This window comes from Chinchilla lanigera, unplaced genomic scaffold (assembly GCF_000276665.1).
Source record: "Chinchilla lanigera isolate Chin_1 unplaced genomic scaffold, ChiLan1.0 scaffold00024, whole genome shotgun sequence".
Lineage (NCBI taxonomy): Eukaryota > Metazoa > Chordata > Mammalia > Rodentia > Chinchillidae > Chinchilla > Chinchilla lanigera.
The window spans coordinates 14,767,979-14,833,994 of NW_004955425.1; the positions used below are offsets into that span (position 1 = coordinate 14,767,979).

The 66,016-nt window shown below is 37.2% G+C and overlaps 1 protein-coding gene across 1 annotated transcript; it reads right to left on the minus strand.

Moving 5' to 3' along the window:
* Positions 1 to 19,461: 19,461 nt before the first annotated feature.
* Tmem26 (transmembrane protein 26) lies at positions 19,462 to 60,618 on the minus strand. The gene is made up of 6 exons (XM_005385944.2): positions 59,933 to 60,618; positions 44,805 to 44,883; positions 41,003 to 41,116; positions 36,427 to 36,647; positions 25,108 to 25,184; positions 19,462 to 21,791 (listed from the first exon to the last, which is right to left on the minus strand). Exons 1-6 carry the CDS (start codon positions 60,121 to 60,123, stop codon positions 21,373 to 21,375), a joined length of 1,101 nt encoding a protein of 366 aa, XP_005386001.1. The 5' UTR covers positions 60,124 to 60,618; the 3' UTR covers positions 19,462 to 21,372.
* Positions 60,619 to 66,016: the final 5,398 nt, after the last annotated feature.

Sequence of the window (66,016 nt, forward strand, 5' to 3'; positions counted from 1 at the left end):
ATTTCTGAGAAAAGTTGGTGAATATTTTCCTTGTTTTCTCTGAAGTGAGCACTAAGAACAGAGAGCTGTAATCCAGCCTGAGACTGAGGTTTTAATTCCTTTTTAAGAAATTCTTCCCCTCTGGTAATTTCTCAGACATGAGAATCAAAGCAAGGTGATAATTATAGAATTTTAAACCTATTGTAAGAGACCCCAAAGGTCACTGACTTAATATTTATGCTTTCTGGTTGTAATCTCTAAGAATCATTTAAAAGATTCTTATTGCATGTGTCACTATTACTGATGACTTTTAAATACAACAAGCAATATTCTAATTAATTTCCATAATATGTATTTTACTGCTTTATGCATCATTTCTCTCCAGGCATCTGGATAACATAAAAGAATAAACCTCTGTAGTTGTAAAAAATCATTGATTTAGTTCTTAGCCACTTAATATACTCTTTCTCCTTCCAGGCCCTCAAAAAAGAAAACATTTCTGTTGACTTTGAAAAGAACAGCTCCCCAGCAAGAGCAGAATTAGGTACAGATATCAGACTCCATCCCCAAGCGTGGACTCTTATTTGTTCCTCTACCTGCATCTTTCATGATGTTTGTCTTTTCTATTCCAACAGCACATAAACTCATGCAACTGGCTAATTATTCTTTCTTATTGGTTTAGCTAACGGTCTTGCCTCCTGGCCATGCCCATCATGTCTCTTGGCCTAGTGGACACCTACTCGTCTTCTAAGATTTGTCAAGGAAGGCTTTGCTGATACGTCTGAGTTGATGAGTACATTTTTTTGGGCTCCCATAATATTTCCTTTGAAATTTTCTTAATTTATATATTTATGTGATTTCTCTTTGGTTGAAGATAGGGACTGCCTGCATTTTGCACCTCCTGTCATCAGTATGTGGAATAGTATTTGGTAGGTGACCAGTGGATGTTTACTGGGTTCCTGAGTGCCTTCTGTGATAATTAAACTTTAAAATATTTTGGGGTTAAGTATGTAAACTTTGCTAAAGTAAAGATTAAATAGTAAAGCTGTTGTAAGAAAATGAAGAAGGCTGAAGAACTGGAGATGGACATGCTTGATATTTTAGGATAATTGCCATATTTCTTGCACCAGTGAGGCATTGGAGTGTTCAATATAAATGAATTTGTCAATATAATGTGGTTGAATAGTGACATGCTAAATAGAAATGAGAAATTAACTCCACTTTCGTGCTTTTTGCAGAAAACTACATTACCTTCCTGGTTCCAAAGGTATTCCAATAGCTAGGATGTGCTAGAAGGAGAATCTTTTTCTTTGTGTGTATTTTTTAAAGGTATTCCCTGTTCTGCAATCTTTATGGCTTGGTTAGGAAAGTTGACATGTTATGAGGTAAGTTAAATTTTGAAAGTAGTTGTAGGAAAAATCCCAAAGACAGATTTTATAAATGCTTCATTTGTTGGAAATTAACAAATTTAGATTTTAAGTTTTCTTCTATAAACTCTTTAAAGGCTGGGAATTGCTTTCCCTTTAATTAAATTTTTACTTTTATTTACTTATTGTATTTTAATTTATTTATCAGTACTGATTTTTATTAGCTTTAACCTATATTAGCCTGTGCACAGCAGCACAAATTCAGAGCTTAATAAATACCCCTCATTGACATGCTTTTCCAAAAATTCATCTATCAAAGAATAATTTGTTAATTATTATCTCAGTAATCACTGTATTTATTTTCTGAATCAAAGCTCCCAAGTGTTTTCAATACATTCATTTATAGATATGAGATGTTTTGCTGCTGATTGTGTTTTGCTCAAAGATAAAAGATTTGTTGACCTAAACTAGTTGCAGGAAACCAAAAATGTCAATCAGGGCATAAAAAAATTCTCTTGCCCAAACCTTTGACTAGAATATCACACCATCTGTAATCTCCTTAGTTCCAGACCTAGCGACTGAAATACAAAGGTCACTCTCCTAGCTCCTCAAATGGGATGTTACTTTGAAGTTGTAAAGGGCCTAGGCAAGGGTAGAGGCAGAAATACAAATGCTGTCTAGAACTCAGTCCTGATCTCCAGACTCACGTATCCAGTTTATTACTAGTCTACTTCTGCTTCTTGAACTCCTTGAAATTTACCATATTCAAAGTTAAACTCTTAATTTTTCCCACTTGGATAACTGGTGTACCTGTGATCTTCCTCATTTCATCAGTGACAGCTCTAGTTTTTACTTGGTCAAAGACTTTAATTTTCCTTAACTTTTGTCTACATTCAAACTCATCTTGAAATCAACAAATCCTATAGCTTCTGCCTCTAAATAAAATGAAAATCTGGCACTTCTGAATCCCTCTAGAGGGAACACTCTTACTCAAACCACAACTGTCCCACCTGCACTGCTCCAGGGGCTTCCTCCCTGCTCTCTTTACATCACCCTTTCCCTCTACTTTTTTTTAAGAGAGAAAAAAATGGAAAATAACAACAATGAAGACAAAAACAAAACAACACAAGAACAATAAAAATCATACAGGATTTCAAAAGAAGATGACAGGAATTAACAGTGGTTTTTACATTACCTATTGTTAACTTCAGTGAAGTTGCTCAGATTACCATATGTAAGAATTCAAGAATGATCAAACAATTAAAGACAATAAAAAGTAACTAAAAACATTAGATGCAGAGTTCTACTTTCAATTCTTGACACAACACAGTAATATATTTTAAATGGGAGTCAGATCGTATAACACTGCTGTTTAGAAGCCTCCAACATTTCCCACCTCATCCAGAGTAAAGTCTTCCCCGTAATATACTGGTCACTCCATGAATCATCTTCTGCCATGTCTCTCTGATTGTTGTGTTCTTCAAACACATGTATAGTATAGAAACACACTATAGAAATGTATAGTCCTTTTTCAGAACTTTTGTCCTTTGTTTTCCTGTTCACTGGTCTCTGGAAGTCCTCTCATCTCACCCCGGCCAATATCCTTCTAGTCTCGCATGATACTGCACTATTGAGGATACTCTTACCCATCTACTTGAAACAAAAGCTCCTGGACTCCAACCCTACCTGCCACCTCTACAATACATTTTTCCTTCCTGTTGTTTTCTATTATACCACATATTTCCTTGTTTTTAAAAGCATTTGCTTTCTCATTCCCTTTCCGATAGTATGAGTTCTACTTGACATCGACTTTGTTTTATTCGGTGTCGTCCTACTCTCACATCTAGCTCAGCGTCAGGCACATAGTAAATGCCCAGTATCTTTGTTGACCAAATGATTAAGCTTGTAATAGGCTGATGACAAAGCATACTGTTGTCATCAACTCACTCCGCTCTCCCAATATGTGGATGATGGGTTAGTGGCTGGGGAATTTCTAGTCCTTAGAAACTAAGACTTCAAAGACTATCTTAGAACTCTTATGCTTGCAGGGAAAAAAAATTGTCTAGAAAGACAAGAGGAAGAACTCCAGCACTAAGACACTGCATGTCTCAGAAGACCAGAGGACAGGCATGCAGTGCAGTCTCAGGTGGAATCTAAATGGGAGCTATGGAATGGGAGCTATGGAAAGCTTCCAAGATGATTCTTTTTCCTCCAGGATAGCTTACAAATGCATTAAGACTCTATTTACATTTCTTGTATTTTCCTTTCTTTCTTTCATCCACAGTCTTTTTCTCCCTGTGAGATAGCTTTTTCTGTTCCTTTGTCCACCATGAAGAATGAAGCTTTTTATAGCTTACCTGTTACTCTTCTGGGGGAGAAAATCTGATTAGAAGAGTCCAGTTAGCTCTAAGTAAGGACTATGAAATGAGACAGCATTGCTTCCTGGATAAGTGGAAACCATTCGAGTGGAACAGATACCAGCTATCTAGTGTAAAGAGGAGAAGAAATTTGCCTAAGTGAAACATGTAAAAAGGGGCAGGAAATGTACTTGAACTGGGGTTTTCTGTTCCAAATCTTGGGCTTCTTCAATTCCCCTACACGTAGTCGTAGTGAGTAACCCAGGAGTCCCTTTAATAAACACAAGGAGCAGTTAGGTTAAAACAATAAGACAAAATGAAATGAAAGGCTTTAGGGGGAGAAAAAGAAGGATGCAGAGATGAAACTTTAGCAGTCAGGGAATCTAGCCCCAGCTCTAGCTGCTGGGAAGATGGCTGCCACAGCCAGACAGTTTGCTGTAACTCTTTCTTTTTTACCTTTTTGAGACAGGGTCTCACGACGCAGTTTAGGTTGGCCTTGAGCACACTTTTTAGCCCAGGCTGGTGTCGAACTCACGACAATCCTCCTGCCTCAGCCTCCAGAGTGCTGGGATTACAGGCGTGCGCCACCACGCCCAGCAAACTTGGCTGTAGCTCTTACTCACACCCTTGGGCCTCGGCACTGGGGGGCCCAGAAAAGTGTGTGTTTTTTTGTGGCTCCAGACAGTGTGCCAGCTGTAGCTTCAAGGGTATGGCTCTGTCCTAATTCCCCAACTGCAGAGCACAAGCCTACCCTGTAAAATATTTATTTTATCAGATTTATTTCAACTCCATTCCTTTCGGAAAAAGAAATGGATACATCTCAGTGCTACTACGGGTTTATAAAAAAATTGTAATTTACTTTACTTTCCGCCCACAGTTAATTTAGTCCCATTGTGTCCTTGCCCCAAGTTCATGGAAATGTGACTTCACTAGGGAAGAATCCATGTAAAGATTGTGCTTTTTACTTTAATGTCGGAAAGGTGGATGAGTCGACCTCATATAACGGAGAGTGTACCACCCTTTTACTAAGAAGTGTAATAGCAGAAACAGTCTTCACTGTGGAAACTGCCATAATAGCTGCTCTGCTCATTTTTTATTGATGATGGATAAAAATTCTCATAATACTGTAGCACAGTAACTTGCTGGAATATAGCTTCAGGCTGCCCCTGGGGCAGACTTTATTTATGCATACCTACTTTCACTATTTGTAATGATAATGATAATAATAATGATAAATATCAATACTTTATGAATTACAACAAGACCTAGAAATGTTAGCTTTTTACACCTGGACCTGCTCTCTGAATCTTCTTTTAAGAATGTAATGCAAGAAAAGCTATTATAATCCTCATCATGGTTCTAGTTGCTAATAGACCTGTGCTAGCAATTTAAACCAGAAAGTGAAATCTGCCCAGTGTGGGTTTTGCTGGTATTGCAACTATTATCATAGGCTTTTTAAAAATTATTAATTTATAAAGTGCTCTGAGCCTTACAGAGTATAAGCAACTGAGTAGGCAGGGAAAATAAAGTTACATAAATAGCTATTAAGTTTGCAGCACAACCAGTGACCCTATGATGGTTCAGTGTAGTAGCTGCAGGAGTGGAGGCACAATCAGGAATTTTTAAAAGACTAGAAAAGTAAAAGCAAGTTAAAAACAATAAATATGTCAAAATATAGAAAGTCAGGAGAAGACTCAACATGATTATAAAAATTAGTGTAATATTTGAAAGTTGACATTAGTAAGCCCTCAGAGCATTTGAGAGAAAAGCAAATTACAAACATTCTGAAAAGACAACTCAAAGTTACTAATCACACTTTTCCTGAATCATATCTAAGACCCCTGGGGTCTCAGAAAGTTCAACCCTGGATTTATGGGGTGGCTGCTGCTGGGGGTGTTGCTCAGTGCTCTGCATGTGACATGACTTTGTCAGACCCAGTGGGAAGAGCTTATTGGCATTTCAAGTGACCACGTGAGCACGGGAACTGTGGGATTGGCCAGGTCTCCTACCTCACACTGGCCGTGAAAGGGCAGAATTCTAATATACAGCTTTCTCAGTGCAATGTACAGGTCCTTACAGGTAAAGGTATTTCTCATTGTTTCCAAACTCACTGTATATCTGCATCATATTTTACTACGTTTCCTTAGCTTTATACACCTGACCAGCTACCTTACTTAAATCTTTTTAAAAAAGAATATGGGAGTTGAGGAAGAGAGAGGAAAAAGCAAGCTGAAATTTGTAAACTCAGACATAATTTATGACAAATCATAAGATCTAATTATTCCATATTTATAAAAAGGTAGTTAAATCCACTTCAAGGATCTATACCTCCAAGGCAAAATAGTTTCTTAGATAAACATTAGTTTAAATTTGCATTACATTCATGGATAGATCCGTATTAGTCCACATTGAATAATATTTCCCAATTTGAATTTTGGGATCTTTGTCAGGTTTCTCAATCTCTTAGAATTTACTCTACTATAAAATGGTGACAATAGCACATATCTTGAGGGTTTGTTGTAAGAATTAAAGAGAATTTGTATAAAGAGCAAGTCATAACCTTTATCGGTCTCAGTGTTCTCATTTGTAAAATGTGTATTACGTGGTACTGATGTAAGTAGGTTGTGAGAATTAAACAGGGAGGCATATGTAGCATAGTTAGGAAAATTCCCAGACTAAATGCAATATCATTACTTTTATATTTTTATTTTACAAAGCCCTTTAACTATCTTAGATTAATTCCCTTAACTTAAAAGTTATAAATTTGTTTCCTTAAGCCAAATAATATAGAAGCCTGGCCCAAAATGTCAGTCGTACTACAGTGGAAACATCTTGGTGTAAAGTTTTATTTGCAGAAGGGAGCTAGCAGAAAGAAATATCATAAAGCTGGCAGAAATCAAAATCTTTCTTACTCAGGTATTGCTGTTTCTGAGTTATTTTCTTTAGAATTTTGTTTCCAGGTTTGTGAGAAGTTTACCAAATGCAGTAGGAAAAACATGGTACTGTGACAGATTATAATTTATATTCTACTTTTTTTTTTTTTTTTGGTACCAAGAACCAAACTCAGGACCTTGTGCTTGCCAGGTAGGTGCTTATACCACTGAGCTACAGCCCCAGCCCTGACAGATTATAATTTAAAAAATGCTGAGGCAACCATTACCCACCTACTCTAAATTCACAAATAATCCCATTTTTAAAAACCCACTGAGGAGAGGAAAGATAGACACTGATTAATGGGAGCAAAAGTCATATCCAGAAAGAAGGAATAAGATCTAGTGTTCTATTAAATGGAAGGGTGATTACAGTTTGCAATATTGTGTTATATAATTCAAAATACATAGAAGGGAAGATTTTTGAATGTCCTCATCACAAAGAAATGATGAATGTTTGAGATAAAGGATTACCTACATATCCTTGGTTGATCATTATACTATGTATAAATGTACTGAAACATTATGTTGCACCCCATAAAGATGTATAATTATTATTTATCAATAAAAAACCACTTAGAGCCAAGTTAAAAATCTCAAAAGGATCCATCAGGGTCACATCTAGCATACATACTACAGAAACTTCTTTCTGCATTTATACTGAGTCCTGTGGAGCAGTATCATTGGTGATAGTGAAATGTTAGATATAATACTCATAAAAAAGAAATGGACAGTAAAAATGAATCTGAAAGTACATGAGCTACATATGTACCAAGGGATATACATGTCAAACTGTATTAAGTAAAAAGACAAGTGATAGAACAACTTGCTGGGATAACATCATTTCTCCTAAGATTTTAAAAATAAAACAGCACATTGCCAATTAGAACTGTGTTTGGCTGCCTTTAAAGAAATTTAATAACCACGACTTAGCCAAATAGGGGTTTGTAATTCTGTCCTGTAAGAGTTCAGCTAAAGGTGGTCCAGATGAAGGTGGCTTCCAGAAGCCATCAGACAGGTCACACAAAGCAAAGGAGGGGATGCTCCCACAATTAACCCTGTCTGGTGGTCCTGAAGGGGAGCAGAAGGTAAGGTGGACAAACATATTTCATTAGCTGATCTTTTCTAGAAAACTGAAGAATTTGTTTTCATAGAGACTCAAAGCCATACCCAGGGTCCTGTCCACAAGATTCATGGCTTACCTCATCGTCTTCTCCGCCATCTTACTGTGTTTAGGTTTATAAGACGATAGAGCCTATGTCAGACAATGCATCCCTGCTTAGCCCCACAGAGAAAGAGGACAGAAGATGAGCCTGAAATTGAATCTGCTCCCTTGTACCAAGAAAACAATGGTTTTCTGAGCAGCCACAAGTTTTATTCTCCTGCTTATTACTCCCTGAGCAAAGCTAGGTTATATTCTTCCTTATTACTCTTTAGCTAGTAGCCACAAAGTTGGGGAAGGGAATAAATGGTATTCGCTAAGCCACTGCTTCCTAGACAAGACCAGGGTTTTGACAGACTGGAAGAAGGAATAAGAACAAGAAAGTGGTCAGTTAGAATTGTCTACCTCAAAAGTGACATGTTATTTAAAGTTATATAGTGATGATATAAAAACGTGGACAGGAATACTTAGCAAATTTATGAACACGTGCATGTCTAGGGAGAAAGAGAGGAGAATACAGTTAAGAAGGAGTAAGAAGAAGGTTTTCTCTAGTCTCTAGTATATTTATACATTCATATGGAAAGAAGATCTGAAGCAAGTGGGAAAATATTAAAGTTTTAAATTTGGAAGATAGGCATATTATTCTCATGTTTCACTAAAAAGTATTTTTTTGTAATTTTTCAAACAAGGAAAAGTCTTTGAAGATATTTTGTTAATTTTAAATATCGAGAGTAGTGGAAAGTATTCTTTTACCATTGGAGAAAGAAAGCTATGAGAGTATCTGCCTAAATAACGAGGGAAGGAAGAATTAGCATGAAAAGCTCCAGGATACTGCATCCCCGCTGGCCCCTAAGCTGGACAGTTTTTTGGAAGTTGAAACACCCATACCCATGTCACATGCAGTCTCCCCAGGGCACACTCTGAAACAATTAAAATAGGTTTTAAGCAAACCATGGAAAAACATTTTTAAGTAGTTATGATTCATCTTGTTCTCACTGAAAGTCAGCATGAAAGCTTACATGCACAATGCTTCCAAATAGCTGACTGTCCTGACATTTTCTTTCATGAGATAGGTCATGCAGGATACCAGTACAAGAGGTGCTTTTATGTAAGACATTTTATCCCCTACCTCATCAAAAAAAAAAAAAGTGTAATGAATTATTTTCCAAAACTGGTGGTTTCAGAGCATTCATTTTCATGCAAGTCAAAGTCACCCCCATGCAGTAATGAATTCCTTTTGGATGCGATTCAGGCTTTCCAAGGTTACCAAACGAGGTTTTACAGAAAGAATTATATACCCGTCTGAGGAGAGATGTCTGGGGGAAGTTACGGGATGAAAAGTTAAGGAAACAGGAGACATGATGAGGTGACAGCCCCAGGACTGGCCATTTAATAAGAACCGAGGAACTACATGCGAAGGAAAGACAGACAAAGCCAGTTTACAACAGTATTTAATTTATGCAAATGAAGAAGTCAGAGAAGGACTTGCTGTTTCATTTTCACTTTTATCTGCTGTGGACTCCCATCCCCTGACTTCAAGTGCTTATAAGGAGAGAGGAAAACCTAGGGCAAGAAAGAAAGGAAGTCTGTGTCAGGGAAAGTCCAGAGATCTTCGTAGAACCCCACATAGTCTCTGCCACTGTGTCTTTCTTATGTTCTCTTAATGGTCTTAGAAAGCGCAGTAAGGATTTCACCATGGCAAGAAGTAAAAAGAGTTTTATTTTGTCCAGTTCCATTAGCTATGGAAAAGTTGGGACTCAAAAGAAAACGTTCTGCCGTAATTATGCCCAGGAACATAGAAACAACAGCTGAGGTTTCCCTTGAACAAATGTACACAATACAAGTCTCTCTTAGGTAAGAGTCAGTCAAATCACTTTTCTTATCTTTGATGAGTATTAGATGATTCCAAAGGATGGGAGTTTGGGGGAGCAAATCAGTTCAAGGCCAATGAGCTAGAATGATAATTCAATTCTGTTCTGATTATGCTGACAGATGTAGTTGTCATTTTTATAGAGGTAGCTTTCTCGCCAGTTCCAAGGACAGACGGGCAAAGCCAAGTCTGAGAAATTTCATAACAATAGGAAAAGTAAATCTATTAGTTTTCTAACTGGTTTGTGTTCACTACTGCTCTTGATGGAGCACAATGATTACATAATGTATTCCTACCTCAGGAGCTAAACTTTAGGACTCAGACTCCTCAGACCCCAGAATATACCTTTTGCAAGCTTCTTGACTCCAAATTTTAATGCTGATTTGTAGAATTTTCTTCTAAAGTAATTGTGAAAATTTATTTATTTATTTATTTTATTTATTTATTTTTTTTTTTGGTTTTCTCTGGTACCGGGAACCGAACTCATGACCTTGCGCATGCCAGGAAGGCGCTTTTGCCGCTGAGCTAAATCCCCAGCCCAGTAATTGTGAAAATTTAGATAAAGATGTGAAAGTCTTATGTGAACTCAAAAATGGTAGGCAAGATTATTTCAAGGAATTATAAATATTGTGAATTATGAGTAGTAAAAGTGCTTAATTTGTCTTTCTATGACTTTGTTGATAGCTGCTTTTGTCTACAGGTCATTTGGTCATAAGTTTGCCATTTGCTAGAGTATATCTAAGATACTCCTTCTTTTAGCTTTCATTTCTTTCTTTTCAAAGAGACCTAACATCTCTTTAAGTACACACACTCTAGAAGAATGTAATTCAAAGAACAAATAAAGGGCAGAATCTATCATGAATAAAATCCTCATGCAGGTAACCTCTGAAAGGAAGTCAATAGCCTGACACTATGTAAAGTGGCATTTTTGAAGGCCTTGAAGTTAACAATTAGAAGCTATCATGGTTGATGTTTGCTTTGTCTTCTTCAAGAAGCCAGAGAAAAGAAATTTGTATTCTTTGGAACATTCTGATGGAAACGAGGATTTTTTATTAAGTTTTTAAAAAGCCGTAAGGCAGGAATGAAATTTTCTGATAACTGCTCAAATATTTCCTGGACATCATCCCTTTGGAGCAACTGAAGCTTTGATGAATGTGGCTGTCACCCCAGAGATGCCATGTATGGTATAATAAATGGATATGTGTCTGGATGTCTAGTCTTCTGTGAAAGAGCATAGACCACAGAGATTCCAGGGTGAGCTGACTTTGGTTGGTGCTGATCTCACAGCTGTGCAGGTAGGTGTACAATTTTAAAACATAAATGACCAAGATGCTGTGGACCACCAGCGCTCAGGCTGTGGAGACATGTGCAAAACCAGAGATGAGTTCCATCAAGTCTGATGCAGGAGATTCATAAGTGGAAGGAAGGCAGATCTAGAAATACCAGCTATTGCTTCTTCTGCAGTCAACTCCCAAGCCAAAATAAACAAGACTGAATTTTTTTTTTTTTTATCATTTTCAGTTCAGCAGCATGCAGCTTAATGGTCTGCCTCCCCAAAAAGAGGGAGGGTGGGCATCTGCTCTTACAAATGATTGACGTCTTCCCCCAACTAATAGTTTCCTTAAGGTTTTTATGTGTGCATCAAATATCATTTTAAACTGTGAGAAGTAATTGGTGAAAGTTAATAAGAGAGGTTTTAGTTCTCAAGTAAGATTGCTTTACAATAATTGAGATTGATAAAATGTGATGACCCCTACTATTTATTTTTCCTCTTAGTATTATTCCTTTATTCTATAAAAATAAATTTCACTGCTTCCTCACATGTGACAGATGAGCATCTTCTGCATTGAACATCTACCAGTAATACACTGTAGATTATTCTGAAGGTTTGCACAATGCTTCCAAGTCTTCCATCAGGCTTTCACATGAATGATACCTTAGCACTTTGAGCATAGAAATATGGCTGAGTTCAGACAGAAGCCTCTCCAGAAAAACTGCATCTTTTGAAAAGAAGACAGCAGATTATAGCCCAAATCGTTACAGGTCCAAGGTGAGTTCTTACACTGTTTGGGGGTCCTACGGTGGCCATCCCACAGAGATCAAGAGTCATCAGTTGACAAAAATATGTTTTCAAAAAACAAACAACTTTCATCTCTTTTAAAGCAGTACTCTAAGATCTCCTTTTCTTTTTGCAGCCCCATTCATGTTTCAAAGTCCATGCTAGGAGCAAGGCCAGGGGCTTTGGGTTCTATACAATGCCTGTAGGGAACCAAAATGAGCCCTTCACAGTCAGCAGGATGGGTGGTAGGGAGTGAGGTTTCTGGAGGTTTTGGTGGCATCTGTTAAAAGCCCACTGATATAAATCTCCTCAAAAGCAAGGGCAATGTCTTGTCCATTTGTATATCCCTCACAGAGCTAGCAATGGCTTGTATGTGATTGGTATTAAAAGATACTTGTTGGCGCTATTGATCATTCAGAGAGTAAAAATTATTCTACCCCTAGTATGATAATACCCATAGGGCACAAAACCATAAATAAAATGAGGTCTCAATTTCAGAGTTTACCACCAGGCACACCATTTTGCCCAGCTTTCAAATTCACAAAGACCTAAAACATTTTTCATTAGGCTTAATTCCAACGCAAATGAGAAACGAAGTTGTTCAAAATGCAAAATTAAATTAAGCTATCCTTTCTATGATTCTTTCAATGCATTTTTAATCTTTAAAACCAGAACAGCATTTGTCTTATTTCTATCAATCTATCATCTATCCTTCTGTCTCTATTAGTTATCTTTCTATCTGCAATAAAAGATTGATAAAACAAATTAAGTCCAAGTTGTTGATGATGAACATTGCAATAAGGCAGACTTCCATGTGATTTTTCCTTTTCCTCATACCTCTCATACGTTTGTGGGTGTTTGAAATCATTATGTGAATTTACATTTGATTTATACAATCAGAAAAAGCAACATATTCATTATGCAAAACAAGACCAAGGATTCAGCAAATGTGTGAATAAGAAGCTTTAGTCAAAGGTGACTCCTTACTGTAAATTGCAATGACTAGTACTACCATTAACAGGAACAGAGGCGGTGAGAAAAGGAACAGAGAGGAGAAGTTTTTAATCCAACTGCACACTCATGGAACTAGAAGTTCTTAAAAGGCTTCTGTGCAGAAATATGAAAGAGGAGTTTGGGAGAAAATTGGAGATGCCCATAAACAGCTCATGTGAGAGTGGAGTCACAAGGGAAGAGCTTAGTGCACCCAGACCATGCAGAGCTTGGACGTCAAGAGGCAAGGGGTAGACAGACCCAGGGGTATGGAAGGAGCTGATAATGAGAAAACACGAGAAGTGGTATGTGATGGTTCTCACATCATGATGAGAGTAAGAAGGCCACAGTGAAAAGACCAAACATTGGAAGGATGATGTCTGGAAAATCTGTAGTTCTTGGTGATCAGGTCTTTTTGTCTGTTCACCTGTAAGGACTAGGTAAACATGCTCTAAAAGAATGGTTAACCTTAGGAAGTGCTCAAGCAATGATAATGCATGAACACAGTATGGTATACACTGGTATTTGAGGTCTGAGCTTATTTCATAAAAGAATTAATTGGCAAAGAAGTAAAGAAAAACATAACAGGTCTAATAATAGTTTGAGCATCATACAGAGATTATCAACATAGATATCTTTGGCTTTTACATTATCATTATAGGTAAGATAGAAATAAATAAACATATCCAGTAAAAATAATTTTAACAGTCAAAATGCTAATAAAGAAAGATAATAATCAATGTCAGAGTTTTGGGAGAAACCAGAAAATGATACCTTGTCTGAGAACCTTTCCTGCAAAATGTAATCCACATAAAGAGCTGGCTTGAGGAATCCAGGGGTTGGGACTGGAGCAACCAAGAAGAAGCTGAAGGAAAAATCAAGTCCCAGAGACAGAAAAAAAGCTTTGTGAGCTCTGGGAACTGAAAAAATTTTAGTGTGTCTAGAATCCCATTGCTTTTATAACTGAAAATCATGCACAGCCTATATCCTCAGACAATTCAGTCTGGTGGCATATATGAATCTATCTCTCAATCCATATATCTTAGGTTATGATGGGCCCTGGTATAAGTGAAAGATAATAAGAATTAAGAAAGAGTAGTACAAAGACAAATCTTTGTAAGGAGAAGGGGAAGGCATCACCAAGGCAATATAAATAGAAGCTGTCAGATACCAGAGAAAGTGGCTAGTTTATCCAGACTTGAGAAGAAAAAGGAACTTCCGGAGACAATTGACCTGTTGCTTCTCCTGCAAACTCCAGTTGGGGTTCATGATAGGTAATAAATCCCACAGCTCTCCATACACTCTGTCTTCCTTGATGTCGTCCTCAGCATTGTGCTTCACAGGGAATCCTGGAAGTGAGGGCTCCATGGATGTCTCTGCTTTCAGAACGGAAGGATATCTGGGTTCGCGCTCTTGGAGTTCCTATAGGATGCAGAACAATGCTGGCTACTGGAATTGTTCTTTCACCCCCAGCTGTCGATTCTAGAAGGGGACACTGGGCCAGCTGTGAGAGGAGACGGGTGAGTCGATAAGGGATCAGTAACAATGTGGTGGCCAGAGTATTGCTGAGTAGTATTTGCAAATGCACTGTGTGATGATGGCAGGTTGGAAGACCAACTGAGTTAAGACTGCAGTGCTAAATTAAACAAGTGTCACTTCGAATAGAGATGGTAGAATCAAAATGGAAAGTAGGTATAACCAGCATAACGAAGACTTTAGGGATTGCTTTGGAAGTATCAGAAAGAAGAGGCCAGCATCATGGATGCATCTGGTACCTGAGTGGCTGGAGACCAAATATATTCTACATGCAAATATATGTATATATTGGGAGTATAATACTTGCAAAATATACAGGTGGAGATGTAAATCCAGACCCAAAGTCCAAAAAAAAAAAAAAAAAAAGAGAGATTGGTATTGGTGATACAAATAGCAAGAACTAGTTATAGGGACAATTGAAACCATGACAGCTGATGAAATAATTATAGCTTTTGACCCCAGCTGTTAGCTGTTGTTCACATCATATGGGGACTTTAAATAATAGAGAACAATTTTTTTTTTCAGAAAGTAGAAACAACCCCAAAATGTCAAAACCACAACCATCTGAATTCTCCAGCTATGCATTTGGCAGAAGCTGAACACCAGCATCCACAGAGAAGACATTCTGTCTTGTAGAACCAATATTGCTAGGGCAAAATTCTTAGTTTGGACATGAACAGTATATGATATTTGACAAACTGTTGGTCTAAGAATTTTTATTTTCCTCTGTAATCTGACCAGACTTGCAAATGATCCATTTGATTGCTTACTACAATCAAATGTATATCTAGTAGTAGTGACTTGACAAAATCCGAAAAAGTTTACATACACAAATTAGATGGACTATGAGTAAAGACTTGGAAGTGGATGCACAGATTCTTTCTGAGTTGTTTGTTTGTTTGTTTGTTTTTTCTTTCAGGGCCCCATGTAGTTCTCAATCTCTCCTGGCAAAATCAATTTGAGTTTGGTGACTCTGTAAGGGCCAGCAAGGGAAGAAGTACGAGACTGGCAGTTCTAAAGCAGTCTACATGGTACTCATCAAGAAAGACCAGACGAATCTGTTTGCTTTGTGTGACTCTTACATACCTACTCATAATTTCATTCCCCAAGTAAGGGGTACTTCATAGCGCACGTACAGTTTGACAGTCTGCCTTCATTTATCTCAAGGTTCAGCAGTTCATCCTTAGTTATAACAGCAAAATCTTTATTTTCTTGGATGAACAATAAATGATATTCTATGTTATTTGAAAATTATTTCAAAGTCTCTGTCCATGGCAGTAAGTTCATGTGAATTTTATATGTTAGTGAGACTTTTTGTTCTTTGTAATTGCTTTATAAATTATAAAAGTCATGCTTTTTTTTGAGACACAAGTTATACACAGCATAAAAGTTAAAAAAGAAAGGCAGGACTATCTATGGTCATTTGAAACTTGAGCGTCATTTTCTGTTTAAATGACATTTGTAAAGATATAGATGACATCTGCAAAAAGATCAACGTGCTACCTTGATTTTCATCCCTCCTTTTATCTAAGAAAATATCTAAGCAATTGCTCCTTGTCAGCATTTACGGAGGTACTTCATTCTTTGTATAATCTAATGGTATTATGCAGTAAAGAGTTCCCATTATTTAACCATGACCTCATTGATAATACTATGCTGAGATTGTAGAAGAGACTGCGTAACTTTATACAACATTTTTATGCACATGCACTTGTAGAATACAATCTTAGAAACTGACTTACTAGGTCAAATAGTAAATATATTTTTATCTGTAGCTGATATTGCCAAATTGTCCTCCAAAGGAATGATGATCTTTGCCTTCAGTGGTATGAATAAGAATATCTACTTCTCTTGACCCTCCTCTAATGCAACATTTTAAAAACCATTTTGGATCTTTGTCAATCTAATAAGTGAAATGTGGTTATGTTGTAGTTTAGTCTTCATTTGAAAAATGGTATTTCATTGCTGTTTGACTTGCGTTTTTATTTCTTTTGCAGTGAATCATGTACAAGAATCCTGCAGTGACTATGCAGCAAATCACATACAGTGAATTATAAGAAGTGAATCACGGGAAAATATCTTTTGCACATTTTCCCCCTGGCTCTTCACCATTGTTTCTTACTTGGAAAAACTGTTTGTTCACTAAAAAGCTAATGTTTATGTATTTTTGTTACAAACATATTTACCCAGTTTGTCATTCTATTGCTACATTTACTCAGTTTATTGTTCAATTTTTGAATTTGTATATAACATTTTTATGATACTAATATATTTAATGAGCTGAAATTTATGCCTTCTATGCTTTCTTGTTTTATATCTTGTTTAAAAAGCATTGTCACTATTGCAATTGTAAAGTCAATGTTTTGCTATGTTTGGTTTTTATTTATTGTTTAATTATGTGACCCATCTGGAAATGTTTTGGACATAAGGATTAAGGTAGAAATGCAATTTAATATGTTTTAAAACCTAAACTATTTATAATATTCTACCCCTGCCCTATGCTTTATCATATACCAAAATCCCTTATGTAGTTCAGTCTATTTATTAACCTTATTATGTTCATCTTCTTGCGTGCCTGTTTGTGTTGCAGAACTAATTATCTTGGTAAATTTAGCTGTATTGTACAGTTAAATATATTAAAAGCTCTCCCTCATTTTTTTCTTTCTTTTACTATTTTTCAGCTTCCTTCATGTTTAGTTTAGCATGAAATTTTTGAATGAACTTATGTAGTGACTAAAAATTGACTTCTTGTTGATAGCCTTATGGAGATTTTGTTACATGTATAGATCAATTTAGGAGAAATTGGTACTTCTTAAGATATCAAGACATCTTATCACTAAGAAGAGAGTGTATCTTTCTATTTGTTAAATTATTCAAGTATAATTCTCAACATCATTTTAAAGTTTTCTTCATATATATCTTATATACTTAAGTTAATTTCTATATATTCTGTAACTTTAGTTTATGGCCTAAAGGGAATCCTTTCTTCAGATGATATGCATTGCGTTATATTTGTACATAGAAAATCATTGCTTTTGTGTTATTTCAGGTTAAGGGTTAATAGTTACTTAGGTTTTAATATGCTTTTCTAAGCTATCTAATCTTATATGAATAAATGATGAATTTCACTTCTTATTTCAATTTCTGTATTTCTCAGTTCTTTTATCTGATTTCACTAACTTTTTTCTCCAGAAAATAGTGGTGATATAGTTATGATACCTTTTGCTATTCAGAAATGTTAAACAATAATGTAGGAAAATCTGCCAATCTGTTCTTTAGCTTCTGGGTTTCATGTCTTGCTTCAGAAGATTTTGCCCAACCTCCAAATGCTAAAGACACATTCCATATTTTCTTCTAATATTTATAGTTTTCATTTTACACTGAGGTCTTTAATCCATCTGGAATTTATTTCTATATATTGGATGAGATAGTAATCTAACTTTATGCTTTCCAGATGTACTGCAAAATTTCCCAACATCATTTATAAAATTGGTCATCCTCTTTTCATTGGCTTAAAATGCCACTTTAATCATATTCTAAGTAGATTTGTTTTGTTTTTCAAGTTACATCTTAAAAACCATAAAGGAAATGAATTATAGTAGAGACAAAGACATGAAATGTAGGCAAAATATAGTAGACATTGAGATAAAATTTTTCACTCACTATTTAATGTATATAATAAAATACATAAGTCAGTCATAACAAAATACAAATACTTAAAAAAAAAATAGTCTTATACAGTGTTCCTGTAGGAAAGAGTCAGAAAATTAGCACCTGTAAAATATAAGGCTGCTGCAGTTAGTTATTCAAATATCCTTTGGCTACTGCCATCATATAGAAAGTTATGTGAAGTCTGATGCTGTAAACACCTTCTAGCTACCTGGTTTAACCTTATTAGGTATTTCCAAGAGCAGACCAAAATATCCCCTAAGTAAAAGCAAAACATAGAATTAGAAAAAGTAATGGTCTTTTTTTCTCTAAAATTCAAGATTGTTCTGTTCTTCTCTTGCATCTTTCAGGCTCTGCTGCGTACCCTAAGTGGCCCTTTTTGGAGTAGAGTGAAGATCGTCAGCGGCCTGGCTTTTGCCATTCTTTTGCTGTTTCAATAGAATAACTGATTAAGAGCCATTACTATTAAGTGCCAAAGATGAAAAGAATCAATGCTCAATTCTGAAACCTGGTGGAAATTCCAAACCATAAGAATCCTATTGCTTTGTAAATTTTCTATTAATCAATAAGTTAATGGTTTATATTACAGTACCAAATATTGAAATTTCTTGCCTACATCTATATAGCTATAAGGACTACTGAAATTCGACCAGTCTAGTGGATAAATTTGTCTGAGACTCTTCACTGAAAGATTTGAAAGAATGCTATTCACCAATTTGAGTTTTTATTTTCTTATGTTATCACAGTTTAACTAAAAAGTAACAGAATAATCAAAGAATAGTTTACTCATTTTATAACATTATCATGTCATCTGAGACTCACCCAGTAAGGGCAAATGAAACACATAAAATAGTCTCAAAGTGTGTTTCTACACAGTGTCATTAAAACATTTACACTGTGTTTTCTTACAAATACTATAGAATACTGTGTTTGTAGGGATGAGATTTGATTGAGCTTTGGTCGAACAAGATAACACTGATGGCGATAAAAACAGGCCCACCAAACACAAATAAACCCCTCTCTTCAGCGGTTGGAAACTGGCATGTGTTGGGTCTGGGGGCTGGAGCTGGGTGAGGTGGGGGTAGAGGGGATGACCCGTATCACATCATATGCATGATATAAATCAGTTAGCTTATTACAAATAAAATGCAAGTCCCTGGATGCCAAAACACTGGAGACAACTGATATTCTAGCCACTTTAGAGCAAATGCTTGGATATTTTAAAACATTACAATGTTTAGCTGTCCACAGTAGAAACATACAATTAACTGAGTTTTATCAGGGGTACAAGCTGGACTTAGGGTTCTTTTCAAAAAACTAAACAAAAACAGATTTCTTTAAATAAAAAGCTAGAAAGACAACCAACCTAAGAGAATACAAGTACTGGCAGTTAGATTAGAAAATGTTGCTCTTAGCAGATTTCCCTGGAAAACGTGACAGAATATATGTCTATTTTTATCGTAATTAATTGCCAAGATGGTCCTGGGTGCTCTTTGACTTCCTGGCACTCTAAAAAAAGCCAGATTTTGGACATGCTTTTTCTTTCCCAGGCCTTTGGAGGAGTGCTAATTGCAAAATACTTTATTTAAACACTAGAAACTCATTCACGAATCCAAGCCAAGTCTCAGATTTAAAAGCACTTAAAAATATCCTTGCAACAGCCTTACTACTTTATACTAAAAATAGAGGCTCAGTGTTTGTTTTGCTGGAAGAAAAAAATTAAAACATGAAAAGTATGCCACGAGCAAATCTGCAGTAATAAGCAGCACATATATGTTGTGGAAGAAAAAAGTCAACATAAAACTGTCAACATAAAAACAGGTTCTGCAGAGGCATTTTTATAAATAGCAGTTATTATTTTGCTTTCCATTGCTAAGCATTTGAAATAGCATGCCCTTAAAGTTGTCAAGTTCTTTATTTCACATAAATATAATTTCCTGACCATAACTTGCATAAAATTATTATGTATAATTATAAATGTATCCCACACATTTCATGTGTAATTTTACAGCCCTTATATTGTTAAAATTCAGAGCATAGGAAGAGAAGAAAGATTTATTGAAAAATATACATTACTCTATGTAAAATCAGAAGGTATTCGTGAAACTTTTTTATCAAATGCTTGATGGATGGTATGCCACACAGAGATTTATAGACAGAACTGTTCCAAATGGTTGACAATAGGTCACAGCCTGTTAGGGGCATTCCTGCCTGAAAAGGTCCTTTTGAATTCCTGAGCATACTAACATAGGCGGAACGATGCTTAAAACCCTTAGGACTTCGGAATTCTTTGCTTAATATATAATTGCTGCTACACAATCAAGTAAATTTTCCCACTATATCTTTAAAAACAAATCACTTTAAAGGTTTCAGAATCACCTCCATCTGGAAAGTACGAAGGTGTGTCAAGGGGACAAAATGGCTATTTAAATGGTAGGAAACGGAAATGTTGACACAGGAGAAGAATAGAATTGCCTGATGCCCGTGATTCCGAGGCCAGCTCCCCACCTCCCTCCATCCCTGACCGCAGGCCACGGCTAGGGGGCCGCACCGTCCACCCATCGTCCCGGCCGGAGACCAGCTCCAGGGACTCCAGGCTGGAGCAGATGCACCTGTGCTTGCTGCTGCTGGCAGACACCGGACGGCCGTGGACACCTTCATCCACGCTCCGCAGCATCCCTGCGTCTGCTCGGGCAATGGAGAAAACCGCAGTGAGGGCTAATCGCACCGCAGGTCCTCTTCGAAGTGGAGACTGCGGCCGTGCTAGCTCTTCGCCGTCCCTCCTGCCGCGCCACAGCAGACAGGCAACTGAACGGCGTCCTGTGAGTGCTGTGGTGCCCAAGCCAGACGCAACAGAGCTCCTGCAGGAGCACGTGTGCCCGGCACAGCAGCTCTCCCGGAGGCCTGTGCGGCGCAAATCCGCTTCCCCGACCGCGAGGCTGGGCAGATGCGTCCACCGCCGCCAGACCCCGGGAGGTCGTCGTGAGGCCCTCGTCCCTCACTTGCTCTGCATTCAGGACGTGCATTTTTGATGTTGGAAGGACACGGCAGGGGAGATCAGAGGACACAGTCGCACACCGGAGCCCAAGCCCAAAGCCTCTGTGTTCTCAGGTAGCAGCCGTGACAGTTTGCCCTGAATCCTTCGCGGGCACCTCATCGCAATCTTGTCCACTGCTCTTCAAACGGTTCCGCAGGAAGAAATCACTTAGTGACTTAACAACTGTGACATCTTAGAGCGTCACAGGGAAGCGGCAGACATTAGCACTAACCCAAGTTCCTTCCGTTTCATTGCAGAAAGGAAGTTCTTTGGCTTTCCTTTAAGATCACCTTTTCATGATGCTTCTTTGAAAATCATCAGGTGCTGAGATGGGAGGAAAAGAAAAAGAGGGCGGGGTCCACAAGGAGGGCGGGAAACGTCCATCCTTCCAGCTGCGTCCTGCTGGGAATGAAGGACTACGGTGTGGGACAAGAGGCTTCAGAGGCGGCCGGTGAGACTTGCAGAGCAATAGCCAGGCCCTCCCTGGAGCCGCCCTCGCCGGGGCCAAGCCCGCTCTCAGGGCGTCCCACGGAGCAGCCCGGCTCCGCTTTGAGGCCTTCCGGCTGCCGGTGCAGGGAAGCTCGGAAAGCAGACGCCAGAGCCACCAAGCGGTACAGGTGCAGCAGCACCACGAGGAGGTTCTTGACGGCGAAGAACACCAGCATCTGATTGATCACACTGAAATGCGCCATCAGGATGAGGCGCAAGGTGAGGAAGGGGCCGTCTTGGATGAAGACACTGATCCCGATGTTCCACAGGTCGGAGCTGTACTGGCAGAAGAACATGCTGGGGAATCCCCTGGCTGTCACAGACGAGGGGCACACCACCTGCTGCACTGGAAGCGCAAGACAGACCAGTTAACTCTCCCCACAATGTAGACATGTTAGACTGATGCGATGGGGCAGGTCGATGACCCTGGGTGCCCTGATCATGAATAGTGGGAAATGATGGAAACTTTCCCCCATCTCCTCGCCCCTATTTCCCACCCACCTAAACCATTTCCCACTGCTCTCCCTTCGGGGAAGGCACAGTCAGATGATAGGGGGAGTAAAGGAGATGCCAGCTGCATTTTAGGGTCTGCAGGGCAGGGGTACAGCCCAGAAGTGGGCTCGAGGCCTCAGGTCAGGGAGCCCAAATGCAGTAAATCTAGCAGTGAGGTGCTGGCCGCCAGACTTCACTTCTCTAGGACTCAGGTTTTTCTTTTGAAGACTGGGCTAAAAATAGCTGGGAAGAGAGGGGTGTTTGTTCATTGGCTCCTCTTGCTCCCATTAGAATAGTACGCCCACCTTTCTCTCCACTTTCTTCTCAATCTTCCCTTGGGATAAAGAGTGACTTGCTTGACTGCTAAGTGTGGCAGATGGAGCTACATATACGTGGCCCGGCTCCCTCTAGATACTCTCTTTAGGATCAACATATTTAGTGGTTCACTCACTAAGTCATATGTGCAAATTGTGCTGCGAAAATTCAAGTGCTTATTTTCAAATTTAAATTCATGTCAAGTTCCCTTTTCTAATGGTGGATAGAGGAGCCCCACATACATGCCATTGTTATTTGTTTTGCCCTAATTCCTTTTGCTTTTGCTTCACAATTTACAGGAAAGACTGGATATAGTTACTAATTTTACAGTAATTATAGAGGAACAAAAAGAAGGTTCAATCAACAGATAAACTTTTTAAATTTCTAAAACGTAAATTTAATTCAGGGTCAGTGGCAGAAAATGATCCTTTAATAATAATGAAGCCTTCCATGTGGAGTTTTTAAACAAAGAATGCCTTTTTCTTGCTAGAGCCTGCAAATATTATGAAGCTGCTCTGATATGGACGAACATAATGTACTGTTTGTTGGAAAATACAATACTGATTTAGTCAGAAGTAACATTTGGTCTTTGTTTTTCAAACAGCTGCATAACATTATCACCTCTCAAAGTTTACAAAATTCCTTTCTTAAATAAAAATTTTCTGCAAAGCAGTAAACCACAAGATATCAGAGGGTGAGAATCAGCAGTGAATGACAGAAGAAAAATATTTTAGGATTAGTAACTGCCTTTTCTAAGAAGTCAGTGTCATGAAGTAGATCACAAAGGGTCCCTCCAAAGATATTAAGTGATATGAAAAGTGGTCACACCCACACACTAGCTATTATTCTACCAGGTGACTAATGAGTATCTTGTACTAACTCATGATATATTATTAGCTCATATTTATTTATAATCAATAATTAGGTTTTTGGTATTTTGAAAAAGCTGCAGCAATCTTTTCCTGTCTCTTCTGTTGACAATTTTATTTCAGAAAGTGGATGCTATGATCTAAAATGCTTCAAATTTCTGAACTTATCAAAGTGAACCCAAAAAAGATACAGAAAGTAGTTAAAAATCCCTCTCTCAAGGATTAATTCTAATCGTGAGGCTGGCAGGTAGAGAGTCTCAAAAAGTCAGCCAGACCAAGAAAAATATAATAATTAAATTCTACAGTTTCATCAAAGTAACATGGCATCCAGGAAAATTCCCAAATCAAAATTCCAGGGTATCATGGACTTATGGTGTCTCTCTAGGTGAGTGAAGGCAAACCACCTAGAGCATGCAATGATACTAACAGCCCGCCGCAGCATGTGTGTCACAGGACTGCCACCACTGCCCAAGGTCAACCATGTCAGGACCAACTTTCTGTGGTGGTAAAAATGTGACGTAACCTTCCTGTCAAAAATAGTAACTATCATGGCAACCGAGCATTTCACACAGGGCTAGTGTGACAGAAGATTTGAGCTTTTAATTTTCCTCAAATTTGCAAAGCTACATGTGGCTGTGGGTACTGTACTAGACAAGGCAGCTGCAGACATCACTAATATGAAATTCCTGGAAATAGTTCACTTCTTGGAAGGTTTGCTTAGTTGTGTTTTGTTTTTTGAGACAGGGTCTCACTGTGTAGTCCAGGCTAGCCTCAAACACACAGCAATCCTCCTGCCTCAGCTTCTCGAGTGCTGAGATTACAGGTGTGCACCACCACACTTGGCCACTTCTTGGAAAGTCTTAAAGGTTTATATCTTTGTTGAAGTAAAAACAAATGAGATTCCAAGGGTGCCCTCTGAAGAAAATTTTAATTTTGCATATGAGGCCCTGAAACTGGTCTTATTGCCTTAACACATGGCAAGATAAAGGAATGAAAATAATCCCTTATAAATATGGAGAAACACTGGATGTGTTGGTATACTCTTGTAATTCCAGCTACTTGGGAGGCTGAGGAGGGAGGATTATAGGTTCAAGCTCAGCCCAGGCAATTCAGTTACTTAATAAAATTCTGTCTCAAAATAAAAATTAAAAAAGCTGGCATGTAGCTCAGTGTGAAAGTACAAGATTCAATTCCTGGTACCTGGGTAAAGGATATAGCTCAGTGGTACAGTGCTTGCCTGGCAGGAGCAGGGTCATGAGTTTCATTCTCAGCATCAAAAAAAAAAAAAAAAAAAGAAAGAAATTACAATTCCTTAACAGGCGGGGGCAGAGGGGAAAGAAAGGGAAGACAAGGGAATGGAGAGAAACAATTTAGCAAAGTTTTTTAAAACACAGCTTATTGAATCATTATAAGAATCATCAACTCTAGCTATTGTGATTACTATCCCATTTCATGGGTGGAAAAAACTGAGGCGTAGACATGTTAACTAATTCTCAGGAAGTTTCACAAATCATTAGTGGTAGAAAAAGTGTTTGAAATGAATACAAATCTATGGTATTATCTAATCAATATCTTGAGACCTCTACACCTGAATGAATCCAGTCAGAGCTCTCCTAAATTTTAGTCTATTTTCTTTCTAAGCTGAACTGGAACTACAGTGGGGATATCAGAAGGGTAATCCCATCCACTGCTTCCTTATCTTTAGCATAGTTTAAATCAGTTGTAATTTTCTGTTTCTTTGTACAGGTATTGGACATGGAGATGCAGGACACAGGTTACACTGGTAAGATTATGGTGCTTGGTTTTGATTTGTTCGGTTTGGTTTGGAGACAGAATTCACTATGTAGTTCTGGCTGGTTTAAACTCAGAGTGTGGCCCAGGCTGGCCTCAAACTTGTGGTGAGTTTCCTGCTTCAGCCTCCCAAGTGCTGAGATTGCAGGTGTGCATCACCATACCTGAGTCCTTGCAGAAATATTAGCCATTTACCTGCCAGGTCAAGTGGAAACTGCAGCATGCTCCACGTCCATATCACAAGGATGGCGCAGACAAGTGAAGTGTTAGTCCTAGAATGTGGACAAAATTTAAATTAGTAACTAAAAGCACGGTGACCTTCTGAAGACAGAAATCTCAATGTATATTTGAGTGTATTTTTAATAAGTCTCTTGTGAGTTAGTGCAGTAGCTTGGTGACATATTAAATACACGAAAAAAATCCGTGCTTGATCACAATGAAATGAAGAAAAAGAAGTGAAATAAGAAAACTCTGACACCTAAAAATCTAACACTTACAACAAGCATAAGCATAAATTATAACAAAGCTTCTTATATTTTTTCCCTTTAGTTTTACAAAATAATAGAAATAGTACAGGAAAGAGATATTAGGGGAAACAGATTTTTTATTTTATTTTAAAGAAAATAGTACAAAAAAGAGAAAAGAACAAAAACAAATTAACAAACACAGAGACACAAATAAAACAACATAAAAATAATAAAAACAATACAGAATTTCAGACAAGGTGTCAGGAAATTAACGGTGGTGTTGTGTTATATATTGATATTTTCAAATTGGTTACTCAGATAAATATAGGCATGTAAGATTGATCAGACAATTAGAAATTAACTGTTCCTTTCAATAAAGCAATAGAAATTAATAGAACAATTATCTTAGCTATACTGTGTACATATATATATATGTACTACAGTTATCTTAGCCATATATATATATTATATACATAAGAAAATATATTTTTCCTTTCCTTTTTTCTATTCTCTTTTCTGTCATCCCAGTTGTTTTTTTTTCCTTTTGGGAAGTTTCTTTCCCTTTCACAATATCTAATGTACCTTTCAGATTTTATTTACTCTGTCAGATTCTTACAGTAGGTAGACAATGCGATGGAAAACATTAGATACTGACATGAATTTTCAGCAGTCTGATTTCAAGAAAATGTAGGAGCAAGGACTGATGATTCTTCCCAGAATGCAAGACTAATTGAAAAGAAATCTCAGAAGAGGACCAGATGATACTCCAAAAGCAGAATCTCAGCATGTAAAAGAAAACTGCTCTGAAATGGAAAAAAAAAAAAGGGGGGGAGAGATAAATGCAATAAACAAAATTTACACTAGATAAACTAGTATATTTGTGCGCATGCGTGTGTGCATGTTTGGTTGGGGGTTTTGTTGGTTGGTTTGTTTCATTTTTCTGAAGGACAGGGGTCAAACCCGGGGTCTCATGAATGCTAGGCCTGTGCTCTTCTCTTATGTTCACTCACACCAGGGTCCACAACATGCGTTCATGAAAAGAATGGTTGTTTGGGGAAGTACACAAAGGTCATAAATCGAGAAGAAGGACCTGGGAGACTAAACTCCAAAAGCACAGAGGTTACAGAAACGTAAAGGATATTAAAGAACTATCAAAGTTACATTTATTTTCAGTAAATATACCAAGGAAGTAATCAACTTAAAGTCAGTGGTGCAATGACAGATTTTTTTTTCCATCTTTTGTCAAGAGGGAATTTTCAGCTGGAGAGGGCAGGAAATTATAAGGCCAGAGTAATTGAAACTCAACTGCATGGAGAGATTGCAAGGGACATCTAAATGCTTCAAGGGCTGAGATGCTAAAAACTAAATCTTAAGACTGAGAGAATCTGTAAATGAAATTTCTAAACTACCGTTATCTGTCTAGGAAGTTAATGATGGACAGATGATTGGAGACAGAAAAATGAAGTCTCAACTTTCAAAAAGAAACAGAAATATATCCGAAACTACAAAAGACATATTACTATTGATGCCTAGTGTATATAAGTGATTCTTCACATGATTTTTGAGAGTCCTTATGGAAGACCATAATTATTAAGAATCAGTGCGAGTTTTCTGAGAACAATTGCACTCAACTAAGCTTATTTCTTCTTCCATTTTAAAAAATAGAATTGGGATTACTAAGCAGGTAATACTACGTAAATTGATGTCAGATATGTGGGTTTAAATAAGCCTCCCATAAAAAATTCTCCCATAGTGCCCTTGTTAGCAAAATTAAGAAATATTCTCAGTGTGAGTACTAAGTTGATTTCTATCTGTGTAAAAGACTCTTCAAAGGGAGCGAGCCCTCTAATGTGCTGCTACAGGCTCCATCTACAATTCTCTTCTACTTCACATTTCGTTAATGACCTGGATAATAACACCACAGAAGGCTTCTCATGTGCACATATGACGTGGAGCTTGGGTAGAAAACCAGCACCTGGAGAACACAATCAAGATCCAGAAGTTATAACTACATATTATCAATTAAGATAAAATAAGATAGAGAAGATGGCTCAGGGATTTTCCCTATTATCTATGAGCCCAGAATGCGACATGATTAATGATTGTCTAAAGTTATATGCAATCACGGATCAATTCATGAGAAATATAAAGTTTAAAATTTAAATAAAAGTGTGCTAGGCCTGCATACTGTACCTTTCCCTCTTTACAATATCAATGTCTCTACACAGTAGACTTTCAGTAGATGCCTTGATTTTTAAATAATGCCAGGTACAGTTTCTGATTTTTCTCCCTTATGTAACAAGGAGTTTTCTAAATGTTTAAGTCCATGATCACACAGAGTCCTCCTATCAACTTGACAAATTAGACATAATTATTATATCAGTTGACTAAAAAGAAAACCAAGGCACAGAGAGCTGAGAAAATGTGTACCAAGTAATGTGGTTGTAAGAATTGGGAGCAGAAATCAAAACTAGATAGCTGATTTCAGCAGACACCTTTTCAATCACCGCACTGCACTATTTACAGGGATGAAATGGAAAATTTCAGTTTAGTCTATTTGACAGTGTTCAGAACATACCTGAAATGTTATATATTATGCTTCATGTTTTATAAGAGACTTTTATAAATTTACTGGTAGCAGACAGAGACTGTGAGATAGAAAGGGAGTTCCAAGTCATATTATATGAGGGTAGCTAAAGAAACTAAAAACTAGAGAAGATTCCATAGAGGTTTTTTTTTTATATGTTTAAGTTGCTATAATGGAGGAAAGAAATTAGATTTGTGTCTTCTGACTTTCCAAGGCCAATTCAGGCTCAAAGGATTTTACTTGCATCTGTCAGAATCCATCATAGAATAAAGTACTTTCTAATAATATTGCCTCAAGACACAAAAAGTATCTACTTGGTTTATCCTCTACTAGGATTTTTAAAACAAGGCCTACAGAAAGAAATAAAACTTGTTGATACTTAGGAGAGGACTTTCCAATAGATGCAAAATAGATTTTTCTTAAGATGGCCACGTTTGAAGTTCCTTATAATCTCAAACTTCAATAATTCACCAGAAACAAATGTGCCATTTGACTGCAGGGCAGTAAAATGCAGTAGTATGGCAGGCAATCAGGTACCAAGTAAACAGGGTTCCAAAACAAGCTCCCACTCCCTAGAGAAACAGGATGTGGGGCTCTAATTCCCTATAGATCATTTACCACCTATGGGAAAGGAAACGAGGAGTTTAACATCTGAATACCTTTTAACCATCTGTATTATAATGAAAATTACAAAAAAAGAGAAAATTACAATACTTATTGGATTTTATGTGATGATTTTGAGTGTGACACTTTCATCTTTTAAGCATAGGAAGATCTTGGCAAAGCACCTGACACAGGTAAAATATGGGAGAACATTGCAAAATAGTTACTTTTTATTACATGTAATCTTGAGAGTTGCTAAAACTCTCTTGCTTATAAAATGGTAATAATAGTATTGCCTTACAGTGTTAAACAGTAACTCATTAAATTAAAGGCCTTACTGTACTGGATACACAGCAAGTGGTAAACAAATATTAGCTAAAACTATTATTACTATAAACATGAAATCTGAAATCCTTTGTGGCTCAATTTCATCCTCTGAAAAAGTAGCCCACCTCTAGCCCAGATATCCCCAATTCTAAACATACAATATTGAATGTTTTGTAGTGAAATGTTATCTATGCAAACCCAAAATATAGAAGGATATGTGTGTTGAGAAAGACACTGGGAGAGTGAACAAAAATAGTTTTGGAAAAGTAGGTCAAAAAATTTTAAAGTAGACAAGTATGAATTATTAAATTAGACAGTGAAATTACTCAGGAAGGTTAAATGTTGGAATGTAAATAAATCACTCAGTTTAAGTGGCTAACAGTCGAGATCTGCAGAGGAATTTTGGAGTGGTTTATGTACCAGTGTACCACATGTACAATTTGCCTTCACAAGTGTCAAATGAAAAGCATGGTAAAAAATGGATTTTACTCATAAGCAGACAAAAGGTCTGTAGAAATACAGATATCTATGTATCACTTTTCCACTTGTGGAACTTGGTGAATTAGCACACCCAACCAGATGTGGGGATATTAAAAATAAAAATTCACACTTTGCCAATTTGCTTGGCTATCTCTTTTCAGATATATAAATACTCTTATAAAGAAGAAATAATCAGTGAGCAGAATTCAGCTAGCTGTTTGAAAAAGAAACATTTGACAAACCCATTAAGAGAAAGAAAAAATAATATAGAGATAAAGAAAGAAAACAAAGTTCTAAACTATCCCAAAAGAAATATTTCATCAAGCAAAATAAAAAGAAAACAGTATAAACATAGGACGATTTCCTTTTCTTTAGTCAAATACAATGAAATATCAGTAATGCTATGGAAAAAGGTTTTTATCTCTCATAAATGATTTGTGCTCAGAAAAACATTGCTCCTAGTACCTCCATAGATGTAGATAACCAATAAACTGTTGTTGGCAGTAATATTGAAATTCAGACTTGTGGAAATGTTGTAAGGTAGCTATAGAAGAATGAAAAGGTCAGTAACTTCTCCTCCCATCAGCTATATATAACTCTGGGCAGATTGTCAAAAATAAGCATTCAACAGTCTGGAAATCAACCAGCAGCAAACAGCAAACTGAGTCAAATTTATTCATGGAAAGCTGGGAGAACAGTTGGTAAGAACAGTAAGAGTCTGCAGCACTCTTGCACCTGTATATAGTTATATCCTTCACTTGCCTATGGTAAAGAAAATTCCACTGCCACAGGAATTTTAAACAGGCAAGAAAGAATTCACTCATGACTATGGCAGTGTGGGAGAGAGACTACTTCAATAAGGCAGAAAGATTGAATGGAATTCTGTAAAACAAAAAGGAGAAATTTAAACATTGGGGTGAACTAGTGCAAAAGTCCTGGAGGATCTTGGAGGTGAAGTAATTACATCACCTGAGTGTGGTAACTGGCACAAATCAAAAGAGACTGGCAGACAGGGGCCCTGTCTTTCTTTATGGCATTCTGAACACAAATTGCATTCTTTGTGTTTCAAAAATAGGGCTCTGAGGTTCTTTGAGCAAGAAGATATTCTAGGGTTGGCAAGGCTGGGAAAAGATTTATATCTCAAAGATGCAAAAAAAGAACTCAAAATTTCAAATTTTCTAAAGTAAATGACTTCAGACAAAGGAAACCAAGGACGTAGAGTCAGAAAAACTGTGTGTAAAGTTAACTCAAATTGTGAATATGTCAAGGACGTCCTGATCCAGCAGCTTGAGAGTTTTCCCAGGGAGGGCTTGGTGATGACAAAGAGGCTTCTTGAGGCCAGAAGTTGCTGACTTGCTCTAGAAAGGAGTATGGAATCTCACACCAGCAGTTGTGGTCACTAAAAGTAACAAATCTAATTGGAAATGAAAAGGAAAATCCACATCTTCTACTTGAAGGTTGCCGTCTAATTTGGGGTGAATGATGAACTCATTTTAAATTTCATGGAGAAATTCTAAAAGTAAGAGAAATATGAGGGCCTATATAAGTTTTCCTGTATGCTTGACTGATTGGAAAATTTTATGCAGTGAAGATGCAAGAGGGTCTAATTTAAATTAGCAGCTGAAAAATGTATGAAAACATCTTGAACTTTACATGTGCTATTCGATCCATACATAGATTATCATAGGGTAGAAATTCTAAGATCTCAAACTATTTGATCATAATTTTCACCCAAATTATTCACTAACCACATGTTAGGTATATAATCTGAATTTCACTAAGTTGCAAAGTTTAAGGAAAAATCAACAGTGCCTTAGAGACCTATGGAACTTAATCAAAAACTTTTAAATAGGAGTCTCAGAAGAAAGAAGAAAAAACAAAGCAGAGGAAATATTTAGAGAAATAGTGACTGAAATTCCTGAGGTAAAACAGAATTCATAAGGTCAACAAAGTCCTAAAATGATTAAAAGCACACTTATGCACACCCAGATATAAATCAAAACGCTGGATGACCGATAGGAAGATATATCTAGCAGACAGCCAGAAGAAATTGGTTCACCATGTACAGGACAGCTTAATAGGAAATAGCTGACATCTGATAAGAAATAATGACAATTACAAGACAATGGAATGGTAGGTATAGATAATAATGTTGAAAGGAAAAACGCTGTCAACCAAAAATTATATTTTAAAAAGCTGCTCATTAAACATGAAGGAAAAATAAGCACATTTCCAGAGAAGGAAAGACCAGGGAAATTTGTTTACAGATTTAACTTAAGAGAAACAGTAAATGAAACCCTTATGATGAAAAGGAATTATACCCAACAGCAATTTAAATTCATATAGAGAAATGAAAAACATCAAAGTGGTAAATACACAAATATATCATACAAAAATACATGTTTTCTTCTTTTGACCTCTTTTAAGAAAGCCCAGTCAGCAATGACAGTACACTCTTGTAATCTCAGCACTTGGACAGCTGAGACAGGAGGGTCACCATAAGTTCAAGGCCAGCCTAAATTATATAGAAAGATCTTGTCTCAAAATAAATGAATAAATAAATAAGTAAATAAATAAATCCACCAAAAGATGACAATGAATAATAATGATGAAATTATTTTGTTTGGTTTATAGTATACAAAGGTATAATATACACCTATGAACAAAACAATAAGGGAATGAAATGGAGGTCTGAACCATGAAGGATGAGCTATGACCACATGGAATGATGCTGCTGTTCTTTACCAGCCTCAAGTCAGTGTTAACCTGTGATAAAGTATGAACAAGATTGTGCACTCTTCACAAGCACACACAGAACATTCTCTACAGCAAGCCATATGCCACACCATGAACCAAAACTCAATTAATTTTAAAAAACTAAACCAATTTAAATAATATTCTCAGACTATCATAAAATTTTATAAAACAACAACAGAAATAAATTTGAGAAACCTCCATACGTGTGGAAATTGATGAGTTCACTTATAAATCCTCAATGAGTCAAAGGAATAATCAAAGATAAAATTTCACAATATCAGCAATTGCATTAAACACAAGGATTGCATATCAAAATTTATAGAATACTAGGGAAACAGGAATTGAAGGCAACTCATTGCTTTGGATGTTTATATTAAAAAAGAAGAAAAGTCTCAGGTTAATGACTTAATGTGGTGTATTAAGAAATTAGAAGAGGGGGAAGTAAATTTGTTCAGTGCAAACATAAGAGGGAAATTAAACAGAGCAAAAATGGAAAAAAGAAAAATAATTCAAGAGAAAAATCAGTAAAATGAAAAACCTGTGGCTTGTGAAGATCAATAAAATTAATAAATCTAACAAAAAATAAATATACATTACCATGCCCTGAAAAAAAAACACAGATAATGCATAAATTGTCAAACCTAGGAATGAAAAAGAGGACATCAAACCTGAATCTACAGAAATAAATTCCTGTGTAAGTGAATTTTATAAAGAATCATATGCCAAAATTTAGACCATTCAGATAAATGGAAAAATTCCTAGAAAGAAAAACATCCAAAACTGACTTAAGAAGAAATAGAATATCTAAATAGACCCATAAGGAGTAATAATGTTGAATTGGTAACTTTAAAAGAAAACCTTCCTATAAAGAAAAGCATTATCCAGATGGCTCCCTAGGTGAATTCTATAAAATATTTAAAGAAATAACACTAATGTGGTGTAAATTTTTAGAAAATAAGAAAAATAGGGATTCTTCCTGAGATACCTGATAAAGCCAGTACTATTCAGATACAAAAACCAGAAAAAAATTAGAAAAGAATATTACAGATACATGTACCCAATGGGCATAGATGAAAACTAATAAAATGTTAGCAAGCTGAGCCCAACAACTTACAAAAATAATTTTACATCATAATTAAGTACAATTTATCCCTGTATGTGAAGGTTGATTTAATACCTGAAAATTACTTAATGTGGTAAACTTTTTATAAAATAAAAGCCAACCAATATAAAATCATCTCAACAAAGTATTAAAATTTAACAAAATTCCACACTTATTAGCAAAAAGGAACTCCTCAAAATCTGGAAATTGGCTCAAGTTGATAAAGGGCATCCATGACAAATCTGAATCTAATATCATACTTAATAGAGAAAGACTGCTAATCCCTTGAGTCTGAAATGTTCACTCTTTCTACTTCTGTTCAACATAGAAAGATTCAGCCAGTGCAATAACCAAAGGAAAAAATTAAGAAATATAAATGAGGATTAATATTTTTTATTCATGACATGATACTTTATGTAGAAATGACATGATACTGTATGTAGAAAGAGCCTAGGGGATAGAATGAATAAACAAATTTAATATGGCTTCTGGGTTCAATGCAAATTAAATGCACAGTGAGATACCACGAAGTAAGTATATGGAGAAACTGGAACTGTCATACACTGCTGGCTGCAAATACAAAATGGCAAAGCTACTTTAGAAACAGCTTGACTGACTGTTTCTTAAAAAGTTAAATGTGTACTTAACGTAAAACTAGCCATTATACTCTTAGGTATTTACCCAAGACAAATGAGAACATACCTAGCCAAAAGTTTGTAAATGAGTGCTTCTTACACTTGATCTTAGCCAAAAGGCCAAGAAGTGATAAGTGAATGCTCCTTATATCATCATTTTTATAACAAAAATTATAAGTAATATACATATGCATCTAGTAGTATAAAGTGTGGTTCCTGCATTCAATGAAATACTATTTAACAATCAAAAGAGTTAAATATGGAATAGCACAGGTGAACCCCAGAAATGTGAAAAAGCCAGACAGAATAGACTACCTACTTTATAATTCTATTTACATGAAATGCCTAAAAAAGGAAAATCTATACAGACAGAAAATATACCAATGGTTGCCTGGGGTTGGTGGCAGAAGTTGAAATTGGCTGAAAATTGTTAGAAGAAATCTTTATGGGGTGGTGAGAATATCCTAAACCTTATTTGCATTTATGGTGACAAAAGCCCATTTATTAAATGGACTTTATTAAATATCAATATAATTAATTTATTAAATAATTTATTAAATATCAATATAATTAATCATTCAGTAATTTACTAACTATAGAATTACAATACTTGGATTGTGTGGTGTTTAACTCTGTTAATGCTATTAAGAAAAAATTGCAAGATCGTAGGATTTTGAAGCCTGTGCAAATTCATAACAAGTGAACAAATGAACTTCAATGTATTGCTTAGGGGAAAATGACAAGAGAGAAGTCTGTATATGTTCAATACACGAGAATTTTTGCCATGCTTTCTACCCATGTACCGGGAACCCAAAATATATAGGGCCAACTGTGGTTTAAATATAATCTTGCTTGGAATTGAAAACAAATTTAAAATTTTAATAATATATATTCATGAAACATTCAGATGAACTTGTAGGTGGCAGAAGAAACGGGGATTTCTTGAAACATTAAGTGCTCTCTAACTTCTTACTAAACTGAAATAATCATTTTGGTAAAGATGGAGCTGTGCTTCCTTTTGCACTTCATTTGCTCACCATTTGTTCTCCAATTTCTGCCTAGCACAGTGCTGGCACAGCTTAGAAAACAAATTCATAGTTGGCAAATGAAGGAATACCTCATGACTTTCAAGGTTTTGTATTTTGTTGTTATTGTTGTTGATTGGGTATGCAATTACAATTACGTAATAAGAAACATTTATTGGCAAATACAGATCTATATATTTCCTCCTGGTGTTACTGTTGGACGAACAAATGAAGAGAGTTCGTCAGGTAACTAAGTTCGGCACACCTCACATTTGTATTTCCGGCAACATAAACGTAACCCTATTCACCACTGTTTTACAATCCTATGTTTTCCCCATCTCCTGAGGTATTCAACATGTATGTATTTATTTCTAGAGAGGTGTAGTTTGTTATCATTATATTGTCATTCCCTCTTATTATAGATATTCATTATTTTTATGTGCTCTATCTTCTGATTTTCCACAATTTTCTTGTGATTGCATAAGATTATAAGTATCGTAAAAGTATTTGAAAATACATAACACAATAGGGAGCACTGATCAATTGTAAGGCATTAAAACCACAGAACTAAAACACTTTGAAGACAATGAATCCATTATATTTGATTATTTTTTAAAAAATGTTACCTTAATAAGCTAAGAGAAAAATTAGTATGAATGAAACAAGAAATGATCATGTTAAGATAACAGGTGGTTATAAATGTAATTGATTCTATAATTGAAATATTAAGTTAACTCAATAAGTTAATGTATTTTGTTCAGCTTCATGTTATTTTGTTTGAGAAACACAGAATAAAGTAAACTGTGGCATTAAACGCCAGCCTCATTCCAATTTATTTTTATGGCATAGTGCAAAACAGCTCAAGCTTAAAGTACATTCAGGCACTAAGACTTAAATCCCTAATGGGAAGAAAGTAGTTCCATAAACAGATGTGATCATGGATTCTGAGTTTATTTGCTTGTGGCAAAAATAAAAGTACCAACTCAATAAGTTTTAATTTATAAGCATCTACATCAGAAAGCCTTTGGGCGCCTTGAACAAAACTGACTAAAAATAAATTTTAATAAAATAAAACTTCATCTGTCCCCTTCTCCATTCACACCAGGGAATGTAAATCCTCCAACTGAAAAAAGGAGAGATTTCTCCACATCTCTTGGAATTGTAGTTATGCTGTGCTCTAGAAGACCTCACAACTGCCTGTGTTCATGACACTTGCAACTGTGAAAGAGATGCTCGGTGTGAAACCCAGTGCAGATTTCTAGCTCGCCACGGGTCCACCTGACCTGTAGTTATGTAAACATGTGCAGCATTTCTGTTGTGTGTCTCATTCTCTAATGAAACCTCATTTGTGTATTTCTCATAATAAAGACATGTCCTAGTATGTATCTAAATAGTGGCAAATGCTACAGTCCTAACAAGATGCATGTGCTGCACTAAATTGTTTATTCATACAAGACCTAACTAACAGAACAAAAAGAAAGGTGTGTGGTCCCTGATCTTCACAAGAAGTTCTTCTCAGTACAAGGCTCACCTCACATTTTCCAAGTCCAGAGTCTCACTGGTAAATTCCAGGATGTCAGCAGCTGTTCCCACGAACATGAGGAGCAGTTCTGAGAGTTGGTCCCGAGTGATGGTGCCTCCAATGGGGAGAAGCCATCTTCCAATTATTAGCATTAGCAGGAATGTCTGATGGAGTCCCAAAGTCCAGTACTTCTCACACACTGTAGACAGGTTGTTTACAAAAACTTTGGCCTGTTTAACAGAAATTTTATAGAGAAAGACATATTATGAACTGCCACCTTGTAGAAAGCTACCTTCCTCACCGTGGTTTTCAATCAGGAGTGTTCTTTTCTGGATGTTTTCAGGAATTATTCGGCAGTTATTAAGAAAAAAGTATACTTCTTTCATCTGAAAACTCCAAAAAAATTCTAGTTGGATCCTTAAGAAGAGGTTATGACCAGCAGATAATTTAAATCTTAAAGTGAGACTGCACCATACGTTATCTAGAAATTCAATTTTACAATGTTTTAAAGATCATTACTCATTCTGTTGTATGGTATAACAAGGTATAACTCATGAAAATTTTATAAACTCCATAAAAATGCAAAAACAGTCTTGTATTTGTGCTTTATAGATTTTAAATGTGAATTTACTAATGGGAATATTTTTACTATGATACAATCTTTCCTTTTGTTTATTGTTGCTTTAAAATTCTGTTATACCTAACCTTAGGGAAATGTAAGCATGGTTACTCATTTACCTAAAGAAAGGTAATAACTAAAAAGAGACAGATATTAACACTAAAGTTATTACTTTTATTCTGAATATTTAACATATCCAAGAATTGATAAACTCAAAAATAAATTTTTCTCTGCCTTCATTCTTGGACAAAGAGAAAAATTTACATCCCATCAATATATTCAGGATGACATCTTATATCTATTTACTTTTTGAATAAGTTTGAAAGTATATTACAGGCCCTGTAGGCTAAAATCTTGTAAAGACAACAAGGCCTTCTGTCTCAAGAGGGTGGAATAATGATTCCCTTTCATTTACGCAAGTGACTTAACTATATTTATGGCAAATCTGTTTACCTTCCCTAATCACTTATTGATATCAAATGCAGAAGTACAGTAAGAAAAGGATAAAAGCATGCAAACCCACACAGAGGTCTTTCATTTCTACACTTCTTTGTATCTTTTCTTTGAACTTCATATATATCTTATCTAATTCACAGAGGGAGAACATTAAGATAAATGTTAATATTTTAATTGTCAGATCTAACATGGAGAAACACAATCAGTGACAAAGATAAGTTGTGATCAGAGCCTGAAAGAATCCAGCGTTCAGTCTGTTCTCCTTTGCAGAATCAATAGCCTGTCCACGTTTGAAAGTACATTTCAGTGATATAAACCTTGCCTTCAGTCTCTCCTTACATTTTAGAAGAGGTCATGGCCATCTGGTGACATACCAGACATGAGAAGATAAACAGTGTCATTCTATTTTGGCTAAAACTTTTTCTGTTTTATTAATTAATAAAGATATAGAGAGTATAAAGTTAGCTAGGTTAATAAAACAAAGAAACAAACAAACCAAAAGATATACTAATGGGGAAGGAAGATATAAACCTGTCCTTGCTCACAAATAATATAATTCCATGTAGAAAATCCTAAAAAATTGAAAAGAAAAAACCCTGGAAATAATAAGCAGGTTTGTAAAGTAAAAGTTGATGCACAAAAGTTAATCTCTTTCTTATAGACTATTGAAGAAGTGAAATTTGATGCTTAAAACTGCAATATTATTTACATTTGCACCCACGAAAATGGAGGAAAACACATAGATGAGGAAAGTTACAAAATTTTGGAGAACAAAATAAAAGAATTAAATAGAGAGATATTATATATTCATGGATAGCAAAACTCAATATTCTCAAGATATCAATTCTTCCTAGTCTGATCTATAAATCTGACGCAATCCCACTCAAAGTCTAGCAAGATATTTTGTGGATATTGACAAAATGATTCTGAAGTTTATGTGGAATGCAAAAGACCTACAACAGCCACAAAATGTTAAAGAAAAACAAAGCCACAGAACTGACACTACCTGATTTCAAGATTTACTATCAGCTACAGTAACCAAGAGAGTGAAAGAATCGACAAATAGATCCATAAAACGGAATTAACAGCCCAGAAATAGACCCACATAAACCCACAATTGATTTTTAACAAATTAGCAGAGGCAATACAATGAAAAAAGATACTGTTTTCACTGAATGATGCTGGCACAACTGGACATCCGCAAGCAAAAACTACAAAAATGAATCTAAGCCTAGCGCTCCTACTCTTCACAGACATTAGAGCAAAATAGATCATAGAACTAAATGAAGTATACAAAACGTCTAGAAGATAATATAGTAGAAAATGAGCACAGCTGTGTGTATGTCAATGTCTTTTTAGATGCAACACTAGAAGAATGATCCATGGGGAAAAAATAATAAACTAGACTTCATTAAAGTTAAAATTTTCTGCTCTGCAGGAAACAACAAAGAGAGAACAAAAAGACAACTATGGACTGGGAAAATGTGCAAAAGACATATCTACTAAAGGAGACAAGATCTTGACAGATACTTCACCAAAGAATATATAAAAGTAGCAAATAAAGATAAGAAAAAGATGCTCCATATCATACGTAATCAGGGAAATGTAAATTAAGATAGTAGTCAGATGTTACCTGCACTCATACTAGATGACGAAAATCCAGAGCGTTCCCAATGCTGAGTGCTAGGGAGAATGTGAAGCAGAAGAAAATCTTGTTCATTCTTAGTAGTAATGTTAAGTGACATAACCAGTTTGGAAGACAGCAGTTTCTTACAAAGCAAATCATAGCCTAGCCATGCAATCCATGCATGATTTTTACCCAGAGTTTAAAAGTTCTGTTCACATTTAAACGTTGCACATAGATGTTTATAGCAGCTTTATTCATAATTGCCAAAACATGGAAGTAACCAAGATGTTATTTAATAGGTAAAAGGATAGCAAATAGTGAACAATGGAACGCTCTTCAGCAATAAAAATAAATGAATGATCAAGCTTTAAGAGATATGGAGGATCCTTCCGAGTAACTAAACAAAAGAATCCAGCCTGAAGAAGCTATACGCTGGAGGATTCCACCAGTGTAATATATGCAAAAGGTAGAACTTAAAGAGATAGTAAACAGACCAGGGATTGCTATTGGCTTGGGGGAAGATGAGGGATAAATATGTGAGCACAGTTTTGTTTTTTTTTAACAGCAGTGAAAATACTGTACATGATATTATGATGGTGTGTACATGTCATTATGCATTAGCCAAACCTATAAAATGTAAAATACCAAGGACTAACCTTAATATACACCACAAGATTTTAGTGATAATCACTTGCAGTGTAAATTCATCATTTTGGTTTTTTTTTTTAACCAATTACCATTCTGATGCAAGGTGCTGATGGTGGGGGAGGCTCTGCACATGTGAGGACCCGGAGCATGTAAGAAATCCCTACCTTCCTCTCAGTTTTTCTGTGAACCCAAAGCTATCTATAAAGTCTTTATTTTTTCCATTTCAGACTAGACACTTTTTTCTGAGACATAGTCTTGCTCAAGTTCAGACTGGGTTTGAACTCATTATGTGGTCAGGCCTGCCTCCAACTTGAGGCAGTCATTCTGCCCCCACCTCCGAGTGCTGGGATTACAGGTGTGCACCACGAGCAACTCAGACTGGACTCCTTTTATGCACTTAAAGTCCTCACCTTTTTCACACTTTTATAGTTCATTTCCTTTTAGTGCTGAATAATATTCTATTGTCTCAGTTTACTTATTTATATATATAATTTATGTATTTATACATATTTAGAAATCATAAATCTTTAAATGATAATTAAAATATTGAAGTACTATATATTTTCTGTGCTCCATACACATATTGTCTGAATGGTGTTCCTTAATACTGAAGGTTATACATATATTTACTAAAACATACCATACATATATGCAGATATTTCTCCTTTAAAAATCTACCTGTTTAATGACTATTTGGATTTATAACCCACTGCTAGGACTAACAATCTGCCCTTTCATTTATTTTGCACAGTTCAGTCCCTTTGTTTATAGATCCTTAATGTCTCTTTTGTACAGTGTACCTTGTTTATACTGTTCTGTAACTTTTCCTGATTGTACTGTATAGTGTAGTACTATAGTTTTATGTTCATTATACATTACAGTACTGCATGTAAAACTTATGCAATTAAAAGCAACGTCATCAAGTTGTTGTTTTCTCTGACCATTTGTTCTGGATGTTGCAATATACATACTATGTACAATTCCTCATTTAACAACCTGGTTGCCAGACCAGAACTTGATCATTACACAAGGAGTATCTGTGCATAATACCTATCATGCAAGTAATACATGATTACTAATATGTGAGAATATGACTATTTTATGAATTCCTGAACCAAATATTTACGTTGGAAAATTTCTTCAGGGAAGAATCAGCTGGGAGATATAAAGCATGTTTTCATTACCAAGTCCCCAACTTGCTAAGTCCTTTCATGGATGTTGGGAAGATCTCTCACCGTCTCAATGATATCCTCCACTCCTTTGGTTTCCTCACTGAACATGAGAGATTGTCTGAAGTCATCTTTTCTGCTGGTGTTCTGTGACATCCTTTCAGATTGGATACCGCAATCCTGAGAATTGGGGAAGCATGACAAATAGTCACTATAATAGGGTTTCAATCTATTCAAGAGATTATAAACAAACTCATTTACCAGGTTCAGACTATAAACTGGAGCTAGAAAGCTACTTTTCAATTGAGGTAGAAGACTGTCAACTATTCATGACTTATTCTGTAGGCCTCTGAGGAGGTAGATGTTTCAGTCATTATAGAGAACTACAGGACTTATGGATTGACAACAGAAGTTCCCCTTTGAACCCTGGAACTACTGTAATAAAAAGAAACACCCAATGACAACAATAGAACATTTAAAGATCTAGGCCAAAGCATTTATGTGTCTTACCCTGAAACCTCATTATTTAAAATACCATTCTATTCAAATAAATAATCCAATTTCTTTCCCTCTTGCCTGGCAAGCAAGCACTGCAATAAGCAACAAATGAGCAGGTTTGGTACTACATAAATTTAAGGGTCAGTTCAGAAGTCAATTTAGGTTTACAAAAATTTTGCCTTGAATGGCATGTTTTGTTCCCTCTTTCTTCACTGTGCATATAAATTTCTGCAAGTAAATTTTACATTTTTTTTTTTCCAGCCAGATATTTGGTACCTCAGGTAGAGTAGAAGAAGGAAAAAGAATATGAGAGAGGAAAGATCCAGTCACTCAAAAATGTATCTGTAGCCAAGGCATATTTTACTAAGGAAGTTTTTAAAAGGTTAAAGTTTTAGAACATCTACAGTGCTAATATATATTTTAAACCACATACACATATATGCCACTAGTGTCATCACCCCACAGGGATGATCACACATTTGTTTTTAGGGAGAAATTATTTTTGAAGAGCTATAAATATTTTGTCTTAATTATCCCAGGTACTTCACTGAGCACTCTATGCCCTACTTGAAAAGGTCAGATAAAAAGTCTGACAAGAAACTATTTTTTTCTACCTTCCATCCAAATAACTAAGTTATGAGTGAATGACAAGAATAATTAAGAAAAATGGGCGTGTACCAGGTCTAGGAGCAAAAATACAGCTGTTTGCACACTTGCTGTGTGTACATGCATCTCAACCTCCAAGGAAAAACAATGAAGATTTTAAAAAAAATCTTTGAACCAAATCACAAATACTCATTGCTGAATAGTTTTATGACTAGCTACGAATTTAATGGTTGAGAGGCAACAGATTTTTACCACTTTGTCCCAAGGCTTGAAATCAGATGGATTTTTGACCTCCTTATTACTAAAAAATCCATAAGCCTCTTATTATTTAGGAAAAAATCATTTTAGTGCAATATAAGCTAATTTGGGAGCAAATAGTTTTGCAGCCCATTTTATAGTGTGATTTATCCAAATGCCTTTCCACTGTTATTCTGATATAGATTGATGAACTTTCCTTTATGTGACAACTCCATTAGAATTGTAAAGAACAGGTGATTTACCCCTTAAGCTTAACCTGACTTACAATGTATTTTGTTCATATTGTTTATATTATCTTTGTGTAGATAATTTTACGAAGATGACTTGAGCAGCAAAGTGCAGACTTTTCATGGGCTATGATTTTGAAAATTTCAGTGGCTTCAAAAATAGCTCTTTGGATCAAACCAGACTGTGACACCATCAAGACCAGGACATTTCCACTACTTAAACTGTGGCATTTCATAAATAGACTTCTCCAGTGCTTAAGGTCACAGTCATCATAACCATTTTGATCCACACATTCTATAAGATTCAGAAATCAAGGTATTGAATTGGTTATCTAAGAGAAATGTCTTCATGAAATAGGTCAGGATGTTTTCCTAATGTCAAGTCATTGGTTAGAACATTTAGGATGCAGATTAAATGGAAAAAAGGACATTATTCTTTTCATCATGAAAAACTGAAATAAAACAAACTCCTCTAAAACATTCATATATTATTATATACTATAATTTATACCATATATAATTGTATAAAGCATATTATCATAATATATTATGAAGGGTCTATCATACTAAAATATATGTACCATAATTAACTTAATGAGTAGTGTTTATAAATGAGAAAATGTATCTGAAAATACTCTGAAGTACAGGATTCTAAAAAAGAAAACTGACTGTGACAACCAAAATTCCTGAATGGACCAAGGGAATTGCTCTACTGTCCTTTATTTCATCATTTCTTGTTTTTTTAAAGTGTAGTCCCAACATTTTTTTATTTCTCTCACTTTTCCTACTTTTATCTCTGCTTACCCTGCCCATTTCAATCTCTGGGCATTCATTTTAATTCTCAGTGTCAAATCCATTACTACTAAAGGTTCAATTTCTTTTGTAGTATGAAAATTAGAGAGGTACTGCCTGGGGCTCAAAAATCTCTTTTTATTAAAAAGAGAGTTCTTGGTTGCATGCGATTTGTTGTAATGGGATTTGACCTGTATATCAATTAACTGCACAGTGCAGTTATATTATAAGGGCATGTGGAGAAATGAGTTGTTATTGTGGGTGATAGCCATGCCATAGACTTGCATGTACAGGGAAAAAATTAGATTCAAACCACCAGGATTCTCTTTCACACCCTACAAAGTAGTAAGAGTTAGAAGGTAGAAAGTGTCCCCTAATTCCTGTAGCTACTTTTTAAAAAAAGTCATGGTAATTTAAACCAATTAATCTACCATTGCAAAAACCGCTTTGGTACAGAGGTAGAAGTAGCCTATGACTTTAATGTTTTTCAGAAGGAGACTTAAGGAGAAAGTATGTTTTCTTCTCTGTGCCTAAATTTGGGACAAGCAATCACTGTCAGAGGTTATATATCAAAGGCTTATGTTTACTATAAAATGACTAAATATAGCAAAAAGTGTTGTATGGGTTCAATTCCCACAGATTTTTCCCAAATATTTTATCAATGAAAGTAAGAAATATTATATATTAACCACAGTCATAGCTCAACTTTGAAGTCCAAAGTGGAACTTGATGCCTTTGCTGCCTGGCCTCTCTGGAGTTCTACAGGAGGAGGAGCAACAGGACACGGCTGAACTCAGCCTAGAGCCTGCTAAGTAGCACTGTCTATGTGGAAAGAAGCTCGATTAAAGCATCTACATAAACATTACAGGCTCTACTGGAAGCCACCGTCTACTTTCTAGGTCAATATGGGCGAATACATACAAGCCCACCTTTCCCCCAACTTCTCTCCTTTAACCTTAATTTCAGGACTCTGTAACAGTGTTCCTTATTAAAGAACACAGCCCACAATCCCCCCAAAATGAATCTCCTATAATCTGTGTCTCCTGTATTTTAAATAGTCACTTCGAGTTTGGAAATATTTATATAGCACAGATGAAGTACTTTTCTGTTAGTTTGTAGTTTCTAAAAGTGTCATTTTACAGAATTTCACATCATTGGAGTCGGCTCACTTAGCACAACAGAGGAGCTCACTGAAGCCGCAAAGGTTCAAATCCAGTCTTCACAACAGGAATATGTTGTGCGTGAAGTAGGGACTCTTAGGGACAAACTTACTGACACAAAATGGCAATTAACTATGTTATCTTAACTGTAAAACAAATGGAATTATTTTTTTGACAAATCTTGGAGTCTCTCCTTGCACTGTCTCTTGTTTATTCAATTCTTCATGACTCCAGCCCCTTAAAAAAGTACATTTCTGACGTGAGTCAAATCATACTGTGACTATGATTGCTGAATATTCCAATTTTTGGTTTGCTAACGGGAAGTACCTGGGTCTTACGATGCATTTCAAGGAGCCATAATGATGGAACGATGCTAATCAGATATAAAAATATGGCTGGTGAAAACCTGTGAATGGGGGGAAAAAGATAATTCAGCTTTCACAAATAAAACTGAAGAAATAAAGAAAAGAAATAAAACAAATGAACGCACCCAGATTACAGCAAATCCAACCATTTTCTCCGAAGTGTTTATTTCCATGGGGGAAGAAAGCATTATGTGATACTTGCCATATGGATTACAGGGAAACACAGTAACTGCAAAAGGCACAGGCAGCTGTCATTCTCACTGAATTCTTAATCCAATTAATAGATGGCAATTTTAATACGGTTTAATGGGCCACTGCCAATTGGTTACAGGCACAACGCTGGATATTTTGTATTTAATATGTTTTACAAAATGCAAACATAGCGATAGTAAATATCTGAGTTTTCAGCATTGCAATTTCAAAATAATTGGCTACGTTTTTCAACATTAACTTGAAATTCAGAGCGCACAAATAATAACATCCTGCTAGAGCACAAAAATATCAGATACAAAGGATGAGAGATAAGAAAATCTCACTGGTTTTATGTTGATTTGCTAACTCTGAAAAATAAAAATACAAAAAAGTAGCTGAAGAGCTTTGTATTTTTGGAAAGGCTGTTTATCTATTCATTATTTTCTGGATTGAAATTCGGAGAGGAATCTCACGAGCAGGCTTTTGCGGTCAGACACCCAGGAGTTCCAATGCCATTCTACCGTTGTCGTGAATGGATATCGTCACCATAGCAGTTACCGTGGGCTGCCATGCAGAGTACACGGCTTAGAGAAACTGATTTTCCTCATAGTTCTGGAGCAGTCCAAGATCAGGACACAGCACTGTGGAGGTCTGGGAGGGCTCTCACTGGCCGCTTTCTCCATGTGTCCACACTTAACCTTTCCTCTGCCCACGTTCTGGGAGGCCTCTGTCTCTCCTTTCAAGGGCACCAATTTCATTGGTTTAGAAACCCACAATTACGCCTTCATTTAATGTTAATTTCCAAATGAACCTCGAAATCCTGTGTCATTTGGGGTTAAGTCTTCAGCATATGAATCTAGGGGGGGGGATGCCATTCAGTAACATGGGTCTCATAGGGGCTTTTATTACACTGTAGCCGGCAGAGGACAGCACTCAGTAAAGACAGATATTATTAGTAATATCAAGAGACATTGTGCAATTAAAATGTATTCTTAAAATAAGGTAAAAATAATAAACCTTCTAGATTTACCTCTTCAATTTGCATTTTATTTTGTATTGGGCTCTTGCTTGATAGAATACCTGAAAGTCAACATTGTAAGTCAATGTATTTTATTAAAATGCTCTCAGGACACCCTTCTACTGTGTGTGTGTGTGTATGGCAGGGGTACTGGGCATTGAACCCAGGACCTTTTCAATAAGATTCATCTTCAGCTGATTTGTTGTTGTTGTTGTTGTTTAGATGGGGTGTCTCTAAACCACACTGGGCTCAAACTTGTGATCCTCCTACCTCAGTCTCCCAGAGTTCTAGGATTACAGGATTGTGCCACATGCCCAACCACACTAACACTTTTGAAATGAAATGCAACCAAAACTATATTGTAACCCAGGGAGAAAACTAAAGAAAGATAAATGAAAAGGGAAACATTAGGATGGATTTTTAAAGGCTATTAACTCTTTCATTAATGTCTTCTTTCAGCTTCTGAGAGAAAGGGAGAAAGAGCAAGAGAAAAAATTCTCTTTAAAAATCAATATTTAATATAGATACTTTCCTACCTTTGATTTCCTGCCAAAATCAATTTTGAAACAAAGGGTTATGGTCAAGATATTATTAAAATCTGATTTGGAACATGGCTAGGCTGCAGAGAAATATCAAAGGACCATGTTGGGCAAGCTCTTTTTAAAAAAGGGATAATTACTCTTCAACCTTACATATCAAAAGAAACATCAGGAGAGAGTCTTTCCTGTATGAAATTGAGAAGGAAGTAAATTCTGATCAGAGGGACAGTTGGAATATGTAAATTTTTGTTTGGACACGTCAAATGTTGGACAGAACTTTTATTGACTTTCAGGATTAATTTTGAGATTACCTCCCCTAAGAGTTGCTACAATAATAATCTGGGGAGCAACAAACTGAACACATATTGACTCTTGAAAGACTCTAGAAATAAAACAATGAGCATAAATATCTATAATTCATAAGACTTATTTGTATAATTGGAAAAATCACTTCAACATTTTTTCCTAAGAAACTATTTATACAAACACACACAGCACAAGACTCAAGATTTTCTGTCACTTAGTATAGAAAATGTAACTCTGTATTCTGATGATCATTCGAACCCTCCAGTATCTGGCTTCATCTCCATTTCCTCTTCCTCTTCCTCTTCCCCTATGATATCCTACCAAGCTGAGCAACTCAGCACTCAGTTGGGCTGTGGACTTAAAACAAAGCAAAAATGCATGCTGGGGTTGTAGCTCAGAGGTGAGGATTTGGTATGAGCTCTAGCATTGCCAAAAAAAAAAAAAAAGAGGGTTAGAAAGCTACCTCAATCTCTCATAGTTAGATTTATTTGAGGTAAACAAAAAAGGAGGTAGGAAGAAAGAATCATCCTGAGACTCCAGGAATTAATGATGTGTCAGTCAATCTGTAACATTCTTGAAATCACCATGGGTCCCTGTTCAGAACCACATTTTCTGTATTCTTCCAGTTTGGCTAATCTGAGAAGAAAGGGTCAGAAATGGCTTTAGAGCAAATGTCTCTCTGCATTATGGAAGATTTTTTTGGGAATATCCTTTGCCCATGACTCTCCATCCATATCCTGCTTGTACTGTCAGTGTATGGCAGAAATTAGTCTTACCCTGAATTGCCCTAGTCCTGACATGTGCTTTATTAGGTTGTAAGTGTGTGTACGTAAGCCTGCTTCATGCAAGTTCTTTGATGTCAGACTCTGGGTCTTAGTTTCTTTTTTTTTTTTTTTTTTTTTTTTTTTTTTTTGTTTTTTCTCTGGTACCGGGAACCGAACTCACGACCTTGCGCTTGCCAGGCAGGCGCTTTTGCCACTGAGCTAAATCCCCAGCCCCTTAGTTTCTTTATATCTCTTCCCTTTCTCCACTTCTTCATCTCTTCTCCCCAACTATGTCAGCGTTTTATGAAACTTTCAGTTAATGTTTATTAAGTGAACGTTTAAGTGTCTGAATGTATGACTGAAGGATAGACTGAACTAAAGAAAGAAATGAGGGCTGCTGACACCTAGAGGACTCTCATTTCAGGAGGCCCAGTATTATGCATGTTTGTTGAGCTGTGACTTAAAAAATCATATGTCCTAGTAGAAATTTCACGAACATTGAAGAGACAAATTTAAATTCTGCCTCTTTCTCTCATCTGTCCTTAGAAATTCACTACCTTCTCTGAGACTCAGTGTTCTCCATAAAATGGGGTCAAATAACATGAATGTTAAGTGAGACCATATATGTAATGCAGCCAGCATTATGGGTGCTCAAGACACATCGCTGCCGTCTTTCGTGGGCTCAGCTTGCATGACATGACAACAGGTGCGGCACCTTCCTCCACGGTGACTCTGGACACCAGCTTTGAGGGATGGGTTCTTCCAATGACCTGTGATCAACTTTGTTTTTGAATCATGATTCTCAGTACTAAACCTACTTAAGACAACTTGAATAAAAGGGTGTTTGCAATGTGGAGGACATCATTAGACCTTACTTCACATTCAACGTTGAGGCAATTGCTATCATATAGGCAGCGTTTGCAAGGGGCATTTCCCACCTTAGTTTCCCAGACAATGCACAACCTGGGCCCTGCCTACCTTCTGGGTGGTGTTACTCGCTTTTCTCTCACTGTGCTCCTATAGCAGTGTTTTTGTTCTGGGAAATCAGTTAGATGCCTCCTAACTTAGACCTTCACATGTATACCTGCCTTCTTAGAAATGCCTTTTCCGCAATCTCAGACAACTCAGGTCAGGTGTATGTGTGTGTGTGTGTGTGTGTGCGTTTGTGTGTGTGTATATATGTTTCTCTCTAGAAAGCTCTCCCCATTCCTTGAGTCAAAAGTATGTTTGCTTGTTCACTTTTACTGCAGAGATTTTCAAAATTTAAAATTAAACATATGTATGAGTGTGTGCACATTTAATGTCATCAAATTGTTGTTCTCTAATAATGTTAAATAACGTAAGCACAACAACGGTATCTGTGTGCTCATAATTACAGTCTTTTCTTCTTCCACAAGATATCTGCCCAACAATATCTTGTGATTTAATTAGACTCTAGGACATCTACCCTCTTGACTCCCTTGATGCTTTGTGCTGGTTTAACTAGGAATCTTATCTTGAAATATCATCATATGTTGAATTTTATTGGAAGTTTCACTGAAGTAAATTGATTTAATATTGTTCTGCTCCTATGAAAGTTTTAATAGTTCATTCTATTATTTATTGTTTTGAGGGTTTATAGTATGATTAATTATTATCTATGCAATTCATTTTGTGAACTGAGAAAAGTATGGATTCTAAAAATTAGTAAACCAGCTCTGTTCTCACCTCTTGTTTCGTTTTGTTTTTTTAGTTTTTTTTGGTTTTTCTCCGGTACCGGGAACCGAACTCACGACCTTGCGCTTGCCAGGCAGGTGCTTGGCCGCTGAGCTAAATCCCCAGCCCCTGTTCTCACCTCTTGATGTGTAATTACAAATCTTTTCTTAGGAAAGGAATGTCAGCTGGGCATTTTGGCACATGCCTGAAATCCCAGCACTCTGGAGTCTGAGGCAGGAGGATCGTTGCAAGTTTGAGACCAGCCTAGGCTACAAAATGAGCTCAAAGCCAGCCTGAACTGCACATCAAGACCCTGTCTCAAAAAGACTAAAAAAAAAAGAAAAAAAAATGGAAAAGAATGTTGCTTCAATATTTGTCTAGATGCTATCAGGAGTCAGTAGATGCCAGACACCTTTTTGAAGAATAATGCCATAGAAGGATCTGGACACCTCAGCAATAACTTGTGTCTTATTTGAGGATACTTCTTTATAAAAATACAATATACTACATGAATAGAAAACACACACACACACACACACACACACACACACACACACACACATATATATATCTCCAAGTGGAAATGTTTGCAAAACTGATAATACTCTATTATCAGTAAGCTAACTTCCCTGAGAAACTCAGATTTATTACAATTTCAATAACTACTCTCCTATCAGAATACTAAAGTTGACCTGTGTTAATACTTTAATACCAAATTACTTTGCTCAGCTGCTTTGTTTAGATTAAAACCTTCCTAAATAATTCTTCCATTCCACATTAATTTTGAGGGTGTTAAGTTCCACAGCCATTAGCCAAACCTACTAATTGTCTCCCCAGTACATAAGCAATATCTCAAAGGTATTTTTCTTTATTTGTTTGTGTATTTATTAGTTAAATTCATGTGTTTTATTTGGTTTGCTCATGAATCAAATATGTATATGTCTTGCTACATACGAAATGCTGCTCTGAGATCTTTAAGAGCTATACTTATTGCTTTTTCTCATTTCATTTTATCAGAAAATAAATTATTAGTTATCACACAAAGCTGTCATTTCAAGAAATTATGTGTTCACAAAATAATTATGTCATGACACTTAGCAAGTTAGCTTGCAATGGATTTTATTTACTTCAACTCACCATTAGTCTAGAACTAGCAAAAATGACAATTATTGTTATTTTCTTTTTGAAAAAGTAACAATTTTTAGAAACATATAACCACATAAATAAGCATACAGAGAAAAAATTTACCATAAAACCACCCACTACCCTGTTTAGTTTTTCTCTTTCTGGCTTCTAACCATGTATACAATCCTGAAAATGGATAGCATTTAAGTAAAGCAAACTTTATGCCCAAAAATTACTTCTACATGAATCAAGATTTTATTTGCATTTTCTATGCCACAAAATATAGTGGAGTTGCTAGAACTGAGATTTTAACATCTCCTTTAAACTACCTTAAGCATCCTCAATAAATGTTCTGGAACACTTTATATGTATGGGTTTCTTTTTACAGAAATAAAGAAATGAAGTCGAGGTACCGTCTTCTGAACCCTTAGGCGCACTCTAAGAGGTTACACTTGTCCGTCCTCCCTCCACATTGATTGGTTTCTCTGAGTTAGCCTTGGCACGCACAATTTCTCCTGAGGTCGTTGGCGAAGGCTTTCTCTATCTGCACAGGGATAACATGGTGGCTAACACAGCAGACTCCCAATTTCACCCACCTTTCTGCAGCTCCTCAAAATGAACCCAACACTTTTGCAGAATGCATAGTCTCTGAATGCCTAAAAAGGCACTACCTGACCCCAGCCTCCACCCATTGATTTTCTTAACTAGGGGTTCCCGGACCACGACCTTCGTTCCCAGAGCCCTTTGTGTGTGCCTGCCCATTTGCAAGACAGGCTGCAACTAAATGGCTACAGACTCATCAGAGGCCCCAAAGAAATGGAAAAGGAGACATGCACTAGATGTGTTTTTACAGGTGCCAGGATCAGAGGATAAGTTTATTTTCTCAGTGATCCAATGGGCAAGTTGACAAATAATAACTCAGGAGATGGGGGAATTTCAAATGGATCAGGAATACCCTTTGCAATGCAATCATTCCTTGCACCTCTGAAGTCTTTAAGGAATGCCTCCATTTAGGGATTATAAAGGAGAAATTTCTAGAAGTGAATATTAAGGTTCTGAAGGATGATTTTCATTGTTTTTCATTGTCAGTTTTTAACATAAAGTCATAGTCCCAAGTTATGATGTAAACTGAAAGCAGAGTGAATATTCCATATACCTCGCTTAACCTACAATTTCCCAGGGATGTGTTTGAATCCAGCACAAGCTGTACTGCATTTCGACTTCAGCAGTGTGCTTCACTACTAACGTAGTTACAGGGAGAAAATCTAAATCAGTGTTAGGATCTACCATGCTAGTTTTCTCATAAAACATTTCTGAGACAAAGAAAGCCACGTCATCTTCCTAAATGAATTGGTCCAATGGAAACCCTCAGTACCACTATCAAAATACTTCCTCAACCTGAAAAACCTGTCTCCTCTCTAACTCCTATATACCACTGACTACTTGAAAGACCAGTACGGAAATCACCCCAGACATTCTCCTTGTATAAAGAGCCGACCTTTCTGATTGTATCTGCAGGTTGCGGTCTTCCTGTACTCTGGGACTTAACTTGTGGAAAATTATTTGGTCATCAGAATGTTGCTTTAGACAGTTCTCATGCACCTGCATGTATTTTATATTCCTTCAAGAACACCATAAGAGAATCTAGTATAATAAATACTTGTTTAATGAATAAGTGAACTGAAACTGCTGGTAACTGTAGGAATTTTAAGGCTCTCTGAGAATATAAAATGCATTGTGAATGTTACTCATGTAATGCTTTTTTTTCTTTATAAAGATAATATATTTATGACTATTCTGGAGAAGAGGGTTTTTATTTTATTTTATGCTTTTTACTGTGGAGTGCAAAGTGAAGATAGTCTAGATTTTTTCCTTTTTTTCTGCCCCTTTACAATCTGTTTCTGTTTTTACAAGGATATCTGCTTGTGCAAGAATGTCTCTGGGCCACGTGTTCGCATAACATTTTTTCAATTACCCTCATCCTCATCGCAAAATCATTCTTGTCTTCCATCAGTAGGTCACCTCGGATTTACCAACCCAAATTAATAGAAAGAAAATCAACAACTTTGACCTTTTTTGTTTGTTTGTTTTGTTTTTCTGGTACCGGGAATCTAACTCACCACCTCGTGCTTGCCAGGCAGGCACTGTGCCGCTGAGCTAAATCCCCAGCCCCCAACTTTGACCTTATGTCCACCAGAGAAAATCCTTAACTCTAATAACTCCAGGCAAAACCCAATTTGGTTGTTGAATGCAGAGCACAACAAATAGTGTAATGGACTGGGGGGAGGACTCAACATAGGATTACCAAGTTTCCAATCTTGGGAAGGGAATGGTAAGTCTTGGCTCCTCTATCTAGAAAAAGGAGCAACAGCAGCACCAGGCCAATGTGAAAGAAGTGAGGCCATATGCGCAATACAAATGCGTTCCTCAATAAATGCGAGTACCCGCCAGATGCTTAAAATTGCTTCCGTGATTTATTATTATTAGTTGTGGCTCTAAGTAAATGAGGGAGCCTTGTTGGACGTCAGCGCCCTCATCCTGAAACGGCGATGCACGTGAGAACGAATCCGTAGGGTCATCGCGAGGGTGACACGAGAGAATGGCTGTACAGCAGGCATGGAGTGCTGCCCGAGCACAGTAATTGATAGCTGTTCCCACTTCCATTATCATTATCACAGTCCCCATTACCTGCAATATCGCCCCCTCACTGTCCTTAGCAGAGTGCCAGAGAATGGCACCACCAATTTATTAGCATGTTACTCCAGGCAAACTAAAACATTTTATGGGACAGGAGGCTCAGTCTGGGAAATAAGATAGCAAAGGAATACTGCAGAACCCAGCCAGGATTTCATTTTTTTCCTTAAGAATAACTAATTTTTACTCTAGTAAGTATATAACATTAAGTGGGTTGTATATCATCTGATCCTTGAGGTCAGGTAGATAAACTGAAGATAAAATATAAATACCCTTGATATCTATGGGTAGTAGGTATATACTCTGAGAAAAATAAGAAAAGCAATACCCACCTTGACTTTTTATATTCACAATCCCCATTGCCTCAGTATTATTTTAGCATGCTTTTCAAAAAATGTTTTGTGGTATATACATTAAAAAATTATGTTTTCTTAAAGGAAACACTGCTTTTCTTTAACAAAATTATTTACACACCAGGGGCTTCACTCTCCTGGATATCAGCACTTCAGAGGAACAGCCAGAGCAGGCAGGGCATGCATTCAGAGAAAATAAACCTGGATAGAAATGTGAAATTTCTGCTGTTGGAAAAAAATTAAACAACTCGTTTATTCTGACATTGTATGTGCAATCATGCCAATGCCATGAGAAGGAGAAGTGTATTTATTAGTTAAATTCATCTGTTTTATTTTGCTGTAGCAGCCATAAATAGTTCTATTTACACTGACCTATGTGAGCTGCTCACAATAATTTGTCCTTTGTTTTTCTCTCAGTCAAGAGCAGAAAGCAGTAAAATAGTAGTAACCTTAATTATCAGTTCTAGAGGCCTTCGTCGATATGCTCATGCAGAAAAAGCATGGTCACTGTTCGAGCGTTCATTTTCTTGGAGATCTTATTCTAAATGCAGATATAATAATTACATAGGTCCAAAGTCCACTGTAAAATAAAAGAAGAAAACATAGGCTTCTTCTTGAGTGTAGAGCACAGCACTAACTTAAGGACAAGAGTCTCCTTTCTCAACTATGACTTGAATTACTCTAAGTCATTTACTGATAACATTCAATGTTTGCTTCCAAAAATGCAAACTCAAATCACATCGTACACTGAGCTAAAGGCTCAGGATACAAAGCACAAATATCCACAAACATCCTGGAAAATGATATTATAAAACTCCCAACATATATTGCAGGCATGGTTGACAAATGTGATGCTCAGTGGACAGTGTTACTGGAATAACTAAGAAGCCCAGGCTAGATTTCAGGAAATCTGGCCAGCAAGCATGAAGAGCAAGAGAAAGAGTTGATCTTCTGGGCACATGTCCAGTGCCCAAGTTGACCATATGGAATTTCCAGGATGCACTTCCAAACGCCTCCCTACGGACCAAAAGGATCAGTGGGGGTGGGGTGTGTGTGCTTATTTCCCAACATGTTTTCTGGAATTTTTATAAACATTTTTGGTGAAGGGAAGTACATATTTTTAAATTCTACAGAATTACTTCATACCAAATTCTCCTGTGCTGCTCGAAACTTCTTAATCAAGATCAGATTTTGTACAGTAAGTATCTGTCAAATCAAGATTCTTTAATTTCACTGTTGAACTTTCCAAATGCAATTTAATAATCCAAATAGATTTCATTAAAGTTTTTACAAAATTGGTTTGAATTTGAGATCAATTTAAGATACAACCCTTTCTGATTCCTAATTGGTCTTTTCTGTTCTCAGAGAGCCATCTCTGAGCCATCTGGACAATTTCTAACATGCAGTGATTAAAATGAGACATGGCAAAGATTGAAAAACTAGGAAGAATGTTTTATGAGAAGCTGAAGGACACAGGAGGGAGAAAAGAAGAGGAAAAGGAGAAAAGAAAGTCAATACTTATCAGTCATGTGGGAGTATGTCAGAAATGTCTCTAAGAGGTGGAGTTTCTCCCCTTCTCTGGATTTTTCTTGTCCTTTTCCTTGCTTTTCTTTTCTATGGTACCTATGCTCACGTCCTCAGTTCTAAAACCTTAGCTCAAAAGTCACCTCCCAGCCAGCCTCTCTGATCATGCGGTGGAATCCTCCTCTGCATGCTCCCTCACCCTGCAACCCATGCTGCTTAGGCCTTCGTTCACTTCTTTACTTGCTTATTGCTATGTATCAGGGCACTTGTTTATTAATTGCCTTTTTGGTCCTTTTCCAAGGCTCTTGCTTCAAACATGAGTTTTTTGAAGGCAGGAATGCACCTATTCTATTTACTCCCAGTCTTCAGCCTGTGCACTCCTCTCTCCAAATGCAGATCACACCATTTTTTCCTGCTACAACTCAAGTGCTACCAACTGAAGGCCCCTCTCCTTCACCTCGCACTCTGAATACAATAATAGTTTAAAGCCTTGACTATTCTCTCTCTCTCTTGCTAGTTGTATAACACTGGGTGAAAAGCTTTAACAGCACTGTGCCTCAGTTTCCTGATCTAAAAATGGAAAGAACAGAGAGGCAGAAAATGGTTACAACTTCTATCAAGATTAAACTAGATTTCTATGTGGGACACTTACAAGAACCAGGAACACAGGAAGTGCTAAATATTTATTATTATTCTTATTCTGTGCATTTGAGCACTTAATCCAAATATTATCTTTTATCTTAAAATTTTAGTTGTTTGTTTTCTGGTCCCTTTTCCTGGTGGGTCACACAATAGTGGGTATAATATGCTTGCATATTCATTGAGTCAATGTATAATCACCTGATTGAACATAATAAAAGAAAAAGTAAAGACAGGCAACAAAGAAAGACAACCAAATGGGTCAATTATCACCAATTAATTAAAAAATTCAGATTCCCCTTGCAGCTCTGTGCCTCAGCTAAAATACTGGTGAACAAGCTTAAAATTCTATGATTTTGCCAGTAAATTCAGCTTATATTTCTACTTAGTCTCAAATATTGCCTGCTTTCAAGTGAACAGGCTTCAAACGTCACAATCTTGGTAATTTTTCCATCCTCTGAGGAATATTTTATCACTATTGGCTTGAAAGCAACTGAAATATTGTCTTATATTTGACTTTACCTAAATGGTAATTCACAGATCCATTGGACTGCTGCCCAGACAACTGAAAATAAAATCAAGAAAAATATTAAACTAAGTAATACTCATTTTCATCTTATAGAAACCGAAGTGATTATGCAGGTGAAATAAAAACTAGGTAGAAAAAGAGCAAATTGTACTTGCGTGCATTTGTTAAATTTAACAAGACTTGTGTCATTGGCTCACCCTCTCAATCCTATAGGATTCCAACAAATTAAACTTCTCCAACTGGCAAGTTAATAGTGTTGATGTAATGTTGCGTGTCCCTTGACAGCTGAACTCAGCAACTATGGTTCCATTTTTCCTTTCCAAAGGATAGCTAAAGAAACATTCCTTGGGCACATGTAATATGTTTGCTACATTTCAAGAAATTTTGTTCACATTTTCCTCTATAGCATCATTTCTTGAGCCATTATTTCTACAGATTTTATTTGTTTGGGTCCAGGTATAAATTTTAGTAAAAAGAACAATGTTTAAAATAACTCAGAATAGTGCAAAAGAGGTTCATGGGTCTGATGTTCAAGCAAAAGAGAGTGTTCATGCCATATGCGTACAGATTTTAGTCTACCATTCAAGTTTTATGCTATTCTATCTATTTTCAATACTGGAGGGTGACTGTGGCTGCCACTGCTCCCTTATTTTTCCCTCTTCCTGCCCCTCCTTTTTGTGCTGCTGCTGTTTCTTCCTCTTCTTCTCCTTCTCCTCCTCTTTCTTATTCATATTCTTCAAATTATCAAAACATTTATTTGACACAAAGGGCAATCCCATTCCAAGTCTATGTTTTAAAAAAAATGAGCTATAGTATGCATCACACTGTGCTGACAATGTGATGAATGTGCCAGATAGTTCAAACCCAGCCCATTAGCTGTAATATCAGAAAAATATTATATAGTATGAACATATCGTAATTTTTCAACTATTCTTCTGGTGGATAATCAGATCCTTTTCAGCTTTGCTTTCTATCAACATGATGGAAGTTAGTATTTTTGTATGTGTGTTTACATATGAAGATCTGGGTTTCATGGGGTAAATTTTGAACATAAGAACCATGAGTCAAAGATCTACCAATATCTATATAGTTCTGGACATAGATCTATATTTACTAATATTTTCCTTTATAAAAGCAGTAGAAATAGTGCCACAATGATTGTATCAATTTAAGTTTTTCTGATGGAAAACTGTTCTTAACATTCAAGAGCAACAAATAATGTCTTTTTTACTTAAAACAACTTCAACTGACAAATGAAATGTAACCCAAATTGAAATTCTTTTCCATTGTTACTATGTTATTTCAAGGATACCTTACTGTATTTTTCAGCAGTGAAACTTTTGATTGGTTTTCCTAAAATTTATAACAATGTTGTGTGAGATTCATCTGCAGTACAAATTGCCATAACTGCACATTTAGTTATATCTGGTAACGTCAGAGCATTACCAATACATCTGGCAGATCAAAGCATTGCTAGTCACATTTCTATTTGGACTGCTTTCATTTGCTCCTAAAATTTTATAATAACCCAAATCTATCAACTTCTTTGACTATTTTAAAATATAAATTGCATTTTTGTGTTGAGCCAGCAAGACTCTTCTTGAATTAGTGTTACAATAAGCCTGTTTTATGAAATAAAAGTTTTTTTCTTTTTTAACTCTAAGCCAGTGGCTTATTGGTTAGTCACTCAAGTATAGCTATTTGATTGGTACAGGCACAAAATATGTCTAGAATAAACCAAAGGGAAACACAGGGATCTAGAGAAGACCATTCCTTTTTTTATTCATTGACTATCAAGTTATTATTTCATATAATTCTTCAACAACCTATGAAATAAGTGCTTACAGGTTAGACTCCAATGTTCAGAGATATGGAGTTCAAGCTACACAGAGAGTAAGTAGGAAAGCCCATATTGTACCCCAGTTATGTTTGATTTTGAGGTCTATAATCTAAGTACTAACACATCCAATTCTCTATCTGACTCATTGACCATAACTCATTTTGCTCTAAACATTCTTGGATCAAATTACATGTCAGCTTGAATCAGCAATCAGTAATGAGACAGACATAAAGCTAAAGTTCCTTTAGCTATAGTACTTCTATACAACTGGAACAAATCTGGTCAGCTCTTGGAGAGGAGAGGGTTATTTCAGGTCCTGCTGAGCTGGCCCCTTTCTGCAGTTGACACTTGTCCTAGAAACTTTGATGACTGGTGGCAGGATTACTTGACATGAAGCATTTTTCAACCTCAGACTTCATCTTACTGTTATGGAAGATATTTATACATCATGTATTAAAGCTAGTCAATAAAAGCTAGATGTTATAGGACTTGGTGGATGAAAAACCACATTCCTTCTCTTTGTTTCTTTAGCTCTGTGGCTTATTTAGAAAACTAACGCCATTTTTTCTGTGAGTTTTCCAAAAGGCATACTGGAAAGTACCTTGCTTAATGAACTGTTTATGAAAAGCAAGGATAGTAAAACTTCAATCCTCATTGTATTCAGTTAATATTGCTCTTGAATGAGCCCTGATGATTCTAGAAACTTTTCAGCAATGGAATGTTTAGGCAAGACGCCCATCATCTTCAGAGATATTTTCTTCAGTGCTCTCTCATGGAATGACACGCTCTGTCATACACTTTTGTGGTCTCATATGAAACACTGTAGAGGGTTTTCCGGTTTTTTTTTTTTTTTCTTCTCTGAATTTGATGGTGAACTGTAACATCAGAATGTATGTAATTTTTAAACTGGTTAACAGGATTTTCTGGTTTCTTTTGGCAGTAAGTGTTTTTAAAGGATTAGACAATGTGAAAATGCAGACTTGTTGAGGTTAAATTAATGCAGGAAGTGGCCTAACTTGGAGAAGTTTCTGGTGAAAATGTACCGGGAGCTTATGGATGGGCTTGGGGAAGGCGCTTCAAAATGGCTAGAGAATCTTATTCTATTGTACTGCCATTCACGGCTTTGGGGAGGAAATAAAGCACCAGTCAGAGCCGGTAGCTTCTGCACGTTGAGGTTAATGCTAAACCGCTGCCAACGGGTCCCTCTACCAACGTGGCACACAGCCGCTACCTGGCAAGGTAAGTTCCGAAGCCAGCAGACCCAGACACCTGAGGCTGGTCCCGAACCACAGAGGTCTGGGTGCTTGTGGTTAGAAGGCTGGGAAGTGGAGGAAGCCCTTAGGCGCCAGGAGCTGGAAAGGAGGGAAACCGCGGAAACCAAAGATGCGCGGCCAGCGGTTTCTCTCGGCGCGAGCGTGCCCACGGCGCGCATCTCTTGAACAGATAGTTGGTGCACAGGGAAAGGCACTGCCACACCTGCGCGCACGCACAGTAACCCGAGCTCACCACACACCCTGAATTCCCAAAACAAGGCACGCAGGGACCTCCTGGTCCAGTGTAGCTCCTCTCTGGGGTCCTTTCTGCTAAGCAGAGGATCGTCCCCCTTTCTTTTCCCCTGTTCCAAGTTTCCAAACCCGGGCTGGCTGCGCTCGGGGCTCCAGGCTTCCCAGGGACGCCCCGGGACCCAGTGGTGCCACAGACGCTCCCCCAGACGCACAGCGACTAGCGCCTTCCAAGCCTCGGGGCAGGACAAAGGGGTCCGAACCGAGCCCAGAAACGGCGGGCTGCGGCGCAGGAGCTCCGAGGCTGCTCCCAAGCGCCGCGGGGCAGCACACCCCGGCCCGCGCCCTCCCGCCCCCCGGGCACTCTCACCATTTGTAGCCTCGGCCGCGCTTGAGCTTGAGGGTGAGCACCGTCTCCAGCACCAGCAGGAGGTTGAGCAGCGCCAGCAGCCAGTACCGCGACTCCTTCATCACCACGGTCACCCGCCAGACCCCGACCAGCGAGTGCAGCAGGAACAGCAGCCGGGTGACCAGGGCGTTGAGGAGGACCAGACCCCCCATGCTGTCCCCGCGCCGCCCGCCCTCCGGCTCCCCGAGCCCCCGAGCGAAGGACCGGCAGCCCGGGACCCAAGGCTAGGTCCCCTGCTCACCCCACCGCGCCCGCGCCGGTAGCGCAGGAGCGCGCTGCTTGCCCCTCCCCCAAACTTCCCAGAACTCCTTAAAGAGGGGGGATCCAGACCCAGCTTCCCCAGGCTGCGGAGCTGCTCTGGGCTCTGGAGCCGTGCCTCCCCGGCTCCCGGGCGCTACTCCCGGCACTGCCTACCCCCGCCCGTCCCGCGCCCGGTCCCCATCGCTGCCTTATCCCCGCCTCAGTCCCCAGGGGTGCGCAGGGTCGCGCCGCTCCCGGAGCTGCCCAGGGGAGGGAGGCGCACGCAGGTCCAGGTGCTGCGGCCGAGCGGGAGCGGGGCAGAGCCCTCGTGGCACCGCCTCCTTATCTTCTGCCCAGTACTTTCTCTGATCCACTCCCACGTTTCGCGGGAACATGCTCTCGGGGTGATTCGAGGCTGGGAAGAAGAAAGAATCCGCTGTCCAAGCAGTTTTAGAAACGCGGTTCCCTCGCAGTTTGAAGAACTGAAACTTCCCAGGACCTGAGAGGGCCAGAGGAGCTGGACTGTCCCAGACTTTCTTGCTGTTCCACGCGGGGAGTGGGCACCCTGGCCACTTTTACTCTTCTGACCCTGTGTTATTAAAACAGAGATGTTCTTTATCAAACCACTATTTCCCCCCGGCCAGAGGAGGGAGAGACACAGGACACAGGGGAAAGTGAGGGAGGAGACAGAAGATAAATTCATGAATAAAATTAGAAGGTGAAGTTCTTGGGTAAGGACCCAGACCCCTGAGATCAGTGACCCTGATCTTTCCAACGCTAAAGTCAGAGGATACTAGAGTCAGTTTCCCAAATCATCTTCATGATCTTTGTTTCTTTGTTTGGCATCGGACATCAGCTCTATTACTATTTCCTTAACATTTTTCTCTAAAAAAACTCAAAGTTTTACTGAAGTAAATTTATTTTTCAAAGAATTTTTCAGTCACGTGTGAACTGAAAGCCCGTGCAGTGGACTGCAGGTAATTACAGAGTAATAAAGATGAAATGAACTCTCACTCGCTATTATCACCTCCACAGCTCTAGGCCTCAGTTTCCCCTTTGTTTGCCATACAGGGAGTTGAAGAAATGATCATCGTATTACTATTGATAGGAATGTCTTGCTCACATTAGTAATACTAACAGAAAAATGGAAAGTGTCTAGTTTATTTAACTCCTAGAAATCAAGTTGAAAAACTGAGTTAAATGACTGTCCTCATTAAGAGACAAAAGAAATCTAACTGCTTAGAGAAAGCTTAGAAGTTATTTTTAGTAGTGAGACCTGGGAGAATCTATTTATTTGCATTTCCTGGTCAGAGCCTGCATTCTCCCACATCTTGCAGGAAACCCAGCAATCATTTCCTGGAGCTGTTTATTGTAGTGCCTTTCAGTGCAGGCGCAGTGATCCACTACCATTGGGCCAGACAAAAGTAGTGGCTGAGGCCTCACTGGGTAGTCAGAGTCCCCGTGCCTGCCAGCTGGCTGCCTGGGCCTGCTGGCTCTGTTCCTTTACTTGGTAGAGCTGTGTCTTTCATATTCATTTTCTTCTGTAAACTGAGTATTCATCCTGTCCATTTATACAGCCATTGGGAGATCAGTGGATTAATCCACCTTAAGTATTTGGTCGAGAGCATTTTGTAGCTATTGGTGATTATTGCTAGGTCCAAGAAAGTCAGTCCAAGGAGCTGCTGTTTTCTTTGATGATCTGAGAGAAGGAAAAGTAGGACAGGGAGCCACAGAACACGACATTCCTAAGGCCTATCAAACTTTTTCCTGTCTAACATGGGAAACACAGGTAGGACTTACTACTTTTTAAACAGGGGAGACACAGGTATAAGGGGAGCAATAGGGCCTCATAGTAAGAAAATATTGTTAAAAAGTGGTAGAAATTACTTGCAAGAAAGCATTTGGGTTTGGAAGAGGGCAATCGTGAGGCTTGGGAGAGTGGGACTTTAGACTGGATATTATCAAAAGGTGGGATGAATTTTATGACCGAGTGTCTTGATAAAACAAATAGAGAAATGTTTGATCACTTCTGTGTCTTGTACCATACTCATGTTTTGATTGTTTTCAAACATGACTTTTTTTATTTTAAAGAGAAAAAAAATAATAACAAAGATAAAAACAAAACAACAAAAAACCAATAAAAATAATAAAGAATGTCAAAACAATATGATAGGAAATTAATAATGGTTGTTATCTTACATATTGTTATCTTCAACAAAGTTGCTCAGATTACCAGATGTAAGAATGCAAGATTGATCAAACAATTAAAGAGAATAAAAAATAATAAATAAAATATTAGAAACAATACAGAGTTTCAGTACTCAAGTCAAATGTGATTATAAATCAGTTCTACTTGTGTCTCGATCTATCACAGTCACGGACTTGACCCTGTTTGGTGTTGTGATACATTTTTATGTCCAAGAGTAGGTTTCCAAGTCCTGAAGGATAGTGGCAAACCAGTCTTCTGCTGTCAGGATTTGTTCCTCCTCATGCCTACTAGGAAGGGCTTTCAGGAAGAAGGTGGGAGGTGTAGCTGACTTCTTTCAAATATCACTGCTTTTCCATATTTTGAATGTTTAGATCAGCATAGGTTATCTTATCTCTGAATCTGAAAAACAAAGCTATCATTAAAAAGAATTTAAATGTTATTCCTTTTCAGTTTTTTCCTTAGCCCATTTAAAAAGACTGGAGGCTTAGAGAAATATTTTGAGACCTCCAACCTAATAGCTCAATAATCGTTTAAAAACAAGAAAAAAATGAAGCAATTAAGAAAAATCTGCGCTTGTTGAAAAAGCATTCTCAGCCACATGCAGCCAGTTCTTTGGTACAGACTGGGTTACCGGAAAGCAGAAGTGACTCATCCTGCTGTCTCAGAGGCCACCAGTCACCAGACCTTGCTTCCCTTCAGGATTCAAAGTGAACATCAGGCGTTGTCAGGCTTCTCTGAGTTAGAGTGGGTTGGGTCTTAAGGAGACTTTTTCAAGCTAGCACAAATAAAATAGTAGTTATTGGAAGGGAATGCATGGTCTAAAAATGGAGATGGAAGCCCTTGGAGTGAAGAACAGGGAGTATGATAAAATGGGCCACAGTCAACTGGAGCTGGAGCCCAGTTATGGGCTCAGCCGCACTAGGAATCTCATGTTTGCAGTTCACAGTGTTTTGCAGAACAGCTCTTTGACACTGTTTGCCTCCAGCTAAATTTCTCCAAACTGAATTCAAATCCCAGAGACAAGGAGCTTGAATGACTTCTTTAACTTCGAACACCAGGTCACATAGTGAGCCTCTTCACAGTCTGAGGATGGACTGCAGTACAGTCCTTACCATCCCTGTGAGAAACCAATCTAGTATTGCTTTCTCCATGGTTCACCGTGAGTTTCTGGGCAGAGAAGTATGAGGAGAAGAATAAGGATGGCAGGCATGCTGACTGACACTTCCAGTACCATCCAGCTGTGGGTTGACATGCACACATACTCTACCTGCAATGTCGAAGGTGCTCTTGACTAATGCCATCTAAATACTAGTGTGCAGTGTGACCTAACAGCAGGGATGCAATGCAAAATCACACCTCCATCCAGACAGTGGGAAACCTACAGGTTGTTCTCAGAAGCCACAATCCCTGGTGATCACCAAGCTTAGATCCATTTTGATGCTATCCAGGCATCACTATTCATCACTATTCTGTGTGTGTGTGTGTGTGTGTGTGTGTGTGTGTGTGTGTGTGTAAGTAATACAACACATGGAAAATTCCATCAATAGAGCAAGGTACAAGTCTAGTCTTCAGAGGAATTTTAACAATTATTCACTCTGAAAAAAAAGAGATCAAAGAGGATATCAGGAAATGGAAATCTATTTCTTGCTCATAGATAAGAAGAACTAAGTATTATAAGTGAAAATGGTCATACTCTCAAAATTTTTGCACTGATTCAATATGATCCCAACTAAAATACTATTAGTATACGTCACAGATCTAGAGAAAACATTTCTAAAATTCCTCTGGAACAAGAAGAGGCCTAGTGCATGGTACTGGCACAAAGAAACAGACCTAAAGATCAGTGGAACGGATTAGAAGATGCAGACACAACTACAAACACCTTACCTTTGACAAAGGGGCCAAACATATTCAATGGAAGAAAGATAGCCTCTTTAATAAATGGTGCTGGAAAAACTGGCTTTCCACATACTGAAGACTAAAAACTGGCTTTCCACATACTAGACCCACGTCTTTCACCACGCACTAAATTCAAAATGGATCAAAGATCTAAATATTAAAACAGAAATACTAAATGTGTTGGAAGAGAAAGTAGGTAAAAATCTCGAAGACATAAGGGTAGGCAGAGAGTTCATGAGCAAAAACCAAACTGCACAGAAAATACTTCAAAGAATCAACAACTGGAGTTTCATTTTATTGAAATGTTTCTGCACATCAAAAGAAATCATCAATAGAGTAAAAAGAAAACCCATGAATTGGGGAAAAAGTTTAGCCAACCACCCCTCAGACAAAAGACTTCTATCTAGGACATAGAAAGAATTTTAAAAAACTAAACTCCCAAAATTCAAAGACCCAATCCAAAACTGGGCATCTAAGATGAATACACACTTCTAGGATGAAAAAATACTAATGGCAAAAAAATACATGAAAACATGTTCAACATCATTAGTTATTCGAGAATGCAAATTAAAACAACACTGAAAATTCCATCTCAAACTAGTAAGAATGGCTCTCATCAAGAAATCAACCAATAACAAATGCTGGAGAGGCTGTGGGGAAAAAGGAACCCTACTGCACTGCTGGTGGGAGTGTAGATTGGTGAAACCACTGTGGAAATCGGTTTGGAGATGCCACACAAAACTAGGATTAGATGTCCCACTTAACCCAGCGATTCCCCTTCTGGGTATTTTCCCAGAAGAATTAAAAACATCATACCACAGTGATATATGTGCACCCATATTTATAGCAGCACAATTTGTTATAACTAAATCTTGGAAACAACCCAAACACCCATCAACTGAGGAATGGATAAAGAAGATGTGGTATTTTTATACAATGGAGTATTACCCAGTTATAAAAAAGATAAATTCAAGGCTTCTGTAGGCAAATGGATGTAACTAGAGACTATACTTATAAGTGAAATAAATCGGACACACACGTGTAAACATCATATTGTCTCCTTGGTGTAGGAACCTGAAAGAGCAAATAAAATCCAAAACATATAATAGATAATATGAAAGGGAAGGAAATTGCTCAAAGGAAGGAAAAACTGGGATGAAAGAAAGAAGAAAAAAGAAGGAAAGCAATCTATCTATCTATCTATCTATCTATCTATCTATCTATCTATCTGACTATCTATCTGTTTATCTATCTCTCTATTTATCTGGGATAATTGTACTGCTGGTGTCTTATGGTATATTGAAAGGAAGTTAGTTACCAGATCTGGCATAGTGCCAGATCTGGTAACTAAAGTTTAGGGTCAGGAAAAAGCTTGATTCCTAACAAAATAATACATAACACAATAAAGTCAGTTTGAAAAAATAAAGTGTGTTTTAAACATAAACTTAAATCATGATTTTTTAATTTTATTGTTTACTACTTGATTGGTTATCATTTTGATCTGAATTGGTTTTTTATTTTCTTTTCTTTTAAAGAGAAGAAAAATAGTAAAAACATTAGAAACAATACAGAATTTCAAAAAACAAGATAATGAGAATTCACCAATGGTTGTTATAATGCATATTGTTGTCTTCAAAGTAGTTGTTCAGATTACCAGATACAAGCACATAAAATTGGTCAAGAAAGAAGCATTAACT

What these genes read in the sequence shown, in the direction of transcription:
- Tmem26 (XM_005385944.2), bottom strand. Translation starts at nt 60,123, where the DNA reads ATGGGGGGTCTGGTCCTCCTCAACGCCCTGGTCACCCGGCTGCTGTTC. An exon ending in AAATGCATCGTAAGACCCAG is followed by an intron (nt 41,117 to 44,804) that starts GTACTTCCCGTT and finishes CCCAATTCTCAG; the next exon opens with GATTGCGGTATCCAATCTGA. An exon ending in TGGAGGATATCATTGAGACG is followed by an intron (nt 36,648 to 41,002) that starts GTGAGAGATCTT and finishes TCTGTTAAACAG; the next exon opens with GCCAAAGTTTTTGTAAACAA.